This window comes from Pongo pygmaeus, chromosome 14 (assembly GCF_028885625.2).
Source record: "Pongo pygmaeus isolate AG05252 chromosome 14, NHGRI_mPonPyg2-v2.0_pri, whole genome shotgun sequence".
Taxonomy (NCBI): domain Eukaryota; kingdom Metazoa; phylum Chordata; class Mammalia; order Primates; family Hominidae; genus Pongo; species Pongo pygmaeus.
In genome coordinates this window covers 80,453,874-80,525,962 of record NC_072387.2, presented here as the reverse complement: position 1 = coordinate 80,525,962, position 72,089 = coordinate 80,453,874, and the positions used below count along the sequence as shown (strand labels likewise).

At 34.5% G+C, this 72,089-nt stretch overlaps 1 long non-coding RNA gene across 1 annotated transcript; it reads right to left on the bottom strand.

Annotated features, from left to right (window-relative positions):
- Positions 1-39,969: 39,969 nt before the first annotated feature.
- Positions 39,970-67,506, bottom strand: LOC129011155 (uncharacterized). Its single transcript, XR_008493255.1, has 3 exons — positions 67,456-67,506; positions 40,954-41,010; positions 39,970-40,706 (listed from the first exon to the last, which is right to left on the bottom strand). It is a non-coding gene; the product is annotated as an uncharacterized LOC129011155 (long non-coding RNA).
- Positions 67,507-72,089: the final 4,583 nt, after the last annotated feature.

Below are 72,089 nucleotides of genomic sequence, written 5' to 3'. Positions count from 1 at the left end.
GTCCAGATTGGGCATTAGGGGACTCTTTCACAATCTCTCTCATCTAAGAAAATGGCCATTCTGTTATTCTAGTTGTTTATGCCAATAAATTTAAGTCATTATGGAGTCTTCTTTCTCTGCCTCAATTTAATCTATCAGGAAATCATGCTAGCTCTACCTTCAAAATATACACAGAATCCAACCATTTATCACCATCTCAGATGCAGCCACTCTGATGCAAATTATCAACATCTCTCATTTTGACTACTGCGATAATCTTCTAATTGGCCTCAGAATTCATCTTCTATTTTTAAGAACCTATTTGTAACAGAGCAGCCGGAGCAAACCTTTTAATGTGAAAGGCAAACCACTTCCCTCCTCTGCTCAGAACTGCCAATGGCTTTTTATCTTACTTAGAGGGAAAGCGAAGTCCTCACAATGCCCTACAACTTACTCTTGATAATACTGTACATAGCCTACATTAATGAGGTGAGAAATATTTAATGAGGGAAAAACCCAAGCTGCCACATGTGCATTTGACTTCTCCTCTTCACTTTCTTCCAGCTACCCTGATCTTACCTTTCTTTAAACAAGTTGGACAGGAGTCTGCCTCAGGGCCTTCACGCTCTCTGTTCCTTCTCCCTCACACACTTTAACTCACTTCGTCATTTTCTTCAGGAATTTTTTCAAATGTCTCTTCTCAAATACAGTGATATGTATACAAGGGGGATACATTCCAAGACCCCAGTGGATGCCTGAAACAACAGATAATACTGATCCCTATTTTTTTTTTCCTATATACGCTCACCTATGATAAAGTTCAATTTATAAATTTAACATACTAAGAGATAATAATAAAGTGGAAAAATTATAACAATATACAGTATTGAAAGTTATGCAAATGTAATTTTTCTCTTTCTCTCAAAATATCATAATCTATTCATGTTTTTTTTTTCTTGTTATCATGTGAGATTATACAATGCCTGTGTGATGAGATAAAGTGAGGTCAATGATGTAGGCATTGTGGAATACAGTAGGCTGTGATTGACCTCAAACAGAAGCACTGCCATATGGGACAGGTAATCTTATAAGAAAGATGGCTACTAAATGACTAACAGGTAGTGCACACAGTGTCATGTGCTGGACAAAGGGAGGACTCACTCATGTCTCAGGCAGGATGGCTCGAGATGGTTTGAGATTTCATCACGCTACTCAGAATGGTGCATGATTTAAAACCTATAAATCGTTTATTTTGGAAATTTTTCATTTAATATTTTGGGACTGTGGTTGACTATGGTAACTGAAACTATAGAAAGTGAAACTATGGGTAATGGGGACATCTATAATACCTTCTCTCACCACATTTCAAAGTGTACCCCTTTCTCTGTGTCTCAATATCCACTCTCCTGATTTATATTTTCCTCACATTTATCACCATCTGACATACTATATTTTTATTTACTCATAATTATTTGTCTCAGATCTCTAAAATATAAAGTACCTGTAGGCAGAGATTTCTGTACTTTTTTTCTTTGTGGTAAATATTTCCTGAAAGACTAAATGATTGAAATCAGTTTAAGAGCTTTTTTGCAGATAACTTACACTTGTGGCTAAAAAATAACTTCAAATTTAATTTTAATTGATGTCTTTTTTATTTCTTTGGAGATTTGTTCTCTGTTACGTACCAAGTAAATGCATACTAAAATTGATGTATTAACCTAGGAATAATTTATTTCTCTCTATGTAATTTATTTATCTCTCTCTTACACAAATGTAAGAGAACTTACATTTGTGTTCTCTGTCATAAACATATTTTGACATGGAGAATCAAGTTACATTTGGGTTGGAACAAAATACAAACTTTTGAATTGAGCAGAAAATTATATTTTGGCATCTAATAAACTATTTCTCACCAGATTTGTGTAGACTGTATACTAAAAATTAATGTTTTCCAATTTACTTTAACTAACCAATAATTTTGCAGCAGGGTTTTATGTTATGTTGGTGTGTTCTTTTTTTTTTTTTTGAGGTTTTTTCTAAAACTATTTTAGTAATAATTGTAAAGTGACTTAAGGCATCTTAATATTAAGTGCTGGGCTCTAAAATAACAAATTCATCTAAATTTTTTTCCGGTGAGTTTCTCTAAATGTAAAGCCATGGTGATAAAAACAGCATTATTGCTAATGTGAAAAAAAGATAACATTGTTAACCTGAAAATAAAATTTTATACAAAAATACTTCCCTGTGTTTCCCAACATTTCGAGGTTTAAGTAATGATGGAACCATTGCTTTAAATGCAGAGGTACTTTACCAAAAAGTATGCCTAAGTGTAGAGTAAAAGCATTTTGGGCACATTATTTGAAAATGGAACTGATACACTCTTTAAAAATAAGATTATTCTACATTGCCATTTGGGACAGTCGATCTTAGAACAAAGATGACTACTATGCTATGTTTCCTGACTTTATGACATACTGTTATAAACAAAACCTGATAATTAATCAGAGCTAAAAGGAAAAAGTTCACTTTCTTGATAATGTAGATATAAATGGCTAGTGGATAGAAATTGGGAAATGGAAGAAGAAATAAATGGTTAAGGGAAGAGTAAACAGATAAACATCCTCAAGAAAGATAACTTGAGGGAATCAAGACATTTTGTTTATTATGGAGGAGGAAGAACATTTCTGGAAGTCTTGAAAAACCAAAATTTCAGAAAACAATAGATCTATTAGAAATTAGGAGAAGGAGGCAGGGATAGTCCGACTTATCTAAATCTTCCTTTATTTGGCCACAAATATGATCTAAAATTAGTAAATCTATGAATCAATATATAAGACTGTTGTATAATATTATGAAGAAAATCAATAAATAAAATCAGAAATCATTTAAAAATGGGTTAAATAATTGAAATTGAGAAGAAGTGATTTTATTGTTATTGCTTCTGATATGGTTTGGTTCTGTGTCCCTGACCAAGTCTTATGTTAAATTGTAATCCCCAGTGTTGGAGGTGAAGCCTGGTAGGAAGTGACTGGATCATGGGGGAGTATTTCTCCTTTAGTGCTGTTCTTGTGATGGTGAGTTAGCTGTGGCAAGATCTGGTTGTTAAGTATATAGCACCGCCCCCAACTCTCTCTTCTTCCTGCTTGGGTCCTGTAAGACGTGCCTGCTTCCCCTTCTCCTTCCACCGTGATTGTAAGTTTCCTAAGCTTCCCCCACCACCATCCATGCCTCCTGTACAGCCTGCAGAACTGTGAGCCAATTAAACCTCTTTTCTTTATAAATTACCCAGGCTCAGGTATTTCTTTATAGCAGTGCAAGAGCAGACTAATACAGGTTCTGAACTTTTTGTTTCCTATGTGCGTACTATCGTTTTGACAAAGATTTTAAAAGTAAAGAGAAAAAAAGAAGCTTTGTAAAGGATGGCATTAACTAAATCACACTCCCAATGTGTATTCAAAATAATGTGCATTAAGAACCGGAAACCTATGTGCAAACACACGTTAAAAGCATAGAAACTTCTTTTAACATGTTCTCCCTTTAAGAAGTATTTGTGAATGTATGCTAAGGTGAGAACTAACCTCAATATTTAAATGGTTTTAATTGTGAATTGTGTCTTTCTTTTCCCCCAGCTCTAAGTGTGGAAAGAAAAAAAATCCCTACTTATTATTATGTTCACCAACTGCCAAGAAAAATATTGGATTTGGATCAGATATCTAGCAACAGAAAGCATTAGATTTGCTCCAGAAAAAATAATGATTTGGCAGGATATTTTTAGTAGAAAAATAGGAAATGATTTGGAAAATAAACATTAAAATAGAGAAAGCTGAAAACAACAGCTGGATTATTTGATCCTCAATGACTTTTCCATTGAAGTCTGAGTGACTGATGGAAAAGGAGAAGAATAAAGTAGGGCTGGGATATGAGATCAAGAGAGAAAGGAAGCTTTTATTTGTATGTTTCACCTGAGTTAACTTTTGAAGGCTATTATGACATTTTCCTACAGGTAAATCTCAATTTAGATGGGAAAAATAAAATTCAGTGAATAAAACTCTTTGTATAAGACTCAAAACTATTCACATCCCTAGAAGGAAACTGTACTTTGAGTTATTTTGAAAATAAAAATCTTGGAATATTTCGATGTTTCTTCTAAACAATTTTAACACACATTTTTTTAAAATCATCAAGTAATCAAGAAATGGCTGCTCTGATTCCACAGGGGTCTGCTTGTCTACTTCAAAATGCCTACTCTTCCAAAAACTTATTTTACTCTACTCATTGTCTATTGCTACACTGAAATTGACAGTAGTGTTAGTGAATAGCAGGTGTGCAGAATGATTTGTTTAAGATATTGAATAACATAAGAGAAAAGACAGATTATGAGCATGTGTAAGATTATAAACATGAGCAGATTAATGCAGTTAAAGATCTCCTTCCTGTGACTAACTTGGACTATCCTGGGAAACAGCTTTGGAGAACATGTGACATCTTTTAGTGGAAATGTGGTGACTTCATTTCCTGGGTAACTCCCTATTCACTTGCTCTTTCTATCTATAGGTAGAAAAAATTGGTTAGAAATCTAGCTGCTAATACTTGATGTTCCTTGAATCTGTAAATGTGGATCTAATGTGTCACCCTCCCAAACTTTCAATTCTGTTGTAGGTTGGATTATTGTTTCCATCATTTTTTGTTTTCTTTGTAAGTGGTTTATATATCCACACCTTTGCCATGGAACTTTCTAGTACCTTACCTCTAGGCAGAAAATGCTGGCCTACTCTACTGGTTTTGGGCATAGTCATCTGACTTGCTTTGACTAATGAAATGTGAGCAGACATGGAGCCAAACCAAGAGCAGAACTCAACTGAGCACAGGTAAATTTAGCCAAGCCTAGTCAAGCCTAATAGAGCCCAGCTAAATTCAACAGCAGCCAGCCAAGCTCCTAAAAGAGTATGGCTGTAATGTGACATGAGCCAGAAACCAATGTTTGCAGTTACAAGCCACTGAGAACTTGGACTTGTTCATTGGTGCAGCAAATGGTGACTAACGCATGCTACTATTTCTGTAAATGATAACCATTGATACATATAAAAAATAATTTTTTTAATGAAATAGCAAATAGTGAGTTGGGAATGGGGATCAATAGATAGAGACATAATTTTAAAAACTGTCAGAAATTGTTGCTCTTGGTTTTCACTCAAATATGTATTAACTGAAGCCTGATCTTGAAGTTTTCATTCCTAAATTCATTCTTTGAGAATATGATGGCAAACTCTGTAATTCTAATTGGAAGTGAGCCTGCCCAATACTGTGTGAATTGGAAGCAATACCAAGTTACGTAAATTTTGACCTGAGGTGGATTTCAGCTTACAAACTACGAGGGTTGCACAAGCAGTCAGGTCATGTTGTCTAGCCTTAGAGTGATTGGTATATGTACTTTGAACCCACTTCTTAGGTACTTGATACAGTAGGCATCCTTCGTGTTTTGTATTTCTTTGTCCATAGACCTTTTTTTTCCTTGATTCAATTCAATAAATACAAACTGTCTATGGCTACAAGCCAGTACTCTTTTGTTAGTAAATTAGAGAACCTATTCATTCTAGCTTTTACAAAGCTGAAGTTTCATCGAATCACATGCTGGGGACATCCAAATGGGATCTAGACTCAAATAATGATCCTGATCACCCTCACCTCCCAAATATCAGCTTTCACAGTTTTCTTAACTCTACATCTTTTTACATGCTGGCCTCTTTCTTCCCTAACAAAATAAGGCTATCTCAATGTAATGTGAAAGATGGCTGCTGAGCCTCAAGCTAACAAAATAAGGCTATCTCAATGTAATGTGAAAGAGGCTGCTGAGCCTCAAGCTAACAAAATAAGGCTATCTCAATGTAATGTGAAAGATGGCTGTTAGCCTCAAGCTAACACAATGTAATGTGAAAGATGGCTGCTGAGCCTCAAGCTAATAGCCTCAAGCTAACACACTATTCCAAAAATAGTAAACCGTCTTGCTAACTAGCTTTAGAGAAAAGCTCCAGGGAGATCTCTGATTGGTTCAACCTGAGCAACTTATCCCAGGGAGATTTCTTATTGGCTCAACCTGGACCCTTTGTCTACCAGTGTGACCCATTGTGTTCTATGCTTCTACTAATTGTCCCAATGAAAACACATAGAATAATTAAGGCTTGCCACAAATGAATCAGAAGAATAGACTTTATAAAAGACTCTCGCCTGTAATCCCGGCACTTTGGGAGGCCGGGGCAGGCAGATCCGAGGCAGGCGGATCACGAGGTCAAGATATCGAGACCATCCTGATCAACATGGTGAAACGCCATCTCTACTAAAAATACAAAAATTAGCTGGTCGTGGTGGCACACAGCTGTAGTCTCAGCTACTCACAGGGCTGAGGCAGGAGAATCACTTGAACCTGGGAGGTGGAGGTTGCAGTGTACGGAGATCACGCCACTGCACTCCAGTCTGGCGACAGAGTGAGACTCCGTCAAAAAAAAAAAAAAAAAAAGACTCCCAAGTAGGCCAAATTTTAAATTATTCCTCTCTAACAAAAACCCACTGCCAATGCACTTAATCGGCTCCTGTCTCTGAGGGAGAAAAACAAGTATCTTGCAGTTATTCCCATTTTTCTTACTTTGAGTAGCTATGACTTTGGCCCTTGGGATTCTTGCCCTTACTTCAACTCTAGTCTGTCTATTTATTTTGTTTTGTTAAATGACTTGCTCTAGCGAAAGCTATTTCTACCTTGGGTGATAAGAATAGTTTCAAACTAGTATATGGACTTATGAAACAAGTGAGAAAATGTTTTACAATAACAACCATCAATTTCTTGTATAAGGTAATAGTATATGTGCTTGTCAATGAAAAGTTAAATCTTGGGGATTAGAGTAAAAGATATTTGACATTTACCAGGAAGAATGAGGGGAAGAATGGGAAGAAAGAAAAAAGTTCAATGGGGCATTGGAACCAACCTAACTGCTTAAAGACACTATGCTCCTCAATATAATCCTTCCCAACTACCCCAGATCTTTACTACAGTTATTAAAAATCAAGAAATGACTGTAGTATGTGAACTTGTGCAGGAGAAAAATAAGGGACTGCTTTTTGCATTTAGATAGAGTCAAGCTAAGTTGGCACAATGGGCAATGGGGTGGTCCTCAAGGCAGGAAAGAATGAAGAATAAATATGAACTATATGCAATTTTCAAAATGGTGTAGAGGACTGTGGCTTCTCCTAAGATGTACATCTTGAGGGGTCACCAAAGCTAACAAAATATCTGAGGAGCAGGAAAGTCATAATTGACTTCTCATTTAGCAATGTCTTAAATCAATATCTCTATAGACTGAGCAAGGAAATCTGAAGTTTTTTAGTTTCATGATTGCAAAGAATTTTCGACTACCATTTCCTGGCACCACAAAATGGTGAAAGACTACCATTCACCCTAAAATATTGGGTGAATGAAAAAGAAATCCTCTTGTGTGTATCACGTATTGCTTCTATCACATAGTGTGTGGTCTGATCTACTCTAGTTTAATGTAGTGTTTAACTTAGCAGCTTGAAACAATCATTTAATTTCTCATGATTCTGTGGATCAGCAATTTAGGCTGGGTTTCACTGTGCTCAATCATACATTTGGACCTCAGCTAGGATGGAAGAGATGTCTGGGACCTCTCTCTCCATATCCTTTGTTACCCTTTAATATACTAGCCCTGGTTGTTTTTCTGTTTGTTTTTCTTTGTTTATTTGTTTTTTAATTTTCCACACCAAGACAAAAGGGTTCCCAAAAGCAAGAGAAAGCAAGGCCAAATGCGCAGGTACTTTAAGTCTCTGCTTGTATCACAATTGTAATAGCTCATTGGTTGAAACAAGTCATATGCTCCGGCTCAGAATTAATGTGGGTAAGGACTATACATGAAAACCATTAATGTAACAGTCTACCAAAAACATGTCATTACTGATTATGAAAACTTCTGAGTCGATGCTACAAGTTTAGTTTCTTTAATGAAGACTATCTTTGAGGATAAGGGAGGGTGTGTGTGCGTATAGATTATCTGAGGCTAACATACAGAGGAAGAAAGTTGCATTAGCCTGTTCTCATGCTGCTAATAAAGACATACCGAGACTGGGTAATTTATAAAGAAAAAAGGTTTACTAGACACACAGTTTCACATGGCTGTGGAAACCTCAAAATCATTGCAGAAGGCGAAAAAGGAGCAAAGACACGTCTTACATGGCAGCAGGCAAGACAGTGTGTGTAGGGGAACTGCCCTTTTATAAAACCATCAATTCTTGTGAGACTTATTCACTGTCACTAGAACAGCATAGGAAAAACCCACCACCATGATTCAGTTACCTCCCACTGGGTCCCTCTCACGACATGGAAACTATATGGATTATGGAAGCTATAACTCAAGCTGAGACCTGGGTGGGGACACAGCCAAAGCATAACAACAGTTAAGCCCTTTTGCAAAAGGCTTTACTTCTGCTTAGAGAATGAAATGAAAAATTGACCCTATGAAGTTTTTAAGATGAACACAGCAATAGTTCTGTGTCCACATATTCTTTCAGAACTTTTCTACTACTGTCTGATCAAATGGAGCAGTCTCCCCTTAAAATTGGTCTGGATTTTGTGATTGTCTCATGGATAAAATGCAATTAAGTGATGTATGTGACTTTTAAGATTAGGTCTTAAAAGGTGGCAGAGTCTTTCTTTCTCTCTGCTCTCACCAATGAAACTTAGGGCACTCTGCTGTGAGGAAGCCTCAGCCAACTGGAGAGGCCATATATAGAAGTTCCAACCAACTACCTAGCTAAGGTCCTGACCAACATTCAGCCCAGCCAACATGTAGTAACAAACACCAGAAATACAAGTCAATACACTTATATTTCTTCACATGATTCTGTAACTTATCTTTGGCGCCACCTCACTTGTGGCGAATTGAAACACAGTTGAACTCTCCACAAAGCCTTGCCCAAATTGCAGACTCATGAACAAAATAAATGTTGGTGTTGTTTTAAGCAACTATGCTTTGGGGCAATTTGTTATAAAGCATTAAATAACCACAACAGACCACCTATTCCTTTCTACAGTGAAAGTTCCTGTGAAAATCAGTGAAAGATTCTTAGGATTAGGGTAGTTGTGAAGTCTACTGTTTATCTCCACATGTGTAATAACACACAAAGTATGAAAATGTCTGTATTTTATGGGGAAAATAAAATAATGTCGCACAAACTTAAAGCATGCATAACGTAAGATGCCATTAAATGCTACAAAATAAAGTTAAGGAAAGAGAAGGCTTCATCTAATAATGAAATTGTCAAATCAGTGATAGGTTTTCAGAATTTTTGAATTTGTAAGTACAAATACATAAAGCCATTGTCAAAATAAAATATTTCTCTTTAAGTACTTATAATTTCTTAAGGTGTAATGAAGAGATGTACAGGTAATTTCAGAGATAATCTAGGTTAAAGAAGGAAAGTTGGGACACAGGGATGTTAAATCCTTGTATGATTACTAAAGTAGTAGTGCAAAAAATGAAATTCAGATCTTCTGCTTGAAATTCATTTGTTTTATGCTGTGATACTTATCTTTTTATTATTTTTCTTAATTGCTAGTAAGTATGATTTCCCTCTCTTTTTACTTGTGCGTGTGTGTTGGGAGGGTATGTTTAATCTCTGCTAGGCTAGACATTACTTAAAAAATATAGAGCCTAAAATCACATTTGACATTTACAATAATTATAAAGAATGAATGATTAATTTATAGTTTTATTGGTTTTGTGTGATCTCCCTCAATTTAAGAGAGATGTGTCAACACAATTGGGTATTTTAAACCTATTTGAGGAATGGAGCAAGTCATACATTTTATTTAATGAGGTATAACCTGAGTTTTATAATGTATAGTACTTTAAATACTTAGCTTTCTCACTGTAAGTGGAGTTACAGCAAGGCATCTGGCTAGGGGAAAAAAATCAAACAAGTTGTATCATGTGACATCATTGGCCTTATGCAGAGATGTTGGGTTAGGTATAAGTGAGATTTGCTTAAGCAGTGCTTCTCAAAATTTGATGTATATACAAATCAACTTCTGAATTTTTAAACAAGAGTGTTCTGATTTAGTAGACATTGTGGGGAGCCTGAGGTTCTGACTGTCTAACAAGCTCATAAGTGACACCTATGTTGCTGGTCACTATGTTGCTGGGCCACACTGTTAGTTGTAATGGACTAGAGATAGGAGGTCAGATACTCATCATACTTTGTCAGTTGTATCTCAGAAACAAACCTGACAGCTGGTTAAATAGCTTCTGATCACCTATATGAGTAACGAAACCTTCTCCACCTGGGAGCCCTCTGAGTCAATTTCTGTGAGCAATCTCAAGCCTTTTCAGTATATTCATACCTCTCTTGGTAGATATAGGTTTGCTCTTGCCTTTTGGGGTACTGATCCTTGGAGATCTTCCATTTATTGCTCCTACCATTACTCTTCTTCCTCTTCCTTTTTCTCTTCATTATGCTGTCATCGCACTTTGTTATCAAATGAGAACGGAATATTTATTTGTCTTGGGTAATATGCTTTCACTGAGTTTGAATTCCAGGGTCGAAATTTGTTTCTGTTCATTCTAATGCTCTTTCTTAAAATTAGAATCTTCCTTCTTTGAGGCCCTCTGCTATCTCCTGGCTTCATAGAGGTTAAATGTTGTAAAGGCTTTGACTGAAGTTTACATTTTATTCTACAATTTTCCATTAGATATGAAGACTTATATACATTATAGAAAATACCTTAATGTTAAAAATATTATTTACAATTTAAATGTCTTCCTATTCTCTTCAGTCAGAAGTTGATCTTTAAATATATGGGCAAGACCTAGACATTACATGTGAAGGCTTTTCTCTCCATTTTATGGTACGTAGCACACAGCTTAGAACATGTTAGATACTAAATATTAGCTTGAGTAAATGATGAGTAAACTCATAAGTTAGTGGATGAATTATGGAATAGATTACAAAAGAGAATTATCTGGTCAGGTATTTAAAATATTCTATTTAAAAGAAACACAAGTAATTTGTTTTAAATGTAAAAATGTAATAAAATTGTTTTTAATCTCTAGACATAGCCTGAAAGCAATGCAATACACATGAAATTTTATTTAACATGAAATTAGCTTGAAGACAAAATAAATTCTTCTGTCCACGTATTTACCTAACATATACTTGTGTCCTTGGAAGTCATAGGCATCCACATATCTTCAGCCACAACTTGGTATTTCTAATATAATTCTTATTTTTGAACTCCTAAACTTTCTGGTAGAAATCTTCAGTTGAAAATATCCTGGCAAGTAAAATTAGAAACTTCCAGAAATATACTTATTTCTATTATGTTGTTTTATTTCTGAACATTGTGCTCAACATTTTTTTGTACATACGTGCCCAAATCGGAAAACGAGGGTTCTAAGTTTCCCCCTCCATCATTGCCCACCTTTAATTAACCCTAATAATAACTGACATCTTTCAAGTTCATTTTCTACTATCTATCTCCATGGTCATTATCTTGGTTTGAAACTTCATTATCTCTATAGATTAAAAACAAACACAAAATGCATACAAACAAAAACAACATACAAACAAAACCCACTTAACTCATCTTTCTTTATGTAGTCAGTTCTCCCTCAATAGTTTTGCCAGACTTCCTAAACCAAAATCTGATTGTGACTATCCCCTTCTAAATGTATTTAATCAGCATACCCCTTCAATAAATCCACTAACCTTTCTTGTTATCCAAGACAGTTTGTCATCTGTCTTGGATAACAAGTTGCAGACTCCATCCAATGCCATTTTCCCCTAGAAATATACATAATGGCACTATAGGAACAATGATCTCCACATGCCTCATGCATTGGTATTTTTTTTTTTTTATTATTATACTTTAAGTTCTAGGGTACATGTGCACAATGTGCAGGTTTGTTACATATGTATACATGAGCCATGTTGGTGTGCTGCACCCATTAACTCGTCATTTACATTAGTTATATCTCCTAATGCTATCCCTCCCCCCTCCCCCCACCCCACAACAGGCCCCGGGGTGTGATGTTCCCCTTCCTGTGTCCAAGTGTTCTCATTGTTCAATTCCCACCTATGAGTGAGAACATGTGATATTTGGTTTTTTTGTCCTTGTGATAGTTTGCTGAGAATGATGGTTTTCAGCTTCATCTATGTCCCTACAAAGGACATGAACTCATCGTTTTTTATGGCTGCATAGTATTCCATTGTGTATATGTGCCACATTTTCTTAATCCAGTCTATCATCAATGGACATTTGGGTTGGTTGCATTGGTAATTTTTTTAACCTTTGCTAGAAATGTTCTGCTCCACTCTACTCGTCCACCACCCATTCTACCCCACCTTACACTACCTCTTTTCCCATTTAGATCTTCCACTCTATATCTCTTTGCATGAAATTGTCCATACCTGCTTAGTACTCATCCCATTATTTTGTGATTGTGCACCACATATCTGTTCACATGATTTCTTATGGAAGTTATTAAGTATTTTGATTTCTGTTTCAGTCAGATTTCCAACAGAGAAATAGAACCAGTAGAAAATATATCTTAAGACACTTTGGTTGCAAGGAATTAGCTTACAAGGTTGTGGGAACCAGCTTAGCTGACCTAAAATTTATATGGCTGACTATCAAAAAATACAGGCTGGAATTCTTAGGCACAGGCAGAAGTTGCTGTTCACAGGTGAAATTTGTTCTTTATCCTGGAAGCCTGGGCTCTGCTCTTTAGATTTAGCAGCTGACTGAATCAAGTCCACCTAGATTACCTAGGATAATCTTGTTTATGATTATGATTATCACTACCAGTTATCAACTGATTTTGAACTTCATTCACATCTACAAAATACCTTCATAGTAACATCTAGATCAATGTTGGATTAAATAACTGTCAACTGTAGCCTAGCCATGTTGACCCATCAAAAGACCATCACAATTGCTGATATAACTTTAATACAATTTGCAGCATTTTCAGATGGAAGAATTGAGAAAAGGGAAGCGGGCTGACTTTTCATTTTAGAATTTATTACGCATTAACTTAAAGTAAGTAATAATTATGTAGGTGATTATTTAGATATTTTAACCTACTTAATTTAGAAAATCGTTTAAAATCATTTTTGTTAAGACTACAAGATGATTTTGGGTAAAAAAAAATTTACCAAATATCAAGATCACAATAATCACTTAAAATAGTGACATGCATAGAGATATATACACAAGAAAGTATGAACTAGGGTCTGCTTTGCTGTGCTAGAGAATTAAACATAAAAATTAAATGTAGGATATAAAACATAAAGACAAATAATTTTATCAAGTTTACAAAACGTTTTTCATTGAAAAAACTTTTTACTGAAAACATATTGACTGTGTGAATTGTGAAATATCAAAATAATGAACAAAGACATATACCATTCTAAATAAGCTGATATTATTGTGAATAATTATATGTAACAATTATTTTACTGATTATGTGCAAAATGGCATTTTTTTAGAAATAAATATATCTTACCTTTGAACAATGTACACCTAACATATACTACTTTCAATGTGTCAAATTAGTTTTACAGTTAAGAATGAATCCTGGATTATAACTTTAGGCACCAAGATAATTAAATGGAAACATATCAGATCTATGTAATTTAAATATTCAAATGATTAATGGTCTTAATTGATATTCTAATTATCATTTTTTCAAAAAATTTAAAATCTTAAATAAATAAAAATATTGGTATACATTTTATTGCTTAAAAATATACATTTTACACTGTACTAACACATGGCTATTATAATACATGAACACATAATATAAATAATAGTAAAATAAATAATTTTATCCATGTGTTACTTTTAATATCTATCACTGCTTTAATTATGTCATAAATAACAGGGTGGCTTAATAGCAAAAATATTTGGAAATAATTTGAAAAGGGACCCAAAGAAAAATAAGTTTACAATTTATGTGTTTAAAAGTTAATGTAGACTTTTAGAGCATTCACAGGTAGAAGAAGGCAACAGATACACTCCCCTCGTCTAGCACATCCATACTCAAAACATCTATTTGCTTTGCTTTGTCAAAACATATGAAAAATCATTAAAAGTGTTTTAATAAATGTCTGGTTTTCCTGCTCATTCATCTTATAAATATTAATTATCCATGGATCAGGCAATTAAAGTTTAATCAATTTGCACTAATTAGCACCACATACTTGCATAAAAAGATAAAACCAACTCCTGCATCTGGCTGTTATTTGCAGTTTTTGTCAAGTGCTGATGAGTTTAATCTTGAAGGGAAGATTAAGAAGAAAAGAAAAAAATAAATCAAGAAAGTAGTGTTAATTTTATTAAATTTTCACTCAAAGCAGTGGTCACGAGTATCATGGCGATAATGCCAGCAACATTACACTTTTTAAAAATCTAAACCTGATTCCACCAGCTGCTTCTTCATAGCCTTGTCCAATAAGGAGGGGGCCACATATCTTCTGTTTCTGACACTGCTATCTGCTTTTTATTTAACCTTTTTGATAAATCCAAATCTGACTCAGTTCTACCCTTTGTGACTTAAAAATTTAAAAATGAATGGTCATCACAGTCATGGCCTTTAAGGATCAACTCTCTTCCTTCAGAGTGAATGTGAATGTCCACATTGAAGATACAGTTTAAAAATTATAGCTTTATAAATGAAATTGAAATGTTCTTTACTAAATATTATGTGTGAGTGTGATGGTAAGAGAGAACTCTGGAAGACTTAAAATTTGTATTCTGACTTTTTGTGCATATATCACAGCTCAATACGTTTTTGTCCCACATAGACTTTAGGAGACTGACTCCTGTTTCTCTGCCTTTGACTTCTGAATTTGATTAAATAAATTACACTGCCAATCTAGTAAAGAGACATTGTACAGTGCATTTGCATTACTATTTTGTGTTTTAATAACCAGAGAAAATAAAGTGTTCCATTACTGCCTATTCATATAATTGACAAGGATTATAGGGAATGGAACTAGTCTTTAATCACTGATGAAAATTCATCTTAGGCTTGGCAGGTAAAACTACAAGTTTTAAGAAGATTTGGCATTGTACTAAAAAATAGAGCATGATTCATAAAAAAAGCTATGCAGCATTTATATAGAGATTTTTATTCAGTTTATGCAAGAATAGACCACTGAATGGTTATTGATATTTTTCAAATAAAGTATGTATGATTCATTAAACTCTCTATTCCCTTGTGAAGCCACTGCTCTGTTAAGCCCTCTTTGAGTACATATCCCATAAAGAAAGCAGAGGCAGAAAAGGAGGATGTCATGCTTCAATGCCTTCTTTTTTAAAAAGTGCCTAAAAACGAGATCACATACAGTAACAGATTAAGTCTCTAAACTACCATCTGGATTTCAATACATGCGATTTTCACATGGTTGTTGAAAAAATGTGAATATGTTTTTTGTTAGAACATTACATGCATGCTGGTCTAGAGACATACACACCTGTATACACTTTAAAAGTAAAACTTCGAACCAAAATTCAATGCTCTAGACTCTTTCTGCTATGAATGAAGTAGTACATGAAAAAAATGCATATAAAATCTAAATTGCTATTAAAAAACATAGCTTCATGGGCAAAGAAAGATGTCACTGCTCTGCTTCAGTAGCCTCCTAATGAACACATTCCCTATCTTCTTATATTAATAATATTTAACATCCCCAGCCTTATATTTACAGGTTAAGGAAAGCTAGATAGTATGTTAACAAGATCTGAATATTCATTAATTCTCTGTCCCCTTCAAGGCTAAAGACTTTAGGAAATGTTTTTACTTTCCTATCTTTCTAATTTTCTTTTAATTCCCTATCTTTTCCCATACACATAAGGGTTTATTTTCTACTTTGTTCAACAAGTATTTTTTGGCTTCACATTTGTGCATGGCAGTGGTGTAGGGAACCAAAAAAATATCACTTGAGAAATGATAAAAGTAAATCAGTATGCTAAGCCTGGAAGGATGGATGTTACAATTTCCTTCAAATATCTAAATATTTATAACATGGAAGAAGACTTAAATCTTACTCCCTTTTATTCCAGGAAGAAGAGATGGATAGAAGCCATAGGAAAACAAACATTTACTTTGTGTAAAAAATAACCCTTGAAGATAAATGTGTGGCATTTAAATGGTTTGTCATGGGAAGCAATGACTCCAATCGATCCTTTACAAAGATGCTTTGTGAGGAATATCGCTAAAGAATAGAATTGAAGACCAGTTGTAAGATCCCATGCAAAAATTAAAATATAATTATTTAAAATATCATTGGATAATATCCTCCCTTCAGAAAATAAATTTATAAATTGTTAAATATGATACACAAATAATGAAGTATAATTTCCCTTGCCATTTAATTTTAACACAAAGAAATTCCCATTGACATTATTAACCTGGGTCTTCAAAACAATACACTCTCCTTTGTAAGTTGAGGGCCAGATACTGAGGAGTTCCCTGTTTGGTGAGCTATCTCTGCATAGCCAGAATAAGCCAGTGTTTTTAAAATAGAAGAAGAAAAAGGACAGGTAAGCACAATTAATGTAGCCCAGCTTTCTGACACTATGGGCCTTACAGATCTCAGATTCTACATTTCTCTGAGAGAAGAAAGTCCATGTAAAGTAATGTTGGCTTTAATTTTTCTTCTCAGGCCGTTTCCATCCATATATATTTTTGTGAGAATATAATTGAGAAATAATTGGATTTTTATAGCTTACTCTAGCCTACTCAATAGGGTTTTTTCTCTTCTGTTTATATACTATTTACTAGAGGGATCAAAACTATAGAGTGGAAGAAATCTCTTCTCCAGACAATTAAAAATACCATTGTTCATTATCTGAAAATAGTCATCAGGCATAAGTGATACAATTAGATATATTTAAAGAAAGTAAATGAAAGCTAAAGAATAGTCAAAGGATAAAGATGGCACATATACTTGTATTTGTTGATATTTTGTCCTATTTTTAAATAATATAATTTGTAAGCATTGCATACAATTATTAATTATGAAGATATAAAATAACATATTAAATGCTAGTAAAGTCAGTAGGTTTAAAGAAGAAATCTGTCTGTTGTAGCTTTTTATAAAACAAATGGCATAATAATTCTTTTTTATCTGAATCAAATTTAAATGCACATCATAAACAAAATACAGCAGTTGTGTTATTATTTCTTTAAAACTATAGAAATTATCTAACTTTCTACTTATTTCAAGAAACAGGTGAATCAAAATTGCTTCTCAGGACAGATACAGATGCAAATATATCATACCTATACATATCTTCCATATGAGTTCATTTTGTAATAAGTTTCTTCTGTAACTCATTACAAAAGAATTATACATATTTACATAACTGTCTTACATAACTAAAAGATTATTTGTCCTGTTATCAAATAATATTTTTCTCTTTAAGATTTCATGTTGAAGACTTCTTAAGTGAATTCTTTGAATATAATATCTTTGGAGTATGAATGAATTTTCCAAATCACAAATGAAATCTCTCTGGTAACTAGTATAAAAGATCTTATTTGCCCCTTGGTACATACTCTTACATCCCATTAAGATATAAGGAGGAATAATCATGCAGGGAAAAAATGTAATAGAATTTTAAATACAAAAATATTTGTATTCCTCCCCAAATTATATTTAACTTGACTTAATTTCATTTTAATAAAATTTCATTTTAATAAAATATACTTAGTTTAATTTTTAAATTATGCATTAATTAATTTTTGTTAAAGAGAGTTTTGACAATTTTTGTGCAATCTATTTTGAGGAATTTCAGGAAATGGAAAAATTGTGGCAGGAAGAAAATATATTTTCAGCAAAAAAAACAAATTGACATCAAATACTATTATGTTACAAACTAGCATCCTGACAGTCATCAACATTTATTTGAAATTCCACTGTGGGATTGTTATAGTTTGAATGTGTCCTTTCCAAAATTTAGGTGTTGCCAATGCAATAGTACTAAGAAGCAGGATCTTCAAGAGGTGATTAGGCCATGAGTTTCCCTCTCTTATGAATGCAATTAAGGTCTTTATAAAAGAAGCTTCATGGGGTTCCCTTAAGCCTTCCCCCTACTGCCACATGAGAACACAGCATTCCTCCCCTCAGAGGAAGTCACCATCTTGGAAGGAGAAAGCAGCATTCACTGGATAACCACACCTGCCAACACGTTGATCTTGGATTTGCCAGACTCAAGAACTGTGAGAAAATAAATTTTTGTTCTTTATAAATTACTAGTCTCAAGAATTTTGTTATAGCAGCACAAATGGACAGGTTCCAAATAGCTATGGTTATTCTCCAGAATTTAATGGCTTCCCATGACTGGAAAAGCATCCTCTTTCATGCTTTTATAACACCATTTATAATTTTTTTTAGAATTCCCTCTCTTATTAATAAAAAACCAATTACTAAGAAATCCCTTTGGTCTTTTGTAACCCTTTCTTATATTTAAACATCATACTCTTTACATACTTCATGAGTATTTTGCATTTATCATGTCATCCCATGAGAAAACATGCCTAATTAAAACAACTTGTACAGTGCCAAGAACTCCACACATACTTAAGAAACATGAAACATGTTAGAAATGATTGTGATGCTTTTCCATCCAACATTGCTTGAGAATGACCAATATTTAGAAGCAATTATAATAGGAAAAAAAATTTAATCTGTTTGTAATGATTAAGTGAAATCTAGGAGCCAGATATGGTAATGAATCTTGAACAGACCTTGTTAAACATATTTTTAAAAAGTGGTTAAGAAGGATTATTTTTACCTGAGACCATTTGTTGCCTTAAATAAAAATCAAGAAATTCTGAAATAAAATACAATTGGTAAAAGGAATATCACTGCAATTTCCCTTCTTTTCAAGAAATAGATTGATGTGTAGTTTTTGGTTACTATCTTCAACTAAAAGATAGTTTGCAAACTGTTTACTTAATATATGAATCTGATAGCAGGATAAGTTTTGAATGAATTCTGATGTTGGCAAAAGGTCTATTTAGGGATATCTCTAATTTCCCTTAAGGCACATGCCTCCTCAGAATCCCCCATGCCTGTGGCCTGTCTAACCAGGGCCATACACCCTTTTCTTGAAACATTTTATAGTGTTTTCCACCAAGCTCCAATCAAAATGTATGCCATTATTTCCCATTTCCATGAGATCAGTCTGCCCACAGTCAGATCTTGTTTCGGGTAAAACTTTCTCTTACCTCCTAGACAACTGGGGAATAGACTCTATCACCTACCTGAAGGAACAATCTTTTAATTTTGTCCAAGAATTCAGGGGGGTGTATAGGGATGACTTGTTTCAGTTCCTCCATGCCTGGAGACTAAGCTGGGGAGCCAGTATAGATCAATTGGGGATATATACCTCTAGGACCTCAGTTCTTACTCTTACTTTGGTTGGCTGGAAGGCCCAAGAAGCTTTCATTCATATGTTTGATATCTCAGTTCTTTCTACATAGTCTCTCACTTTCTGTGTGGCTAGGTTGGTCTTCTGAGTATGGAGGTCTCAAGGTAGTTGGACATGGCTGCTGTTTTCCAAGAGGAAAGAGCAGAAGTTGTCAAATCTTCTTACAGACATCAGCCAGAAAAGGAAACATCATCACTTCCACTATGTTTTATTGGTTAAAGCATAAAGCCAGCCCATATTCTGCCTCTGGAAAAGATGGGTGGCAAAGAATTTGCAGCCACCACCGACCACAAGTTATTTTACATTCTTGCTACTTTCAAAATGCACTCAGACTATCCCAAGATGCCAAAAGTCTCATCTCATAAGACATCAGAAACTAGCCTGGGAATTTACCATCTAAATAGTTCCAAGAGTAGGTTAGCCTCTTCTGGCGTGGTTTCTCATGTGTAATTCCTTAGGTGTGACTCCTCATGACCTGATAATTGTGAAAGGAGATTATCTGGCTTCTACAAATACATGCATTTTATAAGACATGGATGGGAACACTTCAACACATACTTTTATTCAAAAAGGGGGCAACACAGGACACACTGCTGTTACTAGTAGCAGTTCTCAAATCCTATCAAGTTCCTACTGCTGGATTTTTGGTTCTCTGTGCCTCTTGCCTCTACCTTCTGACTCATTCTTTCTTTTCCGTAAAAAAAGTGACCATGTTTGAAGCTGGGTAGCTTTCTTATTCTATTTTATTGTTGTAGAAGTTCTGGAACCTAAATGCCCTCCTTTCATTCTGAGCTATCTTTGTCACTTACAGACCAAGGTGGTATAATTTCCTTAACATTTCTTTCTTCTCTTTTGTGTTACATGTTAATTCACATGCTTGGACAGAAGCCACACTCAGAAATCTGTTTTGAGACAGGGCTCTCTCTGCCTTGGGTTGAGAATCAGAGTGCTGTTGGGCAATGCCCTTATAATTCTTAGAAATCTTTTAGTCTCACTGAACAGATTGGCTATGCACTGCCATAAATATTTTGATGTATTAACAAAGAGTCTTGCTGGCTGAGGTTATTTCTTGTCTGAGAGTTTTTCTAGGGGTGAGAAATATGCAATTATAGGGCAGTTCATTTTGAATCCAGTAGGTTCTGTTTCAGAAATATTTTCTCTATATCTGGCTTGAAACTGAACAGCTCCGTCTTTAGTTCATGTCTCTCTGGACATGCTTTATTAAATACAGCTAAAATAAATTCATTGGCACATTAAACACTCCGAGTGGCAATCTCTTTAGCCAACTTCACTAGTAAATTAGGCTTATTTCTATTTTCCAGAGTTTTGCCAAACTTATTTGTCACCATTTAACATATGTCTGTTTTTATTCAGCCTCTAATAACAATTTTCTCTTTGTCCTTTAGCCTTTAACTAATCTCTTGTTGGTATCTTATGGTTTGAAGATCACCATTTCATTCCAAAGACAGTGCCATGTATTTGAGGTTTTTGTAGTGGACATACTTCATATCCCTGGTAAGAAATCCTATCTCAGTTATCAATTGCTGCATAAACACCTCCATTGCCCAAAACAAAACACAATGCTAAAACAATTTACGATTAGCTTTCACAGTTCTATAATTTGAACAGCACAGTTGGCCAATTGGGAGCTCTTTATACAGTTCAATTAGAGGTGATAGGAGTTGGAGTCATCTGGATGTTCAACTGGGATTGTAGCTTAAATTATTCACACTTTACTCATGTAATGACGAACTGCTTTAGGTGCTTATAATATGTAGAGGCTAACTCTCTCTTTCTTTCTCTCACTCTGTCTTTCCCTCTGTTGATCTCTCCTTCTTTTCTGTCTTCACGTGGGCCACTGACATGGCTATCTTATGCTTTCTCACAGCATGGTAGCTAACTTTTCCTGGAGTAAGCATTTCAAGAGATTTTGTCAGAAGCTGAAAGTCATCTTATGACCTAAAATTGAAAGTCATGTGTCATACTGTATCACCTCTGCATTCTATCAAAAGGAAGTAACAAGGCCAACCCAGATTCCAGGGTATGCGTATTGTGCGTCACTGCTCGTTGTAGTAGGACTGCAGGGCCATCTTTCAAGGCTAGCTTCCAGAACAAGAATGCCTATTTCAAAAAATTGTTTGATCACCTCTAAATAAGCCTTTTTTCCACTTTCATAGTTATTTTTAAACTCATCAAATTGTATACATTAGATATGTATAGCCTTTTGATGTTAATCACACCTCAAAAAAGTGTTTTGTTTTCAAAGAATTGCTTTGTCATTTCTATAACTTAATGGAAGATCTTTTCTCTTCAGGGTATAGCCAGAAATTCCAATTTGAGCTAACCTGTTTCACTGATGAAAAGCCCAAAACCCAATGCAATAGGTTTTATGACTATAGTAATCATTACAGCAAGACCCAGATTTAGAGACACCAGGAAATGACAAATGGTGACACTGAATCACCTGTTGATTTGGAATACGGAAAATTTTGATAATTTATGTCTTTGAGATGGCATAAACATAATTTAGAAAATTTTTACATTAAAAATTACTTTAAAAATTTTGATTGTTTAGCTTTAGAATTTTGTGCTGAATCCAGGTTTAGATATATATAGTGTTTTTGTGTTATGCTGTAAGTCTGAAGTTATTTATCTGAAATGTTTCATATAAACTAAGTAATAAGTGACCCACTCAGAATTGGTGGCTATATAATTAACTTGTTTATGCCTACAATGACAGAAAGAATATTTTGATTTTATTTTAGTCAAAAGATTAAAAAGCTAATAACTCTCCTCTTCTTGCATTACTACTTTGATAATGTTGACAACTTATCCTATTCTTAAAATCACAGCTACCATACACAACACAGTAGACTCATCTGTTAAATTACTGTGCATTTTTTCCCCTTTTGAAAAGAAGAATGAGATATTAAAATTCAATCCTTATGGTAGAAATAGATATAATGACATTTTTGATTACTCAGATAACATAGATTCCTCTCTTTAATTTTAGTTTTAAAAACAATTTCAGATCAGGAATTAATGCAAGCAATCAAATGTGATAATAAAATTGCAAACTTCATCTAAAGTCAACGTATATGCATGGCATTTATAGAACATTTCAACTTATATAAAGATTACAACCAAGCAAATACTGGTAAGGAGATTGTAGCACATGTTGGTTTCTAATCTATTCAGGGTGAATGAAATAATCAATGATATGAAAACACCAAAGGAGGAAGGAGAGAGAAAAAGAAAATAGGAGAGAAGATGCCATAGATGTACAGGGCACTTCTATTGGAAATCATGATATTTAGAAGTATTGACTATTACAACTGAAAGAAAGCTTTAAGGTTATTTTGCAAATCTTGATAGGGCCTCCAGAAGTAGTGTCCTTGTTGTGGTCATCCTCTCATCCCCAGCTCAAAATTTGGTTTTGCTCTTAGGATTGGTGATATCAAATAGCCACCAAGAGAGTCTGAAAAAGTTTGCTACTCTAGTAATAATAGTGTGGATGATGAAAGGATCAATAGTGCAAGCTCTTAGCTTACCAAGTAAATTTCACAAATTTAATTAAGGTAAAAGGGTCTTGTACTATGTGGAAGGTAATATCCCATCCCATTTTTTTGAGCTACTGTGTAAGTTTAAAATGAATTTCCTTGGATGAGAATGTTATTGATATTGACATGAGGCAGGGAAATACTGGGTAGAAGAGGGTATTTCCCTGGCAAAGTCCCCACTTTCAGGCCTGGAAACCTATGGCCCTAAATGGGAGCAGGTATTCCTGTTATCATGCCCAAATTTTGCCTTTTCCAAGACCACTCTGGCATACCACTCCCCTATCCTGTACCCATATAAACCCCAAACCTCAGTCTCCATGAGCAGAAGAGTGGTGAGGCAGAGAAGGAGACAAGAGAAGGAGCGCCTGAACATTGAGAGGAGTTTGGCTGGAGATGGTTGGAGAGGAGATTGGAAGTGGGACAGCCAAACTCCTGAGGAAGATCATCTTCCCACTCCATCCCCTTTCCAGTTCCCTATCCATCCCACCAAAAGCCACCTCCATCACTTAATAAAATCACCAAATTTACCAACCTTCAAGTCTGTGTGACCTGATTCTACCTGGACACCAGACAACGACTCAGGTACCAAGAGGGCAGTGTATAAAAGGCTGTCATCCTGACTCTCCACTAGCTGGTTTAACACTTAGCTGTCTGAGGATGGCAGCTGCTAAGAGCATTAATTATAACACACCCCTACTTGTTACCATGGGGCTGGAGCCCAAAAGTACTTTCCCCAGCTTCTGCGCCTGCCCATCTACATGCTCCCCATCCTTAAGAGGTTTAAGCATACAGCAGCTGAGCAAACAAGTCACACCCCTGTCACAAGTCCCACGACAGGGTCAGGGAACTCTCTCATCTCATCATCAGTGAGATCTCAGAATTGTACCCTTGAAAAAAGTTAGATGTGGCTAAGATCTTGTTTGCATAATCTTGCCTGCCAAATCTTGCCTGCCATTTTGTGCAATGGCAGAGCTTTTGAGGAACCCAAAAGGGTAGCTGGGAAAAGGTATATCATGTTTCTTCAAAGGTGAAGTCAGGCTGTGACTGAGAGGCTGTTCAAATTGGTCTTGAACAGAACATACTAGCCAAATCTATACTAGTAAAATACTTTACAGTTGCTTATTGGATAGAGTCAGTGATTTTAATAATATTGGATATGGGATCTGAATTGACTGTTCTATGGCATTAAAGTTGGGATAATCCAGGGTGAGTTGCTATTTGTTCTCTCCAGTTTTAAAAACAGGCCCACTTGGAATGTCAAACAGAGAAACAATGGGAATAATCACCCTTTCCTTAAATACGTATTTTATAATCAGCTTCAATCCTCAAGCTAGTCAATAGGCAGCAGCTTAAGGTGCATACGGGAGAGCAGCAACAGAGTCAGTGAACAGGCCAAAGCAAGAGAATAGGACTCCACTGACAGTGGGTCTCCCAAGACATGTTGCTCACCGTGCCAATTGTTAGTCACCCTGAATAAGGGTGACGGACTCTCCACCCAAATATTGGTTTAGATGTAAAACCAATGATGATGCCACACATATATCCACACAGGCCAAGAGGAGGTTTCTGGTGAAAGAAGGGTGGACTTCAAGCAGTCCAAAAAAAAAAAAAAAAATGCTTGAGGGAACAAAAACAAGGTAACTGGCTTGGGGTTTTATTACGATTGGGGTTGGGACTGAGGTGATAGTTTCCTTACAAGGGCTATGGCTTACATGGTCCGAGTTTCTTGCTGGGGCCAAAAGAGTGTGAGCACTGACCTTTCACAGCTTGTCCAGATGTGGGAAAGAAGTGGACGAAGGAACACTGGTGCCTGAAAGCTGTCAGCAGTCAAATATAAAAATAGAGTCTTGGGGCGGGGCGCGGTGGCTCACGCCTGTAATCCCAGCACATTGGCAGGCCGAGGCGGACGGATCACGAGGTCAGGAGATCAAGACCATCCAGGCTAACACGATGAAACCCCGTCTCTACTAAAAATACAAAAAATTAGCCGGGCGTGGTGGCGGGAGCCGGTAGTCCCAGCTACTCAGGAGGCTGAGGCAGGAGAATGGTGTGAACCCAGGAGGCAGAGCTTTCAGTGAGCCGAGATCCCGCCACTGCACTCCAGCCTGGGTGACAGAGTGAGACTCCATCTCAAAAAAAAAAAAAAAAAAAAAAAAAAATAGAGTCTCATTCTTTATTACAAACCTAAAACAGTCTCATAACCACTGCAGTGATGGGGAAAAAAAGATGTGGTATCTACTTAGCTTTACTGTTCCCAAGGTCATAAGCCCATTATTAAGCTGACAGTATTTACAGAAATAATTCTTTTTTTTTTTTTTTTTTTGAGACAGAAGCTTGCTCTATTGCCCAGGCTGGAGTGTCACAGCATGACCTCAGCCCACTGAAACCTTTGAGTTTAAGCAGTCCTTCTACCTCAGCCTCCTCAGTAGCTGGGACTACAGGTGCACACCACCACGCCCAGCTAATTTTTATATTTTTAGTAGAGATAAGGTTTTGCTACGTTGGCCAAGCTGGTCTCAAACTCCTGACCTCAAGTGATCAGCCCGCCTTTGGCTCCCAAAATGCTGGGATTACAGGCATGAGCCACTGTGCTAGGCCAGAAATGATTTCTTAAACTAAATAAGGCAGACAAAATTGGAAGAAGCTATCAGGTTTAAAATTTAGAGAAGCTCTCAAATTCCAATGGAAGCTGTAGCTTCAGCGTGTTTTTTAAACTGCAGCTAGTCCATTTTTTAAAATGTCAACTTCCCAACAAGAAGTTGACTGCTTTTTGTATTCTTAGAATTGTGCTTATAGTGGCAAGCAAGAGAGTGCCAGTCTTTGTACACACAGTTTATGTTGACGAGTGTCTCAAGCTTCAGACTTCCGGACAGTAGACACATACTTAAATACCTGAAACAGCTTGGAATAAGATAAAAGGAAGTTGTAGAAACTAGTTAACTAGATAGCACGTGCCCCAGCTATAGACATTCCAATTCAAATTGCTAAAACTGTCTGACAAAACAAAACATAGCCTTGGAGACCCTTAATTAGCAAGCTTACTTTGGAGCTTAATTCAAAAAGTTCTAAGATTTTAATTCTTGATGGTAGGATTTGAATGATACATATCTACTTCCTATTCCTACCAGTTTTCTAGGGTCCCATGTAGAGAGCTTCGCCATATGATCTCTATTCCATTGTGCAGATTCCTTAAAATTTAGACTATAGTTCTTAGTGTATATGGCTATCAATGTGGAATTGTTTCCCTGGTCCAAAAGACGGTCCAAAGAAACTGAACTTCAACAATTTCGTCAAGATTCCTCAATTAGTTCGAGACCCAGGCTAGAATGGAACTAGAATATTTTACTTTCTCATGTCTATCAGTGCTGCATTTTGCTCTTAGACCTGGGATAGCATAGAAATAGAGAAATATGCAAATTGGAGGTTGAGGGGGCAAAGAGGGTAAATTTACCTATATTAATCAAATACAGTCTAAGCCTCTTGCTCTCTAAATACTCTCTTTGATTTTTCACATCTTTTCTCATCTGTAATTTCTTCATCCTCTACTTTATAGTTCATTCTCTTTGCTAAAAATTTTGTTTGACAGCTGTACACATACTGAAATTGCATCAGTAAGTCATTGCTTAGCGGGCACAGTGTGAAAGTTATCATAATTTTGCTTCATTATATATTTCCTGCTTTGTTTTTTAGCAAACTGGGGAGAGGGTTTTATTTATATAATCTGCAAAAGATCTTTGAAAGCTAGTAGCCTATTATCATTCTGTTGGTTTTTTACAACTGTTTAGTCACAGTAATAGTGAACAAACAGAACTATTTCAAGAGAATTAATAGCAAATACATTCGTTTTCTTTACAGCCCATCCAAATCCCTACAAATTCCTCCTTGGCTCAAAATGAACTAGACAGTCCCTGTGACATTTCCGGACATTATAGGATATTGCAAAAATCTTTCTTCAATTTTAGATGTCAAAATAATTGTAGATCAAAAATCAATATTTTCAACTCAACGTAGTAAGAAAATACATTCAAATCCCATTTAATGTTAAACCTTTTGCCCGATTCTTTCAAAAAGCAGACATAGGGAAAAACTGGCACTACCAACTTCTTCTTTGTAGTACCTGCCAGGCCTTCTCCATTTGCACCAAGTGAATAGGTGAGCTTCTGACTCATCAGGAAAGGAGTAGAAAAATAAAAAGGTGAGAAGGTTGAAAAGGATTTACTTCACTTCTACAGTTGTGAGCTGGCACAGGTTCTCCATACAATAGAACGGTTATCAAAGCTGACTCTTTCTTATACCTGTACATTTCTAAACATATTATATTATGTAGGTGCAAAAAGTAATTGTGATTTTTGCCATTACTTTTATGCCTCCCCTTCCCTAGTGCAAGCGACATATCACCTCACTATTTGTCTAACCTATATTTTTTATTAATTTTATTTTAGTAAAATTTGTATACAGAAAACAACTCCATTTATAGTTATCAATTTTATGAATATAGATTCATACAACTATGAAACCACAGCCACAGTCAAAACACAAAACATTTCTCTTACCCTCAAATGTCTCCTTGTGCTTGTCTGAAGTTCAGGCATCTCTGCTCTCCTGGCAAGAATAAACTACTAGTCAGCTCTTTGTCACTATAGATTACTTTGCTTTTTGTAGAAATGTATTTATTTATTATTTATTTATTTATTTTTTGAAGCCAGAGTTTCTCTGTGTCTCCCAGGCTGGAGTGCAGTGGCAACATCTCGGCTCACTGTAACATTCGCCTCCTAGGTTCAAATGATTCTCCTGCCTCAGCCTCCTGAGTAGCTGGGATTACAGGGAGGCATCATCACACCCAGCTAATATATATATATATATAAAAAATATTTATATTCAATTTGATAATATTTTGTTAAGAAATATAACTATGTTTATGTAGGAAGTTAGTCTCTATGCTATTTTTTGCAATGTCTTTTTGGGTTTTGTTTTTATGTTCATGTCAATTTTTTATATAAAAATGGTAAATACTCATTCTTTCTTGTGAAAGAGTTGTGAGATTGAATTTTTTACTATGAATATTCATTAGAATTTGCCTGTAAAACCATAAAATCCTAAAAAAGTTTTCTTTTAATACAGAAAGATAATGAACTCAATTTCTTCAACTGATATTGAAATATTCAGACAGTATGTTTCATCTTTGTCAGGATATTTTATTTCTCAAAAAAACTACACATTTCATCAAACTTGTGAATTTTTTTGGTCTATATTTATTCACATTATTCTGTTATTACTGTTTTCAAGTTTTCAGGATCTGTAATAGTAACCCATCTTTAAATACTGATGTAACTACTTTCTGTTATATTTTCCCTTGATAATTCTAGATAGGGATTTATTGATTTTTTCTAAATTCAAATTCTTGGCCTTGTTCATTTTCCAGATTTTCATCTTTTTTATATTTTACTAAGTTTTTCTATTAAATATTTTAGTTCTGTCTACTTTGGCTTTATTTTGATTCCGGGACTTTAAGAAACCTATGTAAGGTATTATGTCTTGGATTACTAAGTTCAGCCCTTTCTTCCTTTTCAATATTATCATTTCAAGCTAAGATTTTCCTCTGAGCACAAATTTAGATGAGGCTATCAAATCTTTACATTTTTATTTTATTATAATTTAGTTTTCATTATTTCCTGCTTTCCTTGTTATTTATTTTTCTTAACTCATGAATTATTTAGAAGTGTGCTGTTAAATTTTCATACTTTTTTGGGTGGGAGCTTCTTAAATATCTTATTTGTATTGTTTTCTAATTTTGTTCCATTGAAGTCAGAGAATATACTCTGTATGATATCAATAATTTTAACTTTATTATTACTTGCTTTAAGATTCATTATATGGCTTACTTGGTGAATGAACCATGTATGCATATTTACTTGAAAATAATTATTCTGCACTTATTGAGCAGTGCTCTATACGGTGCTTAATAGTATGGTTTAGATGATTTATGTATTTACTGATTTTTTTATCTAGTTCTTCCATTGGTTGCCCAGAAATAATTAAGATATCCTGTTATAATGATGAAATTGTTTATTCTACAAGTTTTTGCCTCATGTATTTTTAGGCTCTGCTTACACATTTGTAATTATTAGCTCTCCCTTATGAATTAAGCCTTAAACTTTATATAATATTCCTTTTTATCTCTAGCAATAATTTTTTCTTGAAATATGATTTTTGCCAATATTTAAGTAGTCACTGTATCCTTCCTAAATTTACTATTTGCAAAGTATATATTTATTTTTTCCACCTATTTTCAACTTTTTATTTAAAGTGGCCCTTATAACCATTTGCTTTGCTCTTGCCCATTTCACCTTTTTGGTAATCTGGTAATCTGTGCCTTTAATTGGGGCATTTATTTGATACTATTAAATGTAGATCCTTACAGAGTTGGATTTAGAGCCATCACTTTATTACAGTTTTCTCATCTGATTTTTCTTCTGTTTTGCATTTTCTAACTTCAACTGAATTACTGAAATAGTTTTAGAATTATATTAATTTATTGAATTTTGTGTGATACTGTTAATCATAATCCTTTGGAATACTGTAGCATGAGAACAACTTCAAAGGAATGTTTCAGTTTGATGAATTAGGGAAGAATTCTTACAGAGTTTTACTATGAGTGGTCAGCTGAAGTCCCACTAGTTAGGGAAATAATTGTCTAAAGATGTTTCTCTAAGACAGAGGGATTATTCTGTGGCTCAGCAGCCATTCATTGGGCAGTTATCAAGAAGGATAGGAGGGACAGTTATGAGAGCCAAGGTCATATGTAGGCTGGAGTGAACAATTTTTAGTATGTTGGAGTTTTTTACATTACCCTACTTTGTTTTGACTCAATCTATTTCACTTTTACTCATAGTAAGTATTTCCATTCTAAATATTTTGCCTACCTATTCATTTCCTTTGTATCATTTGTTTGTCTCTTTGGAATGGAATCTTCATAAAAGCAGAGCTCCTGTTTATCCTGTTCTAAGTGTTGCCCATGTCTACCTCAGTGCCTAGCACTTAATAGAAATTCCAGAAATATTGCTTGAATTAAACTGCCTAAATGAATGGATGATCTTTTGATACTACTCTCAGATTCCCTATCATGCACAGAAACTAACTCTTTAAATTTTAGATAAATTTTTTCTTTTATTGCCTTCCAGTTCCCTCAAGTTCTGACTTTTTACAACATGAGGACTAAGTTCGATTATTTTTTTCTATTCAGTAGACAGTGGTATACCAAGGAGACAGCAAACAAACAAATAAGGAGAAAGAAACAAATGGGCATAAACATTAGGATGCAGAATGTGCCCCTCTTTACAGGGTATTTGGCTCATTCAGGTTTCAAGTAGAGTCCAAGTTTATTTTAAAATATCTGGAGGAATGAGAAAAGAAACTAGGTGGAAAGGTAATGACTTCTTTCCTCTCTGATACAGATGAGATTTGTAATTTCCATTCTGAGCTCAAAACACCTTTTTATAAAGTCAAAATTTACTTGCATTCCAAATTACACATTAATATAGACCCATATTTGCATTTTAAACTAGACAGTGCTACTTTCCTGTCCTAATCTTGATGGTTTCACTTAAATTTGCAATCTGTTTAAAGGGAAGTCATATTTTCTCATAGTAGTTTCCCCCCGAGAAATTTATTCTATTTCAAAACACATTTTGAACTATGTTGTTATGTTTTCTCTCCTAGTGATCATTCCTTTCTTCCACCAGGACCAGATTGTGTGATTCTATGCCTGCAACCCATTTCTTACATTCCTTAGCTCCTTCTTTCATACTTTGTGTGGTCATATTTAATGTTTAATACCATTAGATTTTAATTATACCAAAAAGCAAAAAGATTTTAAAATGGAGATACAGAATTCTGAATACATAGCTGGTGTCCTATTTTAACAATTCGTAATAAATAAATGCGTAGCAACCCAAATTTGCTTACAGTATAATTGTTTTTATCAACGTTGATGCTCTAGACAAGAAGTTCTGCAAGAAGTTCCTCGTTATTCCATTTTGTTTGGCAAATGTCTTTGCCTTGTAATTTTTCCAAATTTGATTAGACACCTCTAAAGATTTCTGAATAATTAAAATCTTTTCTAACACATTTTCCTCAAGTTATATTTCTATTTATTTACAGACTTGATCTCAGTTTGTGACTTGTCTGCAATGTTTTCCATTACCATGCACTGTTTGAAAAAGCATTGATGGGGATAATCACAGGGCTCCTGGAGTGTGATTGGTGTGGTGAGCATCCCTGACTTGCCTTTTAAATTTTCTTTATTTTTCCACAATTAAACAGATTTTAGTCTTGTTTACAATTGCCCTCTTGCTTTTAATTTTTTTGTCAACTGCATAGTGTCATTACTTTCAGTATAATTTTGTAATATGTGAATTTCATTTTCTTCAAACTTCTATGATTTTTTTTTCTAACTGCCAATTGACTAATGAAACTAATTGTCAGTAAAACGTAGGGATAAATTTCATGAATTTTATTCATGCAAATTTTCTTGCTGTCTCTTTTCATATAATCCTTTTGCCTTAAATGGTGATGTTGCTATGCTTTATGTAAGATAACATTTTATTTATATTACTTATCTTCTGGTCCCAGTCTATGATTCTTTTAAGCAATACCTATAAGTTTCTGGGTGAGAGAACTATTAAGCCCTTTCTAAAGCAGGAATCCATGTGCAATGCACAAAACAGATCCAATCATGCTGCCCTCTTTACTAATTCTTTCCATTGTATCTTCAAGCTAATCTTTCTTAATTCTTCTGTCTAAATTGCATTGTTCCAAGATTTCTTCTACAGCATTGAGATATTCCTTTATGTAACTCTGGATCTACAATAAGCCAATAACTGTTCAAATTGTAGGACTAAGTATGATTTTCATTGCTTTTCTCTGTTTGATTTTGAATTGTCTACACATTAAAGTGCTACATTTTATTAGTTAATTTTATGAACTAGAAACTACATTCCAAAAGTCATATTCGAATTGACTTGTTTTAAAAATTATACTCTTTCTTTAGTTGTTCAAAACGTGAAAGAACCAATTCAAGTGTTTCTTTTTACATACACACACACACACACACACGATCATTTATGATAAATAGGTCATTGACCTAAATAGGCTTGTGATAATAACAAGAGAGACCATTTAACATAAAAGATTACCACTATTTTATACAAGTTTATTTTTTTCACAGTAAAGTCCAGCTCTGTTGTGGTAAATATTTTGTTGAAAGTTCTGTTTTCTTATAAGGCATATTCAAATGGCCTTCAAAAAATTTTAGGTAGTTTACTGAGTAAGATACCAAAGTAGTCTTGTAATTTTAAGAAGTATATTGTCTTGTTTGTGGATCTCAAAGGCCTATTCGTCACAGGAATCCTTTTGAGCCATCTGTACCCAGCCTGTCTGTGAGAACCCTGAAATTTTATTAAGCAGGTAGGCACAAACTGTTAGGTTGGCCAGACAGGCAAAATCAAGAGTTTTATAGCAGGTGTATATCAAGAAACATCCAAGCAATAAAAATAGTGTTACCAATTTACAGGCTCTTTAGCTTCCAGGTCTGATAATTTGATTTTAGACATGATTCATACTACCTACAAATATTTTCTTTATATAGTACACTGGTAGAAAAATGATTTGACAACTTCTAGAATTTTTCTTAAGGGTGAGATACAAAACAGTGAGGTCAGATTTGATTGGCTGGCAACAATAAGAACACTATAATGGTGTCATTTGGGATAAACAACAAGAAAACGGTACCAACAAACTTTCGACAAAGAAGAAGGAGACTTTAGAGGACAAAATACATATTTGTTAGTCACTTTCCATGTGTTATTTAACTTATTCCTCAGAAAACCCCTACAAATTAGGTATTCCCATTCTACAGATGAGGAAAGATTAATCAGTCAGACCCTGCAGGGATGGAGCCCCAGTGGTTTTTATTATTATTGTATTTATTTATTTATTTATTTATTTATTTATTTTGAGATGGAGTCTCTCTCTGTCTCCCAGGCTAGAGTGCAGTGGCGTGATCTCGGCTCACTGCAACCTCCACCTCCTAGGTTCAAGCGATTCTCCTGCCTCAGACTCCTGTGTAGCTGGGACTACAGACGCCCACCGCCATGCCCAGCTAATTTTTTTGTGTTTTTAGTAGAGACGGGGTTTCTCCACGTTGGCCAAGATGGTCTCGAGCTCCTGACCTGAGGTGATCCACCTGTCTCAGCCTCCCAAAGTGCTGGGATTACAGACGTGAGTCACCGCGCCCGGCCGGTTTTTCTTTCTTTTCTTTTTATTTATTTATTTATTTATTTATTTATTTATTTTTTTTTTTTGAGATGAAGCTCACTCTGTCGCCCAAGCTGGAGTGAAGTGGTGCAATCTCGGCTCAGTGCATCCTCCGCCTCCTGGGCTCAAGTGATTTTCCTGCCTCAGCGTCCCGAGTTGCTTGGACTACAATCACTCCACCACACCTGACTAATTTTTATATTTTTAATAGACACAGGGTTTCACAGTGTTGGTCAGGCTGGTCTCAAACTCCTGACCTCTGGTGATCTGCAAGCCTTGGCCTCTCAAAGTGCTGAGATTACAGGTGTAAGCGCCACACCCGGCCCTCCAGTGGCTTACTGATTCTCCCATGCGAGCCCCTGTGTCCACCCACTGATAAATGTCATTTGAGCCCAGCCTGAGGTTCCTGATGGGGAACTGGACACAGTGGAGTGGGCAGAGTCAGAAACATGATGAGGCCTTAAAAAGGTGAAGCTAGGATTTGAGCCCAGGTGTATCTTGCTTCAAAGGACTGCATTTTAATACACCACCTTCTGACTGAAGTAAAAATCAATTTATTAATCAAGTTAATGGTCTTTTAAACTTGTAATACGTTATAAAAGTAGTTATTGATCATATGTTATAAGCCAAGAGCTCTGAAGGATTATCGTGTATGTGTTATTCTTCCCTTCCCAATTTCCAGTTTTCAGTAAAGTGTGTATGTGTGTGTTTGTATGTGTGAGTGTATATATATATATACACTCACACATACATGTATATACATATATACCTACATATGTGTGTATATATGTGTATGTATACATATACATGTACATACATAGACATATATGTGTATATACATATACATCTGAGAGATTGTGTATATATTATTCTACCTTTCCCAATTTCCAATTTTCAGTAAAGCATGTATGTGTGTGCATATATCTACATACATATACACACATGTGTATATATCTACATACATATACACATGCATGTGTACATATCTGCATACATATATGTATATTCATTGAATCTTATGTACATATACATAAATATACATATACATATATACACACGTGTATATGTATACTTTCGTGTTTTTTGTGTGTGTGCACGTGAGCATATACACAAATAAAAAATAGCAGAATGAGGAAATAATTTCCAAATTTCAATCCCTCAGAAGGTTGAGGCAAGAGCCACAGTGACCAAAACATCATAGGTAACCTCTCGTCCTCCATCTCCCAACTTCTAAGAATTTGAATGAATATCAGGATAGCTGTGGACTTACCACAATATTTGGAGTAAATATTTTATTTAATTTTGTGTAGGCATTAAGGGATAAGATATTGAAACTGATGTCTGAATTATAAATATTTTAGAACTTGCCAGTTTTTAAAAAATTGATATGTTTTGCACTTCATTGATTAATCTGCATCTTAATTTGAATTCATTGATATATTATTATTAAGATTAAGAAGATTAAACTGATATTTTCTGCTGCTGTAAATAAGTAGCCCTTGCCATCCCAAAGAAAAAATTCTGTAGGAATATCTGAAAGGATTTCTACAGACAATATACAATTTTATAGTATAATTTAAGGAAATAATTAAAAGTTAATAAGAGAGAGATAATTTGGTATTTTAAATGGCAGAATGAAACTTCCTGTCTACAACTCTTAGCAAATCAAAACTCTCTCTATGCCAACTAAACAACATATATGTGGTAGTCAGAGCAACGTCCCAGTGGACTAATCCCCAGAACCCGTTAATAGGTCAGGTTTCGAGGTAAAGGAAAGTAAGATAGCAGACGGAATGAAGTTTGTTGGTCACCAAACCTTAATATAGGAAGATTATTTTAGATTATCTGAGGGCTCCAATGTAAACATTGTCCCGAAAAGTGGAAAAGAGAGCAGAAGCATGTTAGAGTGATGGAGTGTAAAAATAGTTATTGATAAATTTGAAGATGGAAGGACACCACTAGCTAAGGAATGAAGGGGGCTTCTAGAAGCTGGAAAAGACAGCAGAACAAATTATTCTGTAGCGTGTCCATAAAGTAGCACAACCCTACCAACACACCGATTTTAGCCCCATAAGACCCTTTTCTTACTTAGGGCCTCAAGAGCTATAAGACGATACATTTTCATTGGTTTGAGCCACTAAGTTTGTGGTAATTTGTTACAGCGGTAGGAAGCTAAGTTCCTGAGTAGTGCTCTGAAGTATTGTGTTGCATAGCTGCTGAACATGTGTTCATTGGCTGAAGACAGAGAAATTAGGCTGGGCGAGGTGGCTCACATCGGTAACCCCAGCATTTTGGGAGGCTGAGGTAGGTGGATCACTTGAGGCCAGGAGTTGGAGACCAGCCTGGCCAACATGGCAAAACCCCATCTCTACTGGGAAAAAAAAAAAAATGCCAGGGGTGGTGGAACGCGCCTGTAATCCCAGATTCTTGGGATGCTAAGGCACGAGGATTGCTTTAATCTGGCAGATGGAGGCTTCAGTGAGCTGAGATTGAGTCACTGCACTCCAGCCTCGGTGACAGAGTGAGACTCTGTCTCAACAAATATATAAATATAAATAAATAAATAAGACAGAGAAATTTAGTACAATTTTGGAAATCTTATGGAAAGATAAATTTATATTTTTTGATTTTTTATGTCATGTTTTTAAACCTCAGAGATGACTTTTTTTGCCACGTGAGTAGTAATGAAACACAACCAATTTTCATATCTGTTTCTATCTGTACATGAATATATGGGCTTTCATAAAATCTGGAAAAACCTTAGATTAAAAGAGTTCCAGAATTCACATTTGTTATGGTCAGCTCTCTACTGTACCCACTTACAGCCCCAAACATCAGGCATCAAACCATGCTGACACACAATAAATATCCAATCAACTTTTAGCATGGTTCATTCAGAACCTTGCAACAGATCATTAAAACCTGATTATCTCTTCTTTGAGGTTTTATTCAATGCTTCACTTCAGTGCCTAGAATAGTGCTTCACATGTGGTAGTGTCTCAAAAATATTTATCAACTGAATGAGTGAAGACAAGGACTGCTGAGTGTACTAAGTATTCTCTTTAGGCATTTTGTTGAGGCAGCTTTTGTTCAGGCACCGCCAGGGTCTCTGATGACTGCATCTATTCCTTGGCCTTCCACGACACATTTCAGAAGTGCTCAAATGTATGCAAATGCTTTCATTTCTACATTTTGCTAATTTAAGTTCTGTTCAGGTATTTATATTCTCAATGTCTCAAAGGTTTTTGGTGTGTAATGGCTCTTTCAGTTTTCACCTATCCTTTTCTGAGCATTTTTACCTAACATGTAGCCATCAGTCCATCCAATATCTGGACTGGTATTGTACTGTACTAACAACCACTTTCACTCTAATTCAAGATTTTTTTTTCTCAAAAACAACCTCTCCAGTTCCTCATTTTAGTAGCGCTCTTTTGAGCTTACCTCAGTAGTTCTCTAAAATATAGCTCTACAGAGTAAAATCAAATTATAAATATAGGTTAGGTGCAAGCTAATACTACCATTGCTTTAGCTTCAGATGGATTCTTTATTTACCATTAGTAACCTCTAAAATATTCATACCATCATAAAATGCCTTTAACACAAAGCCTGATAGAAAGTAGACCTTGAAAAGTATTAATTTTCCCACTCTTTTCTATGAAGAACCATTAAATACTGTCATAGAGTAATTATGCTTATATTCATATGAATGTAGTGTTTTGAATTTTTAAAGTCATAAACCCAGTGAGACAACTATTTAATATGATTTTCTAACAGATCTGTAGTTAATTTGAACAAAGTATGTAAAAAGATGGAAGAATTTCTGTATATAATAGCTTGAGCTTTTGAAGTCCCATTGCAGAATTCTCCATCATTACGAAGAACAGAAAGATTATCCTTTATGTTAATTCTCCACTAAATTAAAAAAATAGCTTTGGCTCTAAATTACAATTTCAAATTTGCAACTGAAGCTAATAACTAACTTAGTCAATACATTTTCTGTAATAAAATTTTAAACTTTATTCTTCTAAGAATAGGACAATAATACAAATATGTTTGTTTAAAGATTTGCCTTGATCTTCTTACTTTATTTCAAAAGTACTCTTTTTTTTTGTAGGAGTGGTCAAAATATATTAGAAGATATGAGAGAAAGCTTTATTTAATTTCAAGCCTTTTTTTGAGTGTAAGCCATTTAACTTTTTAAAAAAAGACCACAATCTACAATATGTTGACATATATAGCAATTTTTTTATATTCTAATGAGATTAAGCATACTTTTTGTGAAAATAAAACTCCTAGACCCCAGGCATTATAAATACAGAGAGCTAGTGTTTTATAAATATGTTAGCAAATTTTCCACTATTTTAAATGTGTTTCAAATGGTGCCTATGTTTAATCACAGAGAAAAATAATAACTTTACAGTGAAAAAAACTGGTGGACACCATCTTAACCAAGTGATTGAAGTTATCATCACCAACAAAAGGATAAATCAATGTCATGTGCCTCCGGATGTGATACACTGAAAAAGACACTTTGTCATTTATGTGATATTCCTGACCCCATATTCATTACCTGAATCCAGTTATAAGGAAATATTACACAATCCAAATTGAGAGACATTCTACAAAATAACTGCCTGCAGCTTTGAAAGTGTCAGGGTCATGAAAGTAGAAGTACAACTGAGGAACCGTTCCAGACTGAATGAAACCAGAGACCAGACAGCTCAATGCAATGTGAGATACCACATCAGTGGCTAAACCAAGAGAAAAGAATAGCTCTAAAGGACATTATTTGGACAACTGATGAATTAGATTTGAATACAGAGTGCAGATTATAGTATGGTATTAATGTTATATTTCCCAGTTTTGAAAATTGTACTCTGGTCATGTAAGAGAATGTTCTTGGTCATAGGAAATATACAAAAGACTTTCTGGCTGGAAGACACCATGTTTCCCATTTATTTAAATAATATTAAAATATATAGAGAACTAGTACTAGTATTGATAGTAACAAAGCAATTGTAAAATCTAAGCAATTAGGTGCAGCTGGCTAAAGAGGGCAGAAGCTCTTTGTACAATTTTTGTAACTTTTCCCTAATTCTGAAATAATATCAAAATAAAAAGTTTAAAGAATAGGGAGTCTGGGAAGTGTACATTATTTAACCTTATAAGGAAAGTGTAGTGTATATATTTAAAAAATAAAGATTTGAATATTAGATAAACTCATTTTACTTTTTAGAAAATATGTAGTCTGGAAGATATGTTCCAATAGAGAACGTGTATTAGTATTCTACTTGCTTCTAAACAGCAGGTGATAACAATTTTAGTAAAAGCACTGTTGTTTGTAATATTTTTGTTCTTTTCCTATTTCAAAGATCAAGGAAATAGCTCTCTTTTAAAACAGTTATGAGTCAAGGTGAATTCAAACCAGATGTTTAGAGAGTCTCATTTCACTTGAAGATTTCTGATACACTCTGTAGAGAACGTCTAAGACATAATGACGAGCCAACATTTTTTATTTAAGATTGGATATTCATGGGTCAGCCTTCAATGTTTGTTTTTCTAACTGTTTTATAGTGAAGTTTGGTTAAAAGACTTGGCACAGTGCTCTTCAGTTTAATTTTCAGCCTGACAGAAACGCTGGCCTCAGTGTGTGTATGTGTGTAATTTAGTTGCTGTGCTACTGGAAGTCTATGGAAGATTAATGAATGGTGAGGCTCTGTGGCAGTTGTGAGGGGATGCAGGATACAGAATACCAGCCACCATCTGTTCAAAATGCCTTTTGTAGTGCTTTTAAGGAAAACAGTTACCAGCAGGAGACAGAGGCAAACAATGGCTTTAAATATTAATGTTTCTGTTCTCACAAATAAATATTGTAATTGTTCTTCTATTATCTTAACAAATAAATATGCATATTAGGTTGCAACCATGTTGTATATTCAATTCTCCAAAGCAGGAAAATTACCAGTAATTTGATATACTTACCAATACTTCCTTTCAATTAGGATCTTCAAGGTATGATACATATTAAATCCAAAGAAAAGCTCAGTAAATCATCTTCTACTTTGGAATTAATGTTTATCCTTAGAAGCACCTCCACCATCGTTTCATACAATTTATACAATATGCATTAATTATGTTCTCATAGATTCATTATCCCAATCATGCCTTCAAATCTTTTCAAAAGTGTCACTCTATACCTGGAATGCTAACTGTTATTTATTAATATGCTCACTAGGAAAACTCTAGACTAGTGCTTTTCAAACTTTAATTGAAAACAAATTACCTGGGGTCTTTTAAAATGCAGATTCTGATCAGTAAGTTTTGGCTTAAACCTGACATGATGAATTTCTAATAAACTTCCAGGTGATGCTGATGTTGCTAATCTATGGGTTACACAATGATTAGTATAGATTAATCTCTCTGATGTTTTTTGCTGCTAAGAATAGTGGAGGGGTTCATTCAAAAAAGGTAAAAATATACACACCCACCTGAATGTTGGTATCTACTTGACTCGGTCATTGCCAGTGGTGGTGGAATGTCAACCATCCATTCGGCAACTGGGTGGCTAATATTCACCCAGTCGCCAAATAACAATGACGACAACAACAACAATAATAATAGCAACTCTTTAATGCTAATAAAATGTCATTAGAATCAGTATTGGGTGCTTTAATCAAAACTTTTTGTTATATCAGGAAGTCATAAAATATGTAGATAAAACTTGTACATTTTATCTTAATTAAAAAACATAAATGTTAATTCTTTCACCTATATTTGATCCCAGGCCAAGGTATTTTATTTTAGTATAAGTCAGCAGACTAGATTTCCTTGTCATCTTTCTTACATAAAAGGGACCCATAATTCATCACCTCAGATTTCCAGTTTTCATTTATTTCAAGTGGAGCAATAACTTAAGTACACTTGCAGAGAACTACGATTAGAAGATTTACAGTAACTTTCAATTTGTTACAATTAGCTTCTCTATACCTAATTCAAGTGTGATTATTTTAGGGAAGTCAACTTTATTGGGAGGATCCAAAGCACCCAACATAATTACCATAAAAACAAAAAATTCTTCTTTTTGTTTTACTTGTTATTATTGCTATACATAATGTAATGATTAATTAAATTATAGCTTCAGGGACAAATATAGCGAAAATGTTTAACTCATTACTAAACATTAGTAGCAGAACTATGTGCATAAACTATGCAACTGACTAGCTATAAGTGTAATTGTGCCATTAGTATCCATCAGTTTGTTTCACAGAAGGTAGAGAGAATAATAACCAATCAACAAGATGATGGATAGTTAAGAAAGCTTCTAATCTTCAAGAAAATCCAAAGCATATCTGCACATTTAAAAAAATTAAAGGGATTAAATTCATAATCTTCAGAAATGTTTTTCATAATCTCTTCTGATACTTCCCAATTCTTTCGTACATTTGGCTCATTTTTTCTTCCCATGTTGAGTCATATTTTCTTTTCCATTACCCTTTTACCACTCTCAGGTTTTATTTTGAGGTGTATGTGTGTGTTTCTGTGTGTATATGTGTGTGTGTGTGTGTGTGTATCACTTTAGCCACTTTACATTCTTACCTTTTTCTCCATTTTCTCAAGTCTCACCTCTAATTCTTCTTCAGAATCATGAAATATCTGGGGGAAAATGGGAAAAAAGGGCAGTCTAAAATTATTTTCTTGGTAATTAAACTTTTATATCTTACAGATATTTGCCAAATTTATTATTTGCCTGATCCATCAAAGAACTAAGGTAGTAGTCTTTAAGGCTCGTGCGTCCCGATAGAATAAATTAAAGCAACACTGCAGTTTGCTAGTAGAGAATGCCTTATATGATAAGGATCATTCAAATAATATAAAATTAGAGAGTCATGAAATACAACACAAATAAATACATATGAATGAATTACCTGGAAACAAAAAGCCAGCCCAGGAAGTTTTCTTCTTAATATAATTACCTTAGTGCCACCAACTAATGATAAGATCATGAAATATGAGCAAAATATAACTATATTTTTCACTTTTCTCTTAAAAATATATGATTTTTCATTATTCACGATTCTCATCAGACAAAGTAAACAAGAGCAAAATTAATTTAAAAAATGAAAATACGCTATAGTCAAAATTTCAATAGAACTATGCTAGAAAAATATTACCAAAGAAACTTCGAATATTTGGAAAAAATACATATATGTTAGCTTAATTACTACTTACACAAGAGATTGGTTGTAGGTTTTATGTCTACCTAATAATGTCATGATTTAGTGAGAAAAGGATTGAATTGAAATTCTGAAAACTTCAATTATGTGCCTTTTAAAATTTTCATTTTCAGAATAAAATCTGCTTTAAAATATTTAAAAGCTAAAGTAGACAAAAAATTTTTTAAGGAATGATTTATATAGTATTATACATAAGCAGAAATTTAGGTTCAAATTAGAATATGGAAAACAAATGGTTTTAATCATCTATTTTCCTGATAAATAGCAAAGTAGTTTTGCAACATTAGATGTTTTATTCAATATCTTTTAGTTAATGATTAGAAGAAGTTAAGAGGAAGCCTCTCCAGGTCCAGAAATTAGACATTTACAGTATTTATCAGCATACAGTTGTCTTTCTAAGGCTTTTGAAGTACAACCGTACACACCAAGAGACACACACACCTGCAAACACAGACAAAGCTACCAACCGATGTGCCTATGAATGTATGATATTCTACTTTATTCACTATTGGTTTGATCTCTTTAAATAAGTCATGCATTGTTTACAGGGCACTGTATTAGCAAAACTGATTCAATGTGATATTCAGGTTAATTATTTTATTATTCTGGGGTTTTTGACCTGGTTTCTATTTCAGAAGTCATAAACAGTGCAAATTTGGATTAGTGAAACTGTTCTTGCCTATAAATGATTTTCCAGTAGAAATAGCTCAAACAGTAAATCAAAAGCAAAAACTACCCTCAGAGAATTCTCATTCTCTAATATAGACACAACATTAAAGAAAAGAAACCCACCAAAACTTCTTACCAGATTTAATATATTTTCTTGTAGATTTTTTTACCAAGTTTTCCATGTAAATTGTGCTTATTAAGATGTAGATATTTAATTGAAATCTAAATGTAGAAGAATTTGCAATCATAGTTACATCTACCTTACCTTAAGAACAAAATAAATATTGCATAACAATAAAATGAATCCAAAAAATCCTAAAAAAAAAAATGTAAGCAACTGGCCGGGCACGGTGGCTCACGCCTGTAATCCCAGCACTTTGGGAGGCCAAGGCAGGGGGCATCACCTGAGGTCAGGAGTTCAAGACCAGCCTGGCGAACATGGTGAAATCCCGTCTCTACTAAAAATACAAAAATTAGCTGGGCATGATGGCAGGCACCTGAAACCTCAGCTCCTCTGAGGCTGAGGCAAAAGAATCGCTTGAACCTGGGAGGTGGAAGTTGCAGCAAGCTGAGATTGCGCCATTGCACTCCAGCCTGGGTGACAAGAGCAAAACTTGGTCTCAATTAAAAAAAAAAAAAAAGAGTAAGGAACTAATGTTAATAAACAGCTTAGCTAGCTCACACTGCCTACGTCCATGCTACAAAACTGTAGACATAAAGCAAAACTAATATCTGATGTTCTCATGTTCCTTTCAAAGATGGATTATCTTGGTGTATCCCTCAAGAGAATGTACATTTGACTGAAATCACTCAATATCAGTAATTTTAAAAGTACTTTCCCTCTATTCCGAAAACAAAACTATTTATATTAGCTAGAACCTGTGAATATGATTTCTTACATGGCAAAATGTAATTAGGTTTAGAGACCTTGAGGTGAGAAAATTAACCTGATACCTAGGTAGACCAAATCTAATCACATGATTCCTTAAAAGCAGAGAACTGATCCCAGCTGTGTGCAGAGAGATGGCAGCATGAGAAGGATTGGACTTGGACCACATCCAGTTGCTGCTTCTAATATGTATGGGGCTGTGTGCAAGGAATTGAATTGTGCCAACAACCTGAATGAGGGAGGAAATGGATCCCCCACTCTCACCCTGAGTCTTCAGAAAGAAATGCAACCATACCAAAACTTTGGCTTCAGCTGGAGTGAGATTAGTATTGAAATTCCGACCTATAGAAAATACTACAGTTGAGTTATTTTAAGCCACTAGGTTTGTGGTCATTTATTAGGACAGCAAAAGAAAACAAATACAATTCCAAATCATATGTCTGGTTTAGTTGCCATGTCTCTTTAGTCTACTTCATTTGGCAGTTTTTTCAGTCTTCCATTGACTTTCATGACCTTAACACTTTTGAAGATTGTAGACAGATTAGAATGTCCTTCAATATGGGTTTCAGTGTCCATACTGTTAGATTTAGGTTATAAGCATTTGGCAGATTACCACAGAAAGAATACTGCAAGTCTTCTCATTGTATTTTGTCAGATAGAGAATGATTTTGATTCTGTCCATTGCTGATGATATTCACTCTGACCACTTAAATAAGTTATCTGCCAGGATTCTCCAACTGTGAAGTGACTATTTTTCCTTTGGTAATTCTTTAAAGTTTTGGAGGGAGCACTTTGAACTATGTAGTTATCACATTTGTCACCAGACTGTCACCAGACTGTTAATTAATTTATGTATTAAAGTATGGGCTCCTGGTTTCCTCTTTAATTCGAGGGTTACAGTCATTACTTTTATTTAAATGTCTCTATGTCTCTCCAGTGGATATTCTCATGACTGTTTTTGGATTCCCCCTCAGGCTACCTGGCTATGAGGATATTCTGTTCACACCACTGGGTTCCATGACTCCACACCAGGTTACCCCAGATCATGCCTTCCTATGGACATCACTTTCACTACTTCTTGGGCTCTGATGTTTCTCACCAGCCATCCCCACCCCGCACATAGATACCCACCTCACTTTACTGGGCTCTGACTCTTAATTTTCACAATTTTTAAAACTAAGTTAAAACTTCACTTGTTCTTTATGGAACCCAATAACTTAGTGCTGAAAATGTGTCAGTTACTAACTGGTACATGGTTTCAGGATACCATGGGATCAGTTGCAAAACACTATGAATAAAAATTAGATTATTAATCTAATTTAATCAGCGATTAAGGGGAGTTGTTCTTAGTTTTGCTCATATATCCTACAGAGTTAGAGTGAAAATTTTCAAATTATTTAATGTGATACAAACATTACATTCTAGAAAATTTCACAATTGCATTCGGTAGACTTTAGTAAGAAAGTATAGTATGAATGTTTATTCATCTCTTAATTTACTTAAAATGCTAACATACAACACAAAAGAGTCATCAGAGTCAACAAGTTTAAATGAAAAGTATTTTAAATGCTTAGTCGGAAACCCTAGATTCAAATATATACCCTCTAATTTACCATGGGCAAATTAATTACTCTTTTTTTCTCATTTATAAATAAAATAATCTTTGTTTTGTTCCCAGTGGAAAGTTCATGAGCTTTCAAGTCAGATAAGTTTGGGTTTGGATCTCTGTTTTGGCATCAATAGTTATGTGACTTTTGACAAGTTATTTAATTTACCACATCTTCTATTTCATCATCAGTAACATGAAGATAGTAATTGCTACCTTAGCAATCAGTCTGAAGTAGGAATGAGATGGGACAATATGCATAAATACCTAAGCCAGTAGCTGTTCGGTGCTTATAGTGTGTGACAGTAGTATCAACAACTGAACAAAAAAAGAGAGAAATATCAAAAATATTTTGTGAATTTTAAGATGTTATAAATATGTTATTTATTTTATTTTTTAAAATATTTTCCTAACACTTTGCATTTCTCCTTTTAGGCATTATGGGAAATATAATAATTTATTTTCTAGCATTTTTAAGGCCATATGCCCTACTGAAATTTAATGGAAGAACGACATTTGTGCTCAATGTCCTAATATTCACCTATAATATTTCATTGTAGTTATTTGTTTGCATCTGTATCTTCTTTCACTTGAGAGTAAACTCTCCACAGGCAGTGTCTGTCATGAGGTTTAACTTATGAGTAAGTGTCAAATGGATGTGAAATAAAGAAATGAAAAAAATATGTGTTAAGTTCACATATATTGATAGAAACAAACAGCAGTATTGGTTCACATTCAGAACCATCTTTCTAGTTCAGATCTACTGAACACAGAATATTTTAATAAAAGCATAGAACATCTGTATTTTTAAAAATCTGTTTGAATATGAGAAAATGCATGTTATTCTTATAAGAATTTCAAACTAATTTTGAATATGTAAGATATTAGTTTTTCATTTAATAAAACTGGATTCACTTCCATTACTAGAAATAAAAACAAATAGGCCGTGCGCCGTGGCTCATGCCTGTAATCCCAGCACTTTGGGAGGCCGAGGCGGGTGGATCACGAGGTCAGGAGATTGAGACCATCCTGGCTAACACCGTGAAACCCCGTCTCTACTAAAAATACAAAAATTAGCCGGGCGTGGTGGCGGGCACCTATAGTCCCAGCTACTCAGGAGGCTGAGGCGGGAGAATGGCGTGAACCCAGGAGGCGGAGGTTGCAGTGAGCCCAGATGCGCCACTGCACTCCAGCCTGGGCGACAGAGCAAGATTCCGTCTCAAAAAAAATAAATAAAAATAAAAATATAAATAAATAAATAAACAAAATAAAAAATAAAAACAAATAACTAAAATCAATGTGTACTTTTTTTAAGTTGAACAGTTTTTTTTTAGAGACAACATCTCAGGTGTATCACTATTTGTCCAGGCTGGAATCAAACTCATGAGCTCAAATAATCCTCTCATCTCAGCCTCCCGAGTAGCTGGGACTACGGGCATTTACCACTCTGCCTGGTTTATACTTTAAAACCCAAAGTGAATGTCTAGAGATAATTGAGGAACTGTGTCCAGTTCAAAACTATAAGAAAGGAGTAGCTTGAAAAACAAGTTTGTTATTTCCGCTAATCATTTTATTAAATTCCTCAATATTGTTAAAACTGAAAATCCTAATAATTTTATCCCTACTGTTACTGTTAGAAGTGTTTATAGTTTTCTTGCTCTTAAATCTTTCCCTATAAAGTTGTAAAAATATTGAGATTTTACTTTAGTTACTTTATCTGGAAAAAGTAGTACATGTTAAATTTTTGAAAAGGGCATGTAGCATTGGCCCAGAAGGCTAAATAACTTGTTATCCAATATGGTTGAGGAGAGTGAGTGTTGGATATCTAAGTGAATGTTGCAAATTCCAGAAATGGAGCCAGAATGAGAACTTAGGGTCACCAGAGTGAGAGAGAGGTAAATCATTATGTCATACATCATACCCAAACTACAACACTAGAATGATCTTTCAAACATTTCTAGGAATCATTTGGCCAGTGGAGCATTTTTAGATGGACTAACCTAAATACTAGTAATTGCTGAATAGAATATAATACTGGGTTCCTGGAACCTAGTTTTAAAACCCAGTTTATATTTTAATGAAATATATTTTATTTATATTTTAATGTTACCTTATGACAAGGTAACATTTTTTCTTTGATCAAAAAAATTGACATTATAAAATAAACTACTTCTTTCCCATCCATGCTATTATACAAAATTATTTTTAAAAATTCATTTTTGCTATCCTGTCTTCTCTGATACTCCAAACTAGTGGTAAACATTGTCAAATGCATTTTAATGTAACACAATCATTTACAAAGTAAATCTTGTTTTTCAGAGAGATGCATTTATATCTAGAAATAATTCACTCGACATGTGATAAAAGGAATTTAGATAGTTTTAGATTTTTAAACAAGGGCCACTGACATTTAGGGATTTCTATCAAGTGTTCAAGGAAGTCCATTTAGTAATGAGACAAATTCTGAGTACGACACCTGGGAATATCATTTGTAGTCCACAAGGACTTTCGAGTCTGCCTAACAATAATAACAGGTAACACACGTTGGAATTTAATTAAAAGACTGATGAGAAGCAACAAGAGCAAGTGGGAAGATGGAAAAAAGATCCCTTAGTGCTTAAGAGTAAAGAATTGCGGTGTAGCATTTTAGGGATAGTGGTTTGAAGGGTTAGGATGGTCCAGGACAAATTCAAGGCCATCATACCCCTCTGCCTCTGCATCTTTCCAGTAAGACTGGAAAGCGAAGTATCTTACAATTTATGCTCCCTGCTTCTGGTGCTTTTCAGTGATAGCCTGAAAATTATCAAGCTTCCCAAAAACCTAGTACAAGAAATTTCACTTAGTTTTATTGTGATTTGGATCATTATTGCACAGAATATATTATTGAAAGCATACAAATACTTGTAAGTTGTTGTTAGGCAATTGACATTTAAAATGAATACCTTTAAATTAGTTTTCAAGACTACAAGTGTTAATAGTGAGGAGAGAAAATGAGGAGTTTAGGTTTTAAGTGATACTTTTTTTCATCTGTAGTTTTAAGTTTCCCCAGAAAAATCTTCCAGATTCTTTAAAAGGCAAAGTTGTTAATATTGCCTTCCTGGTTAATATTCTTCTATGACTCTTAATTCAACAAGATAAAACCCAAATTCCTCAGCATATAGTCGGCAGGATTCTGCCCACTTTCCTGTTTCTGTTTAGCCATTTCTCACAAACCCTTTGGAAGTCAATCTCAGCAAGCTGCTTATTGCTTTCTTTATGCATTTTATGTGATGTTCTCTCTGCCTCAACTAACCCATTTATTTACTCAGTGAGTGCATACCCATAGGAAAACACCTCAATTCATAGTCCTGCACCTTTGTGAATGCTTACAAGCTCAGGCAGAGTGTGGCGCTTTCTTCTTTGTGGATCCCATGTCTCTAATGACATTCCTGTAATTATGCTTTGGTGTTCATGTCTTCCGTTAGTCTGCAAATGCCTCAAAAAGAGAGATCATGTTCTATACCTCCATGATCCTCTTGTGCCCAGACAGAATAGGTGGTTTGTAAAGCATTGTTGAAAAACGAATGAGTGACATATATGGAAGAGAAATATTACTAAGACGCCAAATAGGTTCAGAACATAGACGAACAAGACGGTGCTAAGAATAACAATTCACTTACTTGACAATTTTCTTAGGGCCAACTAATCTAACTTTCCTTGCAAAACCACCTTCCCCATTCCATGCATAAAGAGTGGAATAAAAATGTTGCCATTACATTCAGTGCACCCTAGTGGCTACAGAGAATCGACAGCACTTAAACATAGGCTTTCACTCTCGTAATACTTTTTCACACCTCGTCTCTACAGCTCAGCCCACTCCTTAACAATTGAAAAACGTTGGGGTGATTTTGTTTCTTTGAATATTTATAAGATCTGCCATTTGTAATTTCTTGAGGTTTTTTATTGCTTATATAAAATGACATCTATAACGCTTTTAATCAACTTCTGTATCTAGCACTCAAATGCTGTTGACATTAAGGTAAACAATATAATTTGCACTAACACTATGGCAACCTCTAAGTTCATGTATACACAACGTGTTATCTTCTGCAAAATTTTATGGAAATTTCTTTTTTTTTTATTTTAACGCAGTAGACAGGTACTTGAACAAAAATGACCTTTTTATATCCTAAGTTCCTCAAATCCTCTACTGTGATTCAGTTTTGCATATTGCACCTGCTGAGTTCCTAATGCAAACTATCACAGTGTGTGGTCCCTGCTACTATAAACATGAATTCTCTCATTGTGATTTCATATCTTCAGCACTGATTATAATGATTCTTTGTCAGCTCAAAGCTGTCAACATTGTTCTCAAAGGACTACAATCTTAGCTAAAAAAAAATACTGGGAGCTAGTCACATGGAATTAAAGGTGGACTAGTGTTCTCAAAAAAAGAAAAGGAAGACAAATGTTTCTCTGCTTTCTCACTGACAAGAAAAGAATGAACTGTATAGTTTTGGTTTTGTCATATCACCTTATTAATGAAACTTAATATTTTTTAATGAAACACTTGGCATCACTTTTATTTTTTCTTATTCTACTACAGCAATATTCTAAATATAAGCCACTGATAGTTATTTTTCTGCTTAATCCTCCTTAACACATTTCCCTTTTCATAAAAAGTGATAAACTACACAAACACTCAACTGCCTGATTACGCAAATACCTCTACTAATTTGCCAAGGTTAGCAGAAATGGTGCGTGTAGTATTTTGTTGGCTATGCATGGATGAAGGGTGCAGAAACAGCACAAGGCTGTATATTTCACACTCCATAAACAAAATGGTGAAACATACACTAGAAAGGTGCCATACTTATCTAATCTAAATTCAGGCAACATCAGTAGCTTTGATCTCTATTAGGTTAAATCACTGTCTCTTCAAGGAATGACCAAATCATTAACCCAACGAACCAGTTGATGAAAATACTCACATATATGAATACTGAGTAAGCAACATTTCTGATACAGTGAGAAATAACTCCACATAGTTGAGCATAATAATAATGACTGGAATAGCTTTAAAGTTTTATCCTTTTTTTCCATTTATTTGTCCATTCATACAAAAAAATGTATTAAACATCTCTGAACTGAGCAAAGTGCTAGGCACTAAAATAACAAAGATAAATAGCAATTTTTAATGCAATTAATCTCATAGTTTAGTGGGAAAAGCTAGCTCTATAGACAAATTAATAATACAGAACACTGTTAGAACTCTTATTAGTAAGGATAATCTCAGTCATAACAAATGACCCCCAAATTGCAGTGGTTTACAAAAACTAATATTGTCCTCATCGTTGGGCTATGATTCTCCTGTATATTATATGCACTATGGAACTCAAGCTAAAAGAAATATTCTCTGTGAAATATTTCTGACTCTTAATATTATTTTTATCTGGAAGGGACACATGCCAATTTCACTTATATTTCACTGGCGAGACCAAATAACATGGCCAAGACTGACATTAATGTGGTAGTAAAGTATTATTCTCCCTCCACAAAGGGCAAGAAAAAAATCGGAAATAACTATTCGGCTCTAATAGTACTATAAAACAGAGGTGGACCAAGCACTTTTGGAAGACACTGGGCAAATCAGTGTTAGTTCTGGAAGAATCTGAGGTGAAGACGACATCACGGAGGAGGTGACAATTAAAGGACAATAAATATACCCTGTCAGTATTATCTTCGCACATTATTAAGGGGTTGGGGGGTGTAATTCTCTACAGAAATTTAGTGGTCTAGAAGTATAAAAGAGAATGGTATGTTTGGAAGGGAGTGGAAAGTTCAGGACCCAAAATACAATATTCTGCAGAGTAGGAGAGGTAGTGACTTCGGGGGAAAAATAAAATGTCTTCAAGACTAGATTATGGGGACTGGACTATATTTTATTAGCTCTGGAGAGTGGGAAATAGCTAAACAAAAAAGGGACGTGGACTGTAACCAGGTCCCTGAGACCTTCTAGGGGAATGGGAAATACTGAGCAGTTAGACTGTTCTCAAGAAGAAGATGAAGGCCTAAAATAGAAAGGAACAGTAAGAATAGGAAAGGGTGACTTGCTGCTTCCTGGGAAGTTTTAATTTCAGATGTATTAGTTGATAATTGGGACCTTAGCTAGTCTATCTTTGATAATAAAATGAAATACAAAGATATAAAGACATTTATTAAGTGACTGCAACTGATTTTAAATGTTATGCTAGTAAAACATTATTATTTAATGTTTTAATAAATTATGTTAAATGTTATGGGAAAATATATATGAAATTTACCATTTTCACCATTTTTAAGTGTATGGTTCGGTGGCATTAGGTATAGTCACATAGTTGTGCTACCAACACCACCATCCATCCGCAGAATATTTTTCATCTTGCAAAACTGAAACTATGTACCCATTACACAGCTATTCATTCCATTCTTCCCCAGTCCCTGGCAATCATTATTCTACTTCCTGTCTCTATGAATTTGACTAGATTAAATACCTCATATGAGTGTTTTAATTGTATTAAAAGAAGGAAAATTATAATTCTATGAAGTATATCTTTTTTGAAAGTACATCACTGATTATCATAAACCAATTCATAAAATTATTATGAAATGTGCTATTTTGTAGACCAATGACTGCACAAGCTCACTAATTCACTGGAAGGATTCATGTAACTAAACATAAAGTTATATACAATAGTTAACAGTTATTGCAGCAAAGCATATAGTGAAAGATTACAGGAAAAAGACACACAATAGGCAAAGGGGAATGGTCACAAACACAGGCTTTCTTTCCTTCACTTTATGGGTATCACATAATAGATGCATCATTTTCTCCACCTGCAAATTGTAGATTATGTGGGAGCAATCTTTACCCAGGAAAGCCCACTTGAGTCTTGGACTCCAACATGGTGCAGACCCCAAACCAGGCATTAGATGCACATCATGAATCTTCATGTTTACTCTGAACATGCTGACAACCTGGTCCATCTTGATGCACTTGGGAAGCATAGATGTACAGAATGCTTGGGATGTATAGAAAGAACATCATCACTCAGTAGCTACAAAAAAAAAATTCAAGTTGTTTTGTTCTCAGAGTTTGCATGTAATCACTTTTACTTATAGGCAAGAATAGAATAAAACAAGATTGCTGCATTAACTTTTTCCATATATATGTGTATGTATATATGTATATATCTTTTATAACAAAATACACAAATATTCAAAGTCTAGCAGGTTTCTTTTTTTTAATTTCATTTAGTCATCTATTTTTTAAACTATGTAGACAAAGACTTTGCAAATCGTTTTTGATAAATGTTGGATCTCTTGAAAAATTTTTTGAGTTCCTGGTATGACGTTCATTGTGCATGTAAGTCATTAGGACTTTGACCACTAGTTACAGAGACAAATTTATCTCATTAATTTATAGTTACTCCAGTCAAAAATATTATTGTATAGTCCAACTTTCTCTTCAGAATGTAGAGAGAGCAAAGGGCACATGAAGGACAATTCTGGGTGCAGAAAGTTGGGTAAGGAGCATTAGCACAATATTCCTTGGAGCCTCAAATTTCAAAATTATGCCACTGAGTCTTCCCTCATTACTATAAATAAAATGCTTCTCTTTGCCTAGCCAGTCTGCCTATGTTAACTTCTCTCTACCATGTTAAGGTGATGTGATGTGAACAAGCAGTTTCAGTGCACTGGCTTATGATTTACTCACAAATACAGATTTTGGGGAGAAATCAAAGTAGAATCACAGACTTTTACTTTGTTTCTTCTTTTTTAGATGACATGGAAGCTTAGTGTCAGACAGACTTGCCCAAGTAAGTGTCATATAATCAAAGGCAAAGGGCGGGACTTCACACTAGCAGTTGGCTGGAGCCAGGTTTACCAGGAAAGATTAGCTCCAGGAGGAGGAGGAGGAACTGTGGCACTGCTGTGCACTGTATTCCAAATAGTGCTCAGAGATCTGAAGAGGCTCGCTGTCAGCCTGTGGAGGAGAGGCACTTACCCTTGGTCTATCAAGTCTTTGAATTACAGCCTTCGTTGGGAAGCAGTAGCTCCACCTCTGTTTTGATGAGGGGTTGGTAGCATTATGAAGTGGCAGAACCTTGGCTCCTGCTCTGGTCCATTAGAACAGCAGTAATGATTTGTTGAGCACCAGGCCTGCTCCTGGAGTGATCAGGAGCTCAGATTCAAAGCATATGAATGCAATTGATATAACCTAGCGGGTGGGTAAACTGGATTCCATCTTGATACCATTCCAGATTGATTTAACAGAACGTCACAGAAGGCCAACATGAAGACCCTAGAGTTACTCCTTATTGCTTACTTCTCAGTCACCCAGTTAATTTGAGAGCTGGATGAAAATTCCTGTCTTATGTCTGTTCATTCAGTCTTTCAAGTAAATATAATATCTGATGAGCCCCAACCATGTACTAGGCAATAGGAATATGACAATGCAGAAAACATTGTCTCTATCCTCAAAAATTTTATGTCAGGTGTTAAATATATATAAGTCACCAGGTGATTTCAATATGGAGTATAATAGGGACTATGATGAAAGAGGGCTACTGTAGCACAAAAAAGAGATACCTACTTCAGTCTTTGAGAATCAAGAAAATTAGAGTGATTTTTAATAGCTGAGGTACAAGTTATTTCTGTTAGAGTATGCTTCTACCTAGTAGCTGTTTTTTACCCTAGAATGTATCACTGTGATTTAGTTTTTGTTTTGTTTTAAAATGTCCATTATGATCCTCAAACATTGTCCAGTTTTTTGCATTTATGGTTAGATTATTTCTCTTGGTAGTGGACCATTCCTAGCTCTCAGGAGAGTAGATCAAGGTTATTTTCCCAGTTTCTAAATTGTTTTTATCACTCACTAGCTTTGGCACCACACTAACATGTTGCCAAAAATTTGTTCATAGTGTCCCTCTATTATCCCTTTATTATCGGTTTGGTTGTTAATAACAACATTTTCTCTTTTATTCTTTTGCTGGTAATGTGTGCCTTGTCTCTTATTTTCTTGATCTAACTTGCTAAAGTTTTGTCAGTTTTGTTTAACATTTCCAAAAAACAAACTTTTGGTTTCATTGATTTCTTTATTGATTCTGTTTTCAGTTTTATTAACTTATGCTCCGATCATTATGCCTATGCTGCTTGCTTTTGCTTGCTTTTTACTTAGTTTGCATTTTTTTCTAGTTTCTTAAAGCAGGAGCTTGGCTATTGATTTGAGGGTTTTTTTTTTTCTGTACTGATACAGGGATTTCAGGATATAAATTTACATCTAGATACTGCTTTAGCTACATCTCATAAGTTTTAAGGTGTATTTTAATTTTTATTCAGTTCAAAATCTTATCTATTTCCTTCGTAATTTATTCTTTGAGCCATTTTTTTAAAATGTTGTTTATTTTCCAAATGTTTAGTATTTTTCAGATTCTTTTTTCTGTTATAGAATTCTAATTTAATTCTGGTCAGAAAACATGTATGATTTCAATATTTTAAAACTTATTCAGACTTACTTTGTGGCTAAACATATGGTCCATCCAGGATAATATTTCATATGCAATTGAAAGAACTTGTATACTGCAGACTTTGGATTAATTGTGTTAAAAATTTTAATTTTTACAATTTATCAATTTAGTTGATAATGTTGTTTAAGTCTTGTGAATTCTTGATGATTTTTAGTTGAGTTTATAAAAGAACTTGAGTAGCTAAGGCAATTCTAAGCAAACAGAACAAAGCTGGAGGCATCACGTTACCCAACTTCAAACTATACTGCAAGGCTACAGTAACCCAAACAGCATGGTACTGGTATGAAAACAAGCACATAGACTAATGAAACAAAATAGAAAACCTGGAAATAAGGCTGCACATCTACGACCATCTTACAAAAACAAGCAATGGAGAAAAGACTCCCTATTCAACAGACGGTGCTGGATTAGCTGGCTAGACACATGCAGAAGATTGCAGCTGAACCCCTTCCTAACACCATACACAAAGTTATCTCAAGATGGAATAAAGACTTAAATGTAAAACTCAAAGTTATAAAAATCCTGGATGACAATCTCGGCAATACCATCCTTAATATAGTAACAGACAAAGATTCCATGATAAAGACATCAAAAGCAATGACAAGTGGAATATAATTAAACTTAAGAGCTTCTGCACAGCAGAAGAAACTATCAACAGAGTAAACAGACAACATACAGAATGGGAGAAGATTTTTGCAAACTATGCATCTGACAAAGATCTAATGTCACCATCTATAAAGAACTTATGCAAATTTATAAGAGAAAAACAACCCCATTAAAAGTGGGCAAAGGATATAAACAAATATTTCTCAAAAGAAGACATACTTCATACAACAATCACATAAAAAAGGCTCAATATCACTGATCATTGGGGAAATGCAAATCAAAACTGCAATGAGATACCATCTCATACTAGTTAGAATGACTGTAATTAAAAAATCAGAAAATAACAGATGCTGGTGAGGTAGAGGAGAAAGGGAACTGTTGGTGGGAGTGTTAATTAGTTCAACCATTGTGGAATGCAGTATGGTGATTCCTCAAAAGCTAAAAGCAGAACTACCATTGGACCTGGTAATCCCATTACTAGGTATATACTCAGAGGCATATAAATTGTTCTACCATATACACACCTACACTTGAATGTTCATTGAAACACTATTTACAATAGCAAAGATATAGAATTAACCTAAATGTCCATCAATGATTGGATAAAGAAAATGTGGTACATATATACCATGGAATACCATGCAGCCATATAAAAGAATGAGATGGTGTCTTTTGTGGGAACATGGATGGAGCTGGAGGCTATTTATCCTTAGCTAACTAACAAAGGAACAGAAAACCAAATACTGAATGTTCTTTCTTATAAGTGGGAGCTAAATGTTAAGAACTAATCAAGATAAAGAATATAACAGATACAGGGGGTCTATTTGAGGATAGAGGGTGGGAGGAGGGAGAGAACCAGCAAAGATAACTATTGGGAAGTGGGCTTCATACAGAGAGATGAAATCATACGTACAACAAACTCCTGATACCTGTGTTTACCTATGTAACAAACCTTCACATGTACCCCCAAACCTAAACTAAAAGTTAACAATTAAAAATAAACGATTGAGAGTTGGGAATATAACTTATTGCAGACGATTGTTGGATTTCCTATTTCAACTTTCAATTCTGCCAGTTTTTGCTTCAACTACTTTGGACTTTGTTGTTAGGTGCATAAACATTTTTTTTCCTCCCCTGGGTTTATCCTTTCATCGTTATGAACACTGGTGGACCCTTTTGTCACTCTTTGTCTCTTTGTCGTAATGTCTCTTTTCTTAAAGTCTCTCATATCTTAATGCAGCCACTCCAGCTCTTCTGTGGTTATTTTTTGACAGATATATGTATATCTTTTGCCATTCTTTTATTTTCAACTTATTTGTGCTTTTGAATCTATGGTATGTCTCTCAAAAACACCATATAGTTGAATCTTGATTTTTTTTAACCCAATTTGATGATCATTACCTTTTTACTTAACTTATATTGTGGAATTTACATGTATCATTTTCATATTTGCTTTCAATTTGTCTTGTGTCTTTGTTGTTCTTCTATGATTACTTTACTGCCTTATATTGAGTTAAATAAATAGTTTTATTTCTCTGTTGATTTTTTTTTTAAGGCAAAGTTTCACTCTGTTGCCCAGGCTGGAGTGCAATGGTGTGATCTCAGTTCACCGCTACCTCCGCCACCCGGGTTCAAGTGATTCTCCTGCCTCAGCCTCCCGAATAGCTGTGATTTTTTTAAATATATAATTTTGACTTTTCTTAGTGGTTGCTCTAGAGATTGCAATAGAATTTTAATTTAATTCTGGTAAAACACCCAACCTTGGCCCCAAGTAGCTCAACTTCTCTCCTCCTTTGGGCTGTGATTGAAATCCCAGGTATTAATGGTTTAGGATAAATATAATTGGAAGCCACTGAAGTGTTTTGAGTAAGGGAGAGCTAAGTTCAGATCTGCACACCCATGTTCATAGGAGATGACATTTATGAAAAGGTCCTTACACACACACACACAAACACACACCACACACACACACACACTTCCTGTTACCTAATAGGTGAATTTCATGCTGCTGGAAGAGCAAGAATTTCTGAATGAAAAAGTATGGTTCTATTCCAGCTGTTATATTGTTAAGTCATATAACATTGTAGAGTTAGTCCTTCTTGTAAAAAGGAGCTTGTGTTCCATAGACACCTGTGGCTCAGTCTTTGATAACCTATATCAGCTTATGCTGCATCTTTGGCTGAAATATAATCATCACAGAGGTTAGTGCCCATATCCCTAGGTACCCAAGCAGCAAGTGCTAACTGCTCTGTTCTGTCAGCCAGATCTTGGCTCTTGCCTCTGAACCCTCTTCTTTTGCCAGCTTTTGTATACAGTGTAGAAACTGACTGAATTAATTTGTTGCCCTGAATGTGGTGGGTTTTAGCCTTACCGGTAAAACATCTTTAAGACAAATTTCCTTTTCCGAAGAAATATCATTTCTTATATGTAAATATTAGTAATTACATTTCAAGGAAAGAACAATTTGTTGGATGGGAATGTGTTGTCAATGAGTCATTACAAAAAATTGTTAATTTCATTCTCAGTGGTAGACATATAATTCCAAAATAACATTTTGTTTTTTTGTTTTGTTTGAGACAGAGTTTTACTCTTTTGCCCAGACTGGAGTGAAGTGGTGTGATCTCAGCTCACTGCCACCTCCGGCCCCCCAGGTTCAAGCGATTCTCCTGCCTCAGCCTCACAGGTAGCTGGGATTACAGGCGCCTGCAACCATGCGCAGCAGCTAATTTTTGTATTTTTAGTGGAGATGGGGTTTCTCCATGTTGGCCAGGCTGATCTCGAACTCCTGACCTCAGGTGATCCACACACTTTGGCCTCCCAAAGTGCTAGGATTCCAGGCATGAGCCAACGCGCCCAGCCTGTTTTTTTTTTTTTTAATAACAAATTTTTCAACAAAATCAGATTGTATATGACAAGTTCTCCATTGTTCTTTTCATAAAGTAACTTGCAGGAACTGACTCAAGAGTCTCTTCATATGAAGAAAAATTGCATGTCAGAGCTAAGGGCAACCAGGACATTGAGGTAGAGGATGAATTACAGTCAGAGGGATCAAGTGATTAACCATTTTTAGATGGACCATAGCACATCTAAAATCCACATAAAAAAGTAGTATTGATATAAAGGATTTATGGGAAATAACAGACAGAAGTCAGGAGGAAAACAAACTCAGGATCCAGACTGTCTCCTTAAATGTGTTATTTCTGCTGACTATCTGAGGCCTAAATATGTATAGGCAGATTCTCCTTTAGGGAGTATTTGGGATTCTGACCTGTTGCATAATTTAGTACATTTAATATGACATATAAAATGGAGTAAAGTTAGACATTTATTGTGCTATGTCCACATCATATTTAGAAATTACAGAGTCCTACTTTTAATAGGACAACATCAGGGATTGTATCTACTAAAGACAGAAAGCCCTTCCCACTATAATCTTTTCCTTAGAGAATTATGAATCATATGACCCATTGGGATGTCTGGAAATGATACATTCCTATATTTTAGTTCTCATTGTGTATACTAAATAGATTTTAGAGAAGAAGTTTAAAAAGAAAGAAAGGAGTTGTAGAGTATTCACTCTAACCATGAAATTAGGGTGATGTGTGGAACAGAAATAAAAGAAAGAGGAGCATAGGAACTGGAATGTAGATTACTCTAATTCCTTCAATAGCAAGAATGCACAAAATGATGCCAACACTGACCTTCTTTATTTTACCCTTCTCCTGCAAATGACAAATACATTAAAGAAGATCTTTGAATCCTGATCAGTAAGACATAAGAACAAAGTAGAAGACATTAGAACATCTGATCATATTAGAGGAGGTGGACTTCCCAGTATTTCTGTGAATTCTTTGTAAATCAGAGGGCTTCACATCTTCTTTCCTGTGCATGGTGTAATTGTCTAGATGTGCCAGGATGAGGGTCACCATTTTACAAGCACAATATATAAACACATAGGGTAGTTAGGGTTTTTAATGTGAAAAATAAATTAACATTATATCACATAATTTATGGGAAATGTACAATATATTTTATTGACTGCCTGTAGAACTTGGAAATATGATTTATATGAATTTGCCATTTCAGCATGATGAATTGATTGTCACACTGAGGATTATGGAATTAGCTGGAAGAACAGATGATTAACCACCACAGCATTTTGGCTAGTGAAGTTTTACCTTCTGATTTTTGAACATTAATAAATCATACTTCAGCATATGGGATTATTTTGGCAATAGAGTCACTTATCAATTTAATCGTTTCAAACTAGAGTAATGTGTAAGTTGCAAATGCTGTAGACATGAAAACCAGTTCCTGAGAACAATTGAGTATTATTCTTATAGTCACATTAATTATAGCTGAAACAAACCTTGAAGAGCTAAGAAAACTTAGCACAACTTATCTACTATTTACTAGAAAAAAAAAGAAATCGATACGGCCATTAATTGCACAAATAGCAATACATACTTTGGCTGCTCTCCAGGAAGTGTACCAACTGAGAGAATTTTTCGTACTGCTGGTTTCATTACACAGATCATAGTCACAGTAAAGCGGGCAATGGACTGCTGTTCAATAAACTAAATTTAATGTTACTCAATTATGATCATCGTGCTTAGATATAATACTAATAGGAATGTCAACCGCTATTACATTTTCAGATTTATGTAAAATAATTCAAATGCTATTTGCTACCCCTCAGATACAAGGTTCATCCGGTTGTTTATGCAGTTGGTTGATATTGATCGTGCACAGCAGGTAGCATAGTAGAGGCCCAATGGCAAGTATATATAACATCCCCTGTGCCAGCAGCTAGGGTGCTATGCCAAGCACCAGGGGCAGCATGCCAAGTCATCAAGCAGATAGTGCACCTCTGCAAAGCTGCCTTGTTTTTTTGTTTTTTTTTTTTTACAATATTTCTTTGAATTGCTCACATGTGCCATGAATAATTCTTGCCAACGTTACCCAGCATGAAACAGAAATGAAAGCAGGAAAATGTCTTTCTTAGAGAATTCTTTGCAAAGCTAAATGAATCCAGAGAAGATATCACTCTGGCATCATTATATGTTGTTATGTGTGGCTGGGGCTGTGTCATTTAGCAAAAAAATGTTACAAAAAACTGTTCAGTGGGCTGAACAGCTCGTACATATGATTTTGTATACCACCTGCAAAAAATATGCCAAACCATATAATCAACCACCTGGCCAAGTAAGTAGGATAGCTAAATACTGCTTTGTTGTTGTACCCACATTTTCAGGAAGTTTGAGAACATAAACAGACACAGGCACAATGAACATGTGTACACGATAAGGCTTGTTAAAGCTTTTCTGTTCAATAAAGCATACAGTGCCTGCTGTTCGGAGTAGTGTTGAACAGATTTGCTTTATTTCTAATGAAGGTGTTTGGGCATTTTCCTGGCACAAATGGAGTGAAATTATGTACTTAAAACAACAGTTTAAAACAACAACACAACAAACCACCACTTCTATTGCACTGCAACAGATTGGAAAAAATGAAAATAGATATAAACTGAAACTCAATAATGAATTAGTGTTGTTACTAAGGATGAATCATTCATTTAGGAGAATCTTGCTTAGTTTTGAACAACCTATGTGTCTAGCAACTTCCACTGAATTCCTTCCTGCCTAAAACATGTGTTTATTATAACAGTCTCCATACCATTGCTCGTGGGGAAAATACTTTACAGGTGGCCTCTTTACTTATTTGGCTATAAGTGAATATGAGAGTAATTTGATTGTAAACTAATCTTTATATCACCAGATTTCCAGTGTCAGCAATGTCAATCTCATTATCTCACCTTTTCACTAGCTCAGCACTGGCTTGCTTTCTGTGGCAATGCACCTTTTAAAATTCTAGTCCCTCATTGACAGATTACTGGAGGAAGAACTAATAACTAGATGAGGGTATTCAATGTGAAACAAAGGGAGTTGCTGCTTACAGACCAAGGTCTCTTGCTCTCATTCTCCCTGTGGCTCTGAGTTTAAGCTCATTAGATTCTCCCTTTTGTCTCTTTTTAATATAGAAAGACTGATTTGGGACTTGTTGACTCCATCCCAACTCCTTAAGAAAAACGTTAGGATTTTGAACATATAGAGAAGTTCTGCTGTGTAGTATTAGTTTTCTACTTAAAAATCTTTTTTATTTTGGGTGATCTGGTGACCTCTTACCCCAATTTTTTTTCCATCTTTCATTTGAGAAGAAGTTTCCCACATGGGAGCTTTTAAAAGTGCATTTGCTTTGTAAGAATATATAGAGGTATTTTGCTAGTCATTTCAAATGTTCATGTTTACTTCTATTTCCTCAAGAAAAAAAGAAAATAGAGGAGAAGAAAAAAAGAACTTTTAAAACCGATTAATATATATACTGTGTATATTAAATGAAAAAACTAGAATAAGGACAACATGATTTTCTTTTAATTCAAAAAGATCTCTAGAACAGAAGAATCTAAGAATAAAATACATTTCTTATAAACATATAATTAAAATATATTACATAATGTTCTTAAAATTAAAAAAAATCAACTTTGACGTTTATGTTTAATGCTTACTATGAGATAAAGAATTTCTCGTCATTATATAACCTCCCATCTTTCCTCCTGTCTACATTTTTTTGGTTTTGTTACGTATATTTTCACTTTATAATTTTTGACTTTTGCTGTATGCTTTGAAATAGTAAGAACATTATCTATTTTTTAAATTTTTGATTGACATTGAGTATATTATGTTTGAATATATTATGACATTGAATATCAATCACTTCAGAGCCCTGTATTACAGTTACACTAACTTGAGAAAAGAAGATAATCCATAAGTCCCTAAACTTTACCAAAGTACACTTTTCTAAACATCCAGGACAACTACTTTTCAAAAATATATTTTCACCTATTTTTCTTCATCCTGAAATCATTCTGTCAGTATTTTTTCTGCCTCATATCAACTTTCTCATATTCCTACTTCCAATTTTTTTTTTGCTTTTCCAAGTTCAAAATTGTTTGCTTGCACAGTTTTCAAAACTTTCAAGACATCGCTACACAGGTTTGCAGAATCTGGTGTTATAAGCACTGTATTTAGGTCAGTCTGATTTCTAACCCTTGTGGGTAGGATGTTTTTGTATATACATTATTTCTTTTATCTTGCTTCAGTAATTTGTGAACAGTCAAATCTTTGAAGACTATGTTCAGGAGATTTTCCAGGGATTTTGTGTTTTCTTTTTTTTTTTTTCTTTTTTTTATTATTATTATTATTATTATTATTATTATACTTTAGGCTCTATGGTACATGTGCGCAATGTGCAGGTAAGTTACATATGTATACATGTGCCATGCTGGTGCGCTGCACCCACCAACTTGTCATCTAGCGTTAGGTATATCTCCCAATGCTATCCCTCCCCCCTCCCCCCACCCCACAACAGTCCCTGAAGTGTGATGTTCCCCTTCCTGTGTCCATGTGTTCTCATTGTTCAATTCCCACCTATGAGTGAGAATATGCAGTGTTTGGTTTTTTGTTCTTGCGATAGTTTACTGAGAATGATGATTTCCAATTTCATCCATGTCCCTACAAAGGACATGAACTCATCATTTTTTATGGCTGCATAGTATTAAAAACCCTAGAAGAAAACCTAGGCATTACCATTCAGGACATAGGCATGGGCAAGGACTTCATGTCGAAAACACCAAAAGCAATGGCAACAAAAGCCAAAATTGACAAATGGGATCTAATTCAACTAAAGAGCTTCTGCACAGCAAAGGAAACTACCATCAGAGTGAACAGGCAACCTACAAAATGGGAGAAAATTTTCGCAACCTACTCATCTGACAAAGGGCTAATATCCAGAATCTACAATGAACTCCAGCAAATTTACAAGAAAAAAACAAACAACCCCATCAAAAAGTGGGCGAAGCACATGAACAGACACTTCTCAAAAGAAGACATTTATGCAGCCAAAAAACACATGAAAAAATGCTCACCATCACTGGCCATCAGAGAAATGCAAATCAAAACCACAATGAGATACCATCTCACACCAGTTAGAATGGCAATCATTCAAAAGTCAGGAAACAACAGGTGCTGGAGAGGATGTGGAGAAATAGGAACATTTTTACACTGTTGGTGGGACTCTAAACTAGTTCAACCCTTGTGGAAGTCAGTGTGGCGATTCCTCAGGGATCTAGAACTAGAAATTCCATTTGACCCAGACATCCCATTACTGGGTGTATACCCAAAGGACTATAAACCATGCTGCTATAAAGACACATGCACACGTATGTTTATTGTGGCATTATTCACAATAGCAAAGACTTGGAACCAACCCAAATGTCCAACAATGATAGACTGGATTAAGAAAATGTGGCACATATACACCATGGATTTTGTGTTTTCTATTTTGTTTGTAGTATTTGTGTTTTCTATCTTCTTTCTGTCACATTCTGGGGTCTGAAGCATAGGCAACTGTTAAACAACTGGAAGTAAATCTCCTTGTTAACTCTTCTGTCTGCTTTCTTTTTTCTTTTTTCTTTGGCTCTTTATATTAGGATATGTTTTCAGTTTATTGTTCACATCAATAGCTGGCCCTTGAAACTTATCTCTTTCTCTTATCTCTTTCTAGCTATATATTGATAATATTGTAAATTTCCAGAAACCCTTTGTTACTCTTGTTATTTTCTTTCCTTAATTCCTTCATTCTTCCATTTCCTCACTTCCTCCCTCCCTTTCTCCTGTCCCCTCTTCTTCTATTGCTTCCTTCCTTTCCTGTTTCCATTCTTCCTCCTTTCTTTCCTTTCAAATATATAGTAGACTATTCTGGTTTTCTTGAAGTAATTACCTATCATATTTCCCTGATGATGTCAAAAGGAGTTTTTTCAGTCTAGATGCAAATATTAATGTAAAATGTTATTTCGTACTTTATTCTGTTACTGAAAAATGTTTAATTATATTTGGAAAATCTTGGGGATCTGAATCTACTTTCTCAATTTGTTTTATTATACGTAAATAAATCAAGTATTTATGATAAAAAGTTAGCATCTGAAATTGAGATAGGGTATAAACGTAAAATCATGCTGGAGTTGGAAGAACAGTAAAAGAAAGGAAAATATATCATTAATAGTTTTATGTTGATTTTATTTTGAAATATTTTAAATATATTAAAAAATGAAATATATATTATATATAATATAATGAAATATATTATATATTATATATAATATAATGAAATATATATTATATATAATATAATGAAATATATATTATATATAATATAATGAAATATATATTATATATAATATAATGAAATATATTATGTATATTATATATAATATATGAAACATATTATATATTATATATAATATATAATAAATGTATTATATATTATATATAATAAATGTATTATATATTATATATAATATATAATAAATGTATTATATATATATTATATATAATATAATATATATTATATATATATAAAATGTATTATATATATTATATATAATATATAATAAATGTATTATATATTATATAATATATATAATAAATGTATTATATATTATATATAATATATAATAAATGTATTATATATAATATATAATATATAATAAATGTATTATATATTATGTATAATATATAATAAATATATAATATATTATTAAAATTAATTTTACCTTCTTCTTTGTGCTTTTTATATGGCTACTAGAAAATTAAAATAAATGTATGATTCTTATTATATTATCTTTTTACCAGACAGCCCTATATATGCCACAATATATACCAATATATACCACATGGCTGGTATTTTTTTTATACATATATATATTATATATACATATTATGTATTATATATAACATATAATACATAATATGTATATATAATGTGTATATATAATATGTATATATATAATATATAATATGTATATATATATCATATCAATAAATTCAATCAATCTGAAACCGTGTTATCTCTATTTTGGTCTAGTGTTCCCAGAAATTACTTTTACCCACAATTTTTATTTTTTTTGCCATATATGTATTAATATTATAATCTTTTTTATGGTGTGTAAATGTTCTGATCCTTTGGGACTCAGCATGCTTAATCTGACCTTGGTAGAGGCCCTGTTAGCACTGACAGGCAGTTGGAGGTGGACATGAGGTAATGCCCCTTCAGAGTCTATAAGCAAAGCATGACTCTGTGGGCAAGTGAGGTTTCATGGGAGTGGGAGTTTGGGAGTCATTTAAATCAAATAAATCATTTCAAATATCGTCATTCTCAGTATCAGTCTCCAACTCTTTCCCAATGAATACTATAATTAGCGAATAAGATACTAGAAGATTTTGTGAATTTTATGTATGTTGTAATTTCTCAACCCAGAGCATCTGGCTCTGAATTTTTTTAGAGTAGTCATAGAAATGTCTTTCTTTCTACCATGGCTTTTTTTTTTTTAATTTAAAAAAAAGACTTAAAGCCTATCATGTTATTGCCACTTTAAACTCACCAGTGTGTGAAACAACCATTCATCCTTATGGTGTTATATTCCTCATTTCCAGTGTGATGGTATGGCAGCATCCATTCAGTCTGCCAAAGAGGGACTGTGAATGATAATTTAAGCAAATCGTTTGCGATCTGCATGTAGAGGTTACTGGTACTCCATTTGAAAATAATTTAATCACTGCCATGGAGATCAACCAGGAATCAGTTCCAGATTCCTATCACCAGAGTGGTGCTGTAAGTTACTGCGTTATGTGAGTTTCATGACAGATAGAATCTACTCTAGATAGTTTAACAAGAAAGAAATTTAAGAGAAGAAATTAAGTCTAACATTGTTGGGTGATATAGTATAATATCCAGAAATGACTGCCAGAGCAATGCTTCAGAACTGCCTACCCATGGGAGCTATAAACTCTACCACTTCTGAAAATGTAAGAATGAAGGAGCTATCATCACAACTTCAATTTTCTAGATTACATTGTCACTGTTGTTACAAAATAAATATCTGTATAGGGTTTTGTGAATCATCTGCAGTATTTCTTCATACTAGTTTCCAAGGACAGGAAACTTAGAACCAGAGAAGTAAATTTGTGAGCAGATGCTGTAGAAATTCAGGAAAAAAGGTACTAATATGAAGAATATTATTATAGATAAAGAGAGGCACAAAATAATAGCAAAAGCATTTATACAAAAAGATATTATAATTCTAAACTTTTGTGTACTTAGTAACATATGATTAAAATATGCAGCACAAAAAGGTATAAACACATAGAGAAATAGACAAATGTACCATCAGAGTGGATGATTTAATATACCTGTCACAGTAATTGATAAATCAAGCAGACAAAAAAAATCTATAAGGGTATAGGCAATTTGAATAACATAATTAACAAGCTTGATTTACATATATAAATATGTATATTCTGAAAAGTAACCATAATATAAATAGTAATAAATATACATTTTTCTGAAAAGAAATAATAATAATATTTTTTTGTTCAAGCACATATGGATATTAAGCTTTAAGCATGCTTGCCTTTTACTCCACAGGGAGACATTACATCTATCTTCCAAGGCTGTTTACTATGCAAAAATCCTTTAAAAGATAATCCTGGACAAAGGGTAGTCATTGCCTCACTTGCATGACATAAAGACCTATGGAGAATTGTCTACTAATAATGGCGTGACTGAAAGATGGCATTTTTGAGATTACTCACTAAATATCTTAAATACATATAATCGAATGTGTCTTATGTTGTCTTTGAACTCTTAAAACACTTGCCACAAATAGTTTTACAATTTTGTTGTGGTAAAGTAGTACACAGGTGCACTAAATTCTCTTTAACCTTTGAGGGTTTACTGGATAGTATCATTTGTTTAGAATTCTCCTTTTGCTTTTGTCTTGCTATGGTTTATAGTGGGAGTAGTATAATTCCCTGCCTCATTGGCACTGGGCTTGGACATATAATTTACTTTGGCCAATGAAAGATGAATTAGCTTCACACATGCTTCTGTGGACTTGCCTGGTTTAGCTTACACTCTAGGTGCCCTGCTCTGTGCCGTGAAAAAGAAAAATACCTTAGATAGTGATCACTTCTTCAGCTTAGACCTTGTTTTAGTCCATTTAGTGTGGTAATAACAGACTACCTAAAACTGGATAATATATTTAAAAAGTTTATTTGGCTTATAATTCTGGTGGCTGGAAAGTTCAAGACCAGACAGCTGCATCTGGTGAGGTCCTCTGGCTGTTCCAGTTCATGGCAGAAAGCACAAGAGGAGCTCTTCGCATGTGCAAAGAGATCACATGGACAGAGGGAAAGGTGGGGAAGTGTCAAGCACTTTTTCATAACCAGCTCTACCAGAAACGAAGTGTGAAAGCTCTCTCACCCCCAGGGAGGACATATTCATGAGGGTTCTACCCACCTGACCCAAACACCGCCCACCAGCCCCACCTCCCAACATTAACACATTGGAGATTAAGTTCCCAGATGAGGTTCAGAGGGCACAAACATCCAAACCACAGCAGTCCTAAAATGAAACATAAGCAGAACTGACCTGAGCCCATTCAGGCTGAAACACAGGTGCTGCAGCCACTCCAGAGATCTGTGTACCAAAAAAAACCTGGAAACCATCATTCTCAGCAAACTATCGCAAGGACAAAAAACCAAACACCGCATGTTCTCACTCATAGGGGGAATTGAACAATGAGAACACACGGACACAGGAAGGGGAACATCACACACCGGGGACTGTTGTGGGGTGGGGGGAGCGGGGAGGAATAGCATTAGGAGATATACCTAATGCTAAATGACGAGTTAATGGGTGCACCACACCAACATGGCACATGTATACATGTGTAACAAACCTGCACGTTGTGCACATGTACCCTAAAACTTAAAGTATAATAATAATAAAAGAAAAAAAAAGAAAAAAAATGTTTGTGTTGTAAGCCACTGAGATTTTGGAGACTACTATGCAGAATTATTGAAACATAAATTGACTAATTTGGAGGGAATGTTTTGTTATTTCCCAGGCCACTGGACACCCAGAACATTTACTTAAGTCCAGATATCTGAATTTTCGTGAGAATTAGCTCATATATTGTTCCAAATAAAGAATATTTCAGAAACTTTTGTCTAAAATTGGGTGTGGTTTTCAGTGCTCAAATCTAATTACTTCATTGGGTATGTTGTGTGGCAATTTTCTTCACCTCAACCCTCACACACATAATATGTGAAAATTGAAGCCTCTGTATCTGAGGTGTGGCTCATAAGCAGAGCAATTAAATTCCAACCTCAGGACCTCCTACTTAATTGGGGAGTTCACTAACAATATCCATTAAAGTGAGGCTTTCTTACTGCTAATCTAGTTCCTGGGTAATTGCTTTGAGTTCTACAGAGGAAATCTTCTAATCCTCCAATTTATAGTAGAAATGATTTGTCTCAAAGTAATTTCATATGGCTCTTTCTTTTTTAAAAAATGTTAATCATAACAATATTATACAATAATTATTACTTCCATTTTATATATAGATTATTAATATAATTCATAATATTTTATTAATAAATATTTTCATTTTATGTATAAAGAATAATGAAAAATTACATTATACCAGTGTGAGTGTGGGAAATATTCTTTGGATAATGAGAGAGTATTTTTTAAAAACATGCTATCAATGGATAAAACTCTAATTTGCAAATGAAGATTAATGTCTGAATGAAACAGATTTGAGTATTGGTGTTTATACAAGACTTCAATTTCATGAACTATCATTATAAAATATTTTTTGTAAATAGGCTGGAGTCTATATATCTACATATTTACGTCTATATCCTTATGAAACGCTCTAGAATTTTCAAAAATATTTAATATATATCCATTATCTGTGTCTTAAAGAGTTCATCTAAAGTAAGAAAAAGCAACTAGTAAATAACTAATGTCAGTAAAGACCCACCTGCTATTACTTAATCATACCCATATGCTGCAGCAAAACAGCCATGTCAGGGTCATTACTGAGAAGAACGTCAAATTGGCCGATTTAATGTTACTTAGGGCTTACTTTATCTATATAACTGTCTCAGATAAGAATTGCAAGCTAATAATAATTACATTAGTGTCAGAAGTGTAGGGGACAACTATGGTTTATTTAGTAGTGAAAGATAGTTTTAATGTTTAAATTGAATTTTACTGTCTACTTTAAGATAGTTAAAATAGCATATGTAAAATATTCAGCCCCCCCCTTTTAATGGTTGATAGCTGAAAAATACAATATTGTTTGAAATAACTTGTCTGCTGCTACCTCAGTCAAAGTTGCTTGTCTAAAGGCATGTGGTAGCTTAACTTGGTTATTCACAGATACAAATAATGTTACTATATTTTTATGAAATACAATTTTAAAACATTATTATTATTATTACAGACAGAGTCTAACTCTGTCACCCAGGCTGGAGTGCAGTGGTGAGATCTTGGCTCACTGCAACCTCCCCCTCCCGTATTCAAGTGATTCTCCTGCCTCAGCCTTCTGAGTAGCTGAGACTACAAGTGTGCACCAGGAAGCCTGGCTAATTTTTGTATTTTTAATAGGGATGGGCTTCACCATGTTGGCCATGCTAGTCTGGAATTCCTGGCCTCAAGTAATCTGCCAGCCTCAGCCTCCCAAAGTGCTGAGATTACAGACATGAGCTACTGAGACCAGCCACATTTTAAAAATATCTTATTATTAAAAGTTACCAACCACCTGTACTTCATTTGTACCCTGTGGATTTAAAAACATTATTCCTTTTGGTATAATGATGCATTTTCCAAATTCATATACCTAATAGGAAAAAAACTTTACAAAAGTAAATTTGTATATAATAACCTTTAAAGTAATGTGATCTACATATGATCATGGTTCTCACGCACAGATACAACACACACACTCCAGATTTCACACACACACACACACACACACACACTCACACATTCCATATTTGACATCGAGCCACCAGAAGCAATTATGAAAGAGTAAAAAAGAATACAGAAAACTGGTACAACCTGAAAAGCTATTTTGGAAATGGAGCCTATCTACATAATTTTTAGAAATTCTTAATTTTCAAAGACAGTTAAGATTCCCCAATATATATGTATCACTCATACAAACTAAGTAACAACCACCTTAAAAATATTTGCCATCGCCACAATAGTAGGTTGTTTTTGTTTTAAAACTTTCCTATCTTTAAAATGTTAAAAATGATTTGTTACCACATCTTCATTCATAAGAGAAATGTTGAACGTGGAGAATAGCAACAAAATTTAGGTTGATAATATGTAAAGAGAAACAATTAGATGTACATGTGATTGATTCAAAGTTAGCACAAATCTATACTAAATAATCTAGCACGGCAGAGGGCAGTGATGCCAGAGGACTTTTGGAGGATGTTGCTCTTCTCTATTTGGAAAAAAAAAATGGAATTGACAGCCGAGAGAGACTTTGTTTCCATTGCTACATCAACCAATTCGGTAGTAGTTAGAAAGATTAAATGCAAAGATGTCTGAGGGGGTCCATGTTAGTCTTTCTCCTTCATGTGAAGCTCAGCTGTCAAATCTGTCAGAATAACTGGTCCAAATGTCCAGAGAGTGCTTGGCCAGGAACAACAGTTAACAGAACAACATATTTATGTAGTGTTTTATAGTTTACAAGGCATTTCGCCACACATTATCCTCTTTGTTCCTCACAACCACCCAGAGAGATTGATACATTGAATATTGTATTTTTCAAGTTCAAAGCTAAAAGCTGAATGAGTTTAAGTAATTCGCATATGATCACTTAGCTTATGGTAGCATATTCAGTACCTAGATCAAAGTTTTCTGATTCTAATCACAGACTTACTTCGATTGCATCTGCTCTGTGAGAAGATTCAAATCATATATTTCATCAAGACATAAGATATATCATAAGTTTGTTAAATGTCAAATATGTGAAAATTTTTCTAGATGACTTCAAATTGCCCCTGACCTTATTTTGCTCTAATATTAATTAACATCATGAAATATCTATTCTGCAAAGCATATGAAAACAAAATGTGCATACAATGGGCTTTCTACTTGAATGTTAGCTGTGTTAGTGGTATGATAAATTGTTTACTTGGGGTAAGATAACTTGCAACATTTTTTACAAATATTCTTAGGGAAATCATTCTAAAAGCAAAAATAAACAAAGTGAAATGTAAAGATATGGGTGTTTCTCTGTGAGTGTGTGCACGTGTGAACATTTCTCACTTCAACCTATAGGGTGCTTCCTATACCAGGTTTCAAGCTAGACCCTGGAAATGCAACAAAAGAGTGAGTTTTATTAGCAGTGAGTTTTATTAGTAGTAGCAAGTGCTACTCCTACACATAAGCTCAGTCTCATAAGGGAGACTGATATTAATCAAATAATCATTTTTTATTTGTTCTTTAATTCAGCTAACACTATGCAGCATTAAGCAATGGGAAATTACTCTAAGTGCTACAGATTCAATTGCCTAAATATAAATGCATTACTCACAGATGTGAAGTAATAGAGTTTGTACCTTCATATATTCTATAACTGGAAGACACAACTGGATCTGCCTGAAAGCAGAGGCTCGTGAAAAGTTCACCATACCACAGCCCTTTTTCTCATACCTAGAAAGTGCCAACTCAAGCTGGAAATTTATTTGAAGCATCTTTTTTGGCTCAAAAATGTATGTAAGTTTGCATTATTAAAATATACGTAAATATGTATTTATACCATATAATAGTATATATATATTATTATAGTATAAAGACATACAGAATTTACCTCCAAATTTTTGAGTAAAATTGATTCTTGGAGTAGAAGTTCTACTGAGACATAGTTTGGGAGTGGAAAGCAATTATTTCCTTTGCAATATTGCTTTAAAATATGTTTTTAAAAGTACAGGAATTAAGACTGAGAGACGTAGAATAAGAAACTGTTCTGAAGACCCAGAAATGCAAAGATGGAATAACATACTCAGAAGGACTTATTGCATTCTTTTTTCATGGTATTAGAGTGATTAATACCTATCTTGCAGAAAACCAATGAAATATATAAAGGCAGTTCTCAGAGCCTAGGACATATAGTAAAAAATCAATCAATATTAAAATATGTTCTTGGCTGCTTTTTGCAATAGCTCAGTTTGGAAATGATGAGGCGCTCATTAAAG